The sequence below is a fragment of the Artibeus jamaicensis genome, unplaced genomic scaffold, assembly GCF_021234435.1.
Source record: "Artibeus jamaicensis isolate MK-2021 breed Jamaican fruit bat unplaced genomic scaffold, CSHL_Jam_final scaffold_3151, whole genome shotgun sequence".
Lineage (NCBI taxonomy): Eukaryota > Metazoa > Chordata > Mammalia > Chiroptera > Phyllostomidae > Artibeus > Artibeus jamaicensis.
The window spans coordinates 742,335-806,341 of NW_026522037.1; the positions used below are offsets into that span (position 1 = coordinate 742,335).

The 64,007-nt window shown below is 62.3% G+C and overlaps 1 protein-coding gene across 2 annotated transcripts; it reads left to right on the forward strand.

Moving 5' to 3' along the window:
• The first annotated feature begins 13,991 nt into the window (after window positions 1-13,991).
• On the forward strand, window positions 13,992-55,591 carry ELFN1 (extracellular leucine rich repeat and fibronectin type III domain containing 1). 2 transcript variants are annotated; one of them, XM_053657000.1, is made up of 3 exons: window positions 13,992-14,078; window positions 37,816-37,966; window positions 52,143-55,591. In XM_053657000.1, exon 3 carries the CDS (start codon window positions 52,427-52,429, stop codon window positions 54,875-54,877), a length of 2,451 nt encoding a protein of 816 aa, XP_053512975.1. In that variant the 5' UTR covers window positions 13,992-14,078; window positions 37,816-37,966; window positions 52,143-52,426; the 3' UTR covers window positions 54,878-55,591. The 2 variants fall into 2 exon arrangements, with proteins under 2 accessions (XP_053512975.1, XP_053512974.1); XM_053656999.1 differs by lacking the exons at window positions 13,992-14,078; window positions 37,816-37,966 and adding an exon at window positions 51,791-51,890.
• Window positions 55,592-64,007: the final 8,416 nt, after the last annotated feature.

The following is a 64,007-nucleotide window of genomic DNA, read 5'->3' on the forward strand; positions in this document are numbered from 1 at the left end:
GGGGGCACATGGTGCAGACAGCTGGGGTGGCCTGGCACGTGGTCATCAGTGGGGATGAAGGGTGAGGGGGGACTGCTCTCCTCCAAGGCTGCTGAGCCCCTGGGTATGAATGTCTCCTCCTGACCCAAGGGGCTTGGATGGGGCCTGGGGGTGGGATGGCAGCAGAGGAAGGCTGTGTGACTGCGGCCACCGACTCATACCACCTTCCTGCAGGGGTCCTGAACGGTGGTCGGGGTGTGGGCAGTGCTGGAAAAGCACGATATATTTTTTTTTAATTAAAATAGGCTGTTAAAGATTCAAAACACAAACATTGTACATGAGAATCCCCTCTAGCTTTTTCAGGAAATCCAAACAGGCAGCAGGGCCGGGTGATGCTGGGCCTGCTCAGGGGGGGACGGTGGACCCAGCTCACTCGGGAAAAGCCCCGCCCCTGCACGCACACAGGGCCTGCCCCCTCTCCCCGCCTCTACGGGGTCCTGGGGGCCCCCAGGCTGCTCCCCAGGGCAGCAGCACCTCCCACCCTCCCCGTGGGCCGCAGACCCCGTGCGGTTGTCTTCTCTCCTTTTTGTCTGTCGAGCGGGTGGGTGTGGGTGTGAAGCGCTGTCACCGCGGTGACTCACAGGGCTGGGCCTCTTTCCTGTCACGGTGGCCAGCGGTGTGTCCCCTCCGGAGAGACGAGTGCCTACTCAGATCCTTGACTCACTCCAGCAAGTGGGTGTTTGTTCCTTGGTTCTTTGTTCTGGACCCTCGGGGCACCAGGCTGTGCGGGCACTTTCTCCGGCTGCCGGCTGCCTCTGCGCTTTCTTGGTGTGTCCTTCCATAGGGGAACAGTTTTAAAATTTGATGAAGGTCAACTTACCTGTTTTTTCCTTTGTCGCTGTGGTTTTGATGACATGGCTACATCCAACACCATGAAGATGAGCCTCTGTTTTCTTCTGAGTTTAAGAGTTTTAGGTGTTATTTTTAGGTTCTTCATTTATCTCGAGTTAATTTTGTGTATATGGTGTGAGGCAGGGGTCCGGCTTTGCCCTTTTGCACGTGGACGTCCAGCTGTCCCAGCCCCGTAGTTGAAGAGGCTGCCCACCCCCCCACTGAGTGGCCTGGTCCACTGAGGACACAGAGGGTGGTTTCTCCTGTCCCTGTTCAGTGAGAGCCTTTCACTGCTCTTTGCAGCCAGGGTCCCCGGGTGGGGGAGGACGGAGGTCTCGGGAAGCTGCAGGCTTATCTTAGCCCAGGGCTGGGCCCAAGCCACTGGAGCCTGACGCCTCCAGGCCTCCCAGCGGACATCTCACCAGACCAGGAGGCCTGCTCTGCCCCGCAGTCAGAGACCTGCCCGCACCTCCCCTCTCACCTGTGCCCTCCCAGGGCGGCCTGCCGTGGGCACCGAGGCTCCGGCCTGGCTGTGCGCAGCATCCCACAGGGCGGGGCTCACGACCAGGGGCTGGCCTCCGAGGTGGAGGGCATGGGAGGTGGAGACCTCTGACCCCTTCTCTGCCTGCCCTACCCCCTGCCCTCCGGGGCTGCCCTGCCCTCCCTCCCCGGCAGCCCCGGCCCAGCTGTGACTCCGCACTGCTTGGTGTTAATAATAGAGGTTTTCCTCTTTTCCGTCTCCTTGCTCTGGCCTCCAACGTATGCATCGGGCCCTGACTGCCTCAGGGGGAAGCAGACACAGCTAGGAACAATGAAATCCGCCGACTTTCTGAGAGTGTTTAAACACTTGCCGCAGAGGAGACGTTCTGAGAGCGGAGAGGTTTCCTTTTCGAGAGCAAGGCTTCTGGGAAGAAGGGTGTTTGAAGGAGAACATGCCCTTGGTGGGTGTGAGCCAGGGAATGGGGAAGCCATGGGACGGCCTCGCTTCCAGAGGGGCTGGTCACTGGCCTGGGGACGCCAAGACGGGGCGGCTGCCCCCCGACCTGGCCCCTGCCTAGGCGACACTGCCTGGAGGCTGGTGATAGGAACAGGTAGGTTGGGGGGCTCTCAGTGTGGAAACCTGTGCTCTCCCACCCTCAGGGGGGCTGCCCCTGGGGGTGGCTCCTGCAAAGACCCTTTCTTGTTATTATTACTACTGGTTTTGGTTCACAAAGCCAACCGTTGGTATGGCAGTCAGCTCCTGCTGTGTAACAAGTTGCCCCAATTCAGCAGCCAAGGTGTGGGTCCTGTGCAGGACGGCAGTCCCCTCCCCAGGGTGGCGGTGTGGCTGCTGCTCCGGCTCTGGGGCCGGCGCTCAGGAAAGGAGGCCAGCCACCCAGATTTCTACGGGCGCACGTCCTTGCACAGACGTGTCACTGAAGGAGGTGTGGCCTCCTTCAGTGTAAGCAAAGGTGCAAAGGTAAGCAAAGGTGCTCAGCATCACCTGTCATTAGGAAGATTTCAGTGAAGACCACAGAGAGACACCACCTGCCCCCGGGAGGGTGTCTAACCTGAAGACGGACCACAGCTGCTGGGTCTGCCGCGATGACTGCCACCGGTGTGGGCAGCAGTGCAGCCCCTTTTGGGGAGGTCTGCAGGTTCACAGAGTGGGATGCACACCTGCTGTAAGAGCCCCAGGCTCACGGGACCCCCAGCTACTCACCCACACCGCCGACCACGCCTCTCATCCAGCCTGTGCAAAGGGCAGAGCGCGTCCTGACCTGGGCCTGAAGCCACAAGTAGCGGTCTCCTTGACCATCCAGGGTGCTCTGTGAGCCAAGGGCGGGTGGTGGGTCTGCACGTGCCTGCTCGCTGTGGAGGGGTTGGGAGTGACCCCCAGAGCAGGGAGGGGCAGGGGATCTAAGGGCGGCCAGGAGCCGGAGTGAGTGGGGGTGGCCAGGCCCTGCAGCAGGGAGCCGGCTCCTCGTCACCTCGTCTCAGCACCACCCCTCCTCTGCCCGACTTCCCTTACCTGCAAGGAGGGGACACCACGGACCCTGCTGTGGGGAGACCACAAACCCCAGGGGCTCCAGGGGAGCCCAAAGCAATGCTGGGGGTGGGGACCCCAGGCTTTCTCCGGGGGCCCCTCAGTCCCAGCCCCTCCGCGTCGGGCTGCTCAGTCCTGCCGGAGCCTGCAAGCTAACGGTTCAGGCCGGGCGATTAACTAGATTCACAGAGTTGATGAAGAAAATCAGGATATAAATAAATATTCCTGGAGATACTCCACCCCCTGCAGGCATGAACTTTGAATAATTGGAGAGAATTATGCTGAGGACTAATCACAACTTTTTTTTTTTCCCTTTTGCTAATTACCTCTGGGCTCCATCAGTGTCAGAGCCTAATCAACTCCAGACGTCTTAATCGGCCCTCGGGAAATGTGAGGGATGGCGTCTCCGCATCCTATGCGGAGGGCAGGGAGCTGGGGGCGGGGGTCCTGGGTCCGGAACCCCCTGGGCCGGGCAGTTGGGATGTCAGGAGAGCTGCTGGGGGTTGCATTCGCCTCTAATCCCAATGACCAAAGCCCTTCCGCCTGGCCCCACAGGAAGCCTCCTGGCTGGGCCTCCCCTTCACCTGGCCCTATGGACAGCCCAGAGGGCTGAGTCCCTAAGGTATGTTGGGGGCCTTGGCGAGGTCGGAGGGCTGTTCGGGAGTTCTGGGTTCCGGTTGGGGGTTCTTGAGATCTTAGGTGGGGGAAGGGGCTTGTTCCCCTCCTGAAAGCTTCCTGTGGATGAACACAACTCAGGGGTCCTCCGGCTCTCTCACCAAACCCCTGTCCCCAGGGACACGCCGGGTGGCCGTGTGACTTCGGGCTGGGCCTCTGGGTCTCTGGCCGGATCCCCCTCCTCTCCTTGAGCTTGGGTTCCAGGCCCAGGGCCTTCCTGGCACAAATGCTCTAAGTCAGCTGGGCCACCAGGGCACTGGCTGCCCTAGGTCCCGGGCCCCTCCCGCGTGTCCTCGCCGGCACATCCGTCTGTCTCTTCCCAGGAGAGTGACACTGCCCCCCTACCTGCCCCACCCCGTGGACCCAGGCAGGTATCAGCAGGTTTTCGAGGGCTGGGTTCCTGGTTTTAACGTCCCATCCCCCGTCACCTCTCTTCCCACTTAGTGCATTTTGGGCTTGAAATGAGCATCCATTTTCCAGGTGATACTTTTTAACAAAACCCATCATTTATGACTCTTTGCTTCCTCAGTCACTGTCGGCCTCCCCATCTGACTTCTCGTCACCGTGGTTTCCGGCCCGATTCTTGCCCGTGGGGACTGTGGCCCGTGTGGTGCCCGGTGCCACTGCCCTCGGCCCCTCCGTTTCCCACCTCCTGCTCCTTGCAGGCTGGGCTCTGCCACCCTCCCCTCTCTGGAGCTGCTCTCTTTTGCCTCCCTGCAGGTAAGGGGGGTTCACCAGCCTGGGTCTGAAAGAGGGGCTGAGGGCCCCTCAGGGTCCGGGCTGCCTGCAGATGTTCCGGCACCAGGTGCCTGTCTCACACACCCGTGGTGCCCAGTCTGATGCAAGCCATTGCCTCCCAGCAACACGCTTCCTCTGAGATGCCTTTAAGTTCCCGTCTTTAAACTTAGGGTTGTGGGTCATTCATTCATTCATTCAACAAACACTGATGGAGGGCCTGCTCAGCCAGGAACTGCTGCACCTGGTCCTGAGGCAGGGACCACCTCCCTGTCACCTTTCAGCAAGTCAGAGCCCCCACCCACCACACTCAGTAGACTGCAGCCCTGAACGGCCCCATGATTTTGCTGTGTGACCTTGGGCAAGTTACTGACCCTCTCTGAGCCTTCCTAGCTTTTCTTCTCTGGGCTCCCTCCACCCTAGGCTGGGCCTTATCCCTTCCCCGTCAGCCCCCAGGAATCCCATTTGCAGCAGCTGCTGCCTACCCCCAGCTCCTCGGTGGCTCTTCACCAGTCCCCAGGTGAATCCGAGCCAGGCGAAGCCCTGGCCAGCCTCAAGGCGCTCCCCCCCAACCCAGGCTGTGCTTTCCCTGCCTGCCAGGCCCAGGCAGCCCAGCCCGCCCTGGCAGGGAGAGGCCACAGGGCCTCCCTCCCTGGCAGGGCGCTCTCTGGTCACCTCTTCTGGGCAGTTTTTGGAGGGGGGACCCTGCTGGCTAGGCTCCAAAGCCAGAGCCACCATCCCAGGTTCTGGCCTGAGGTTGGTGGAAGAGCCCAGCTTCTCCCACCTCAGTGCTAGGGGAGGGTCTATGAATATTCATATATCACATGAATATTCACGGAGGTGATCATGAGCCTCCTCTCCACCCCCTTGCCCTTGGCACCCCCAGAGCTCACTTCTCTCCATCAACCCTGACCTGCAGGCGGCTGTAACCTCCTCCATCCACAGGGAACACCAGCTGCCCCCAGGGGGGGGCGACCCTCACCTGGGTGGGGACAACCCCTGGCCTGGGCCTTGGCACCCATCTCCACTCTGAACCCACAACTGGGGACTCAGTTTCACTTCCAACCCTTGGGGGCTCCATTGTGCTGGAGGCAAAGCTGGAGGCTTGGGTTCCCTGAGGCTGTGCTGGGCCAGCCATCGGGTGACCTGGGATGGTAACCAGAGAGGCCTGGGGTCCAGTGTCCCTGCGGCCACAGCCAGGGGATGCTCAGTTGGCCATCCCCTGGTCAGAGATGGTTGTGGGGAGAGGCATGGGAACTGCAGGCACAACAGAGGGGGTGCTGGGGTCCCGGCAGCTGGGGCAGAGGGGCCTTGGAGGGGCTGGGAGACCCTTGGCCAGCAGGATCAGGGTGAGTGAAGCCTTCAGTCTGGGGTCGGCCTGCAGAGAGAAGCCCGGCCGCATGGGTCATGCTGCCTGACCTTGGACAAGCCCTCAGCTCTGTGCCTCGGTGTCCCCTTCTGTGCAGGCCCTCCCCAGGTGTGCCCTGCATGGGACAGCCCCGCTCTGAAGCTATGTGGCCTTTGTCCAGAGGGAACACAGCCTGGGGAGCCATGACACTGCCGCAGAGGCCGGCATCGTGAGACTCCAGAGGCCAAGCCCTGCTTGTCCCTGGTGCCCTGCCCAGGCCTGCAAACTGCCAAGAGCAAGCTGCCTGCTGGCTCCAGACCACTGCAGGCTGCTCTGGCCCCCGGCCCCCCCGCCGCCCTGAGTCTCCCATCACTCCCACGCCCTGACTCACTCCTTCCTGGGTGCCCAGCCCTGTGCTCCTCCAGGGCACAGGGTGGCCCATGTCCCACTGCCCAGTGGAGCACCCACTTTGTGCCAGGTGTTTGCCTGGCTCTCGGGCTCCACGCTCCACGAGGCCCCCTGTGTGAGACCCCATTGTTGCTTGGGAGTGGAGTGGGGACCCTTGGTCCTTGAACCTTCAGCACGCACGCCAGCACCATCTTGATCCCGGCCCCGCCCTCGCTGCGGCGTGGCAGTGTAGGTGCGGGGGTCTGGAGCGTGCCCAAGGTCACGCAGGGAACAGGTGGAGCCCGGCCCGCCTCACCGCCACGTCTGTGCTTTGTGCCCCTTCCCAGGTGGAGGCCAATGGGGGCCCCCTGGCCTGGAGGGGGTGCGTTGAGCTTTTGCTAAGCCCCGCCCTCTCCATGTGGTTGGCCTACAAGTGATGGACCCCATCTTCCCGGGGGGGCCCCCGCGTCCACCGTCAACATCTGTGGGGAGATGGCCGAGGAATGCCTAATGAGGGCTCCAAGGGCCCCTGCATGGTGTGCGGGACAGATGGCCCATCATGGCCCATCTTCATTAATTACCGGCTCCCAGGCCCCGGCTCATCAGACGTGCCGCCCTCCCAGCTCTTTGGGAAGGAAGAAGCGGCCGTCACCGAGCGGGATCTGTGTCCCCTCCCAACTCCCCGTGAGGCCACAGCCGTCTCTGGATCTGTGGGGTCCCTGGGGCGCCGGCCAGGCGAGGAGAAGCCAGTGCGCAGCTGCCACCTGCCAAGGGGACTGAGAAGGTTTTGTGCAGAACAGTGACAAAGGGCCCCTCGTACCCTGCTCTCTTAACATGTGCAGGCAGGAAGGCGTGGGGACCCGGCTCAGAGCTGAAGCCTCCTGGAAACCCACCCTGGACCCTCTCTGCCGGGCTCCACCCGCCTCTGGGAGTACATGCGTGTTCTCCGCCCCCACACTTGGGCCCTTGCCCAGGGAAGGCCCTGGGGCCCATAGAAGTTGCTGCAAGCCTGTGGCTGGGATGTGTCTGCCCCAGGCCACAGCATTCCTGATCAGGCGGGGGCTCCCTCAGGCCTTGGGGACCCACAGTCCTGAGCCCAACCTTGCCTCTGATGTGCCAGGACAGATGGGTCGCTTCCTGTCCCTGGGCCTCACATTCCCATCTGCAAAATGGGAGTGCTGCAGTGCCTTGCTGTCCATTCCTGGGTGGTGATGTGAGCCAAGTTCCCCATTGCCTGTGGCCGGCCAGACCCCCCAAAAAGGAATAGAAGGTGCATCGGGAGATGGGGCCCACAGGTCAGACAAGTCCTAGGAGGGCACTGGCCCCAGGGGAACAGAGAGCCGAGGGCCAAGGCCAGGCTGCGGGGCCCCCAGAGCTGGTCTCCTTCAGCCAGGACCCTGAGACCTTTCCATCAAGGCTCAGGACAGGGGGGGGGCTCCCTGTCAGGGGTCTTTCTCTGCCACCTGCCAGAGAAAGGGGGATGGGTTTCGACCCCCATGGCGTGGAAGGGTTCACGCAGATCGAGTGCTTACACACAGTGAGGACTGCGCACAGTGGGGCACACCCTTGGCCCCGAAGTTGTGGGGGCGGCCATGTGAGTTGCAGTGGCTCAGGGAGGCCCCAGGCCCAGCGGGGTTCGCACTGGGTTCGAGAGCCCGGGACCGGATGAAGCGGTCTTGAAAATGCAGAATGAACTTATATGTGCGACCCATGGACATGAACTAAAGGAGGGGAATGTGGGTGGGAGGGGGGGTGCAGGGTGGAGGGGAGTGAAGGGGGGAAATGGGACAACTGTAATATCGTGATTGATAAAATATGTTTTTAAAAAATAAAGGGGCACTACACACTAAAAAGAGAAAAAGGCAGAATAAAGTCAGAGGACCCGCACATCTGCAGTCCAGACAGAGGTACCAGGAGAAGGACATGCCTAAGGGCGGAAACAAACTCTTACATTTACCGTCAGTTTATGTCCAACAAGGAGCCAGCCCATTCCACGGGGAAGGAGCAATCTTTGTGGCCAGTGGAGCTGAGAAAACTGGATGTCCACACGCAGGGGAGTGAAGCCGGAGCCCTGCCTCGCACCACACACAGAATGAACTCAACGCCCTGTCTGGCATGACTGAGTGGATTGAGCACAGGCTGCAAACCAAAGGGTTGCAGGTTCAATTCCCAGTCAGGGCACAGGCCTGGGTTGCAGGCCAGGTCCCCAGTGGGGGCCACGCAAGAGGCATCTACACATTGAAGTTTCTCTCTCTTTCTCCCTCCCTTCCCCTCCCTAAAAATACGTAAAATCTTTTAAAAAAAAAGAATGAACTCCATGGATCAAAGATTAAATATTAAATATTACAGCTAGAAGGAAGCCTGGAAGCAAGTCTCACCTTAGGCGAGGCTTCTTAGCCGGGATCCCAGAAGCACCGGTGACGAAAAACAAAGGCCCCGGCGCTCTGAACAATTCCAATGAGAGCGTGAAAAAGCAGCCCACGGATGGGGAGAACACATTTGCAAGTTACATATCTAGTTAGGGGCTTGCGTCTCAACGATACAAAGAATCCACACCTCAATAATAAGAAGATCAATAACCCGATTTAAAAATGGGCGAAGTTCTGAATAGATGTTTCCCGAGGAAGACACACAGATGGGAGAGATGCGCATTCGCCACTAGAGACACGCCTTCCCACCCACCGGGCAGGGTGTCACCCACGAGAGGGGTTGTGACCCGTGTGGCAAGGATCCGGAGAGGCTCCCAGACACTGAGGGTGGGATGGCCAGTCCCCTTCTGCACGTAGCTGGGTAATCCTTCCAAGCGTTAATGACAGAGTCAGCATGTGACCTACAGAGAGGCACTCACATCCCAACGGAATGAAAACACAAGTTCATACAAAGACTCGATCGTGAGTGCTCACTGCAGCTGGTTCATAACACCCCCAAGTAACCTGAAGGTGCGTCGGCTGGCGAGTGGACAGGAAACCGCGGCCCGTCCCTGCAGCGGGTGGCCGCTGCGGAATAAACGGCCGGTGACGCACAGACAACAGAGACGAACCTCCGAACACGCGCCCGGGGAAGGAGGCCAGTCGAAAAGACCGCAGGTGCGCCTCGCTCACGCTGGCAGGGAAGCTGAGACAGGAAGTGGCTGCAACCACAGGGCTGCGTGCGGTCAGGGGTGTGGTGGGGAGTGAGGCCGATGGGGACGGGGTTTCCTTTTGGGGTGAAAAATATTGTCAGATGAGATTGCGGAGGTGATGGTGTTACAGAACAGACCCAGGGGGTGGTGAATGATATACTATTATTGAAAGGACCCCCTTTTCCTGCAGGGGTTCCCCCCGTACGAGGTTCGCTTTGCCCACCACCAGAGGAAAGACATCTCTCAATGCCAGAGATTGGTGAAAAGGAAAGGAGTTATTTATTTAAAAGTTATACAGATTAGCCCTGGCTGGTGTAGCTCAGTGGATTGAGCACAGGCCTGCGAACCAGAGGATCTCGGTTCCGTTCCCAGTCAGGGCACATACTTGGGTTGCAGGCCAGTTCCCTGCAGGGGATGCACGAAAGGCAACCGTACATGGATGTTTCTCTCCCTCTCTCCTTCCCCTCTAAAGATAAATAAATAAATATTAAAAAAAAAGAAAAGTTATACAGACTTAGGGTAGTGACTTAATGTCTTTATTAAAATACTAAAGTATTTAGTATTTTAAATACTAAATACTTTAGAATAGCCACAGTCCTTTAGAACACCCACAGATGCACGCAGTCCTTTACCCAGTCTGGGCACCGTATCTCAGGAAAAGAAGTAGAAGTTCATGATTTGAGCTCCCGGCACCATCATCTGTGCCGCCACCACGATCGCCAGTTAATCCAAAGCCATGTGGCACCTTCTCACGGCCCAGCAGCAAGAGTCCTTTCACCCTTTTTCTTCCAGGCAAAGTCTCTCCTGCTGCCTAAGCCACATGGCAAAAGGGAGCACCCCAGAGCCATGTGGTCCTCTCACTCAAGGTGCGTGGTCCGAACTCCACCAAAGCCGTGCAGTCCTGACTTGGTGTGGCTGCCGAGTCTGGGTTTTAAATGCCAGCACCAATCTTCCTCTGCAGCCCCATCTCCGACTCCTCCCACAACCACTTACACCTGCCGACTTTCCTGTATTCTTCCAGCTTTCCTGGGTTGCCATAGTAAGTCCGGGCAGGCATGGCCCCATGGCGTGGAGCCAATCATCTCCAAGCTCTCATGCAGGCGCTGTAACCAGAGGGAGCTGCCTCCCAGTTACATCTTGGGTGGAAGTCACTTCTGTTCCCCTGGCACATAGCATGGCCACAGCTATTTAACATATCCATGAAACCAGTTAAAGGCTGTAGATATGTTAAATGACCATGCCAGAGGTTAGCTGCAAAGCTATTGCTGTACAAAATAGCTCTCAGTGGCCCTGCTCCATGTGTCCCTTCCCCCAGCTCAGCCTGGTGGGGGTGAGGACATCCTATAAATATATTTCTCTAATATTCCCTGGACAACTTGAGTTCTGGACCCCATTACGAATCCCTATTTGGGGGCCCTCTCTTGGCTGCGCCTTGTTACTGCGGCACAGTTCTGTGAATGTGCTGAAACCCATCTAGTTGTCCGCTGTTAACGGATGGATTGCACGGCGTTTGTTACACTGTAAGAAAGTTGTTTAAAAAAACAGTCCTGGGCTTTCCTCTCCACCCGCCCTCAGGAAGTCTCGGTCACCCGTGGAGTTCAGTCTGGTCCCCTCTGAGTGGGGTTGGGAAGACCAGATGAGATGACAGATGGGAAGCAATTTTTCACTTGAGTTTTGTATCTTGTCTTCAAAGTTACTGCAGAATGACAGGCAGGACCGTGGTACTGAGGTCACATGGCAGACGCGGGTGTTGAGGAGATTCAGCCCCGGTGCTGGGGCGAGGGCCACATGGGCACGTTTCTCCAAACTCACGGAGCTGTGCCTGCAAGTGTGAATGTCACTGTTCGCCAGCCAACACATTTACAAACACTTGAGAAGAAATCCCTTCCTCCCCTTTCTCGGGTCCTGGCCCTCCATTTCCTCGGGGAGGCACCTCGTCCCCAGCTCCGCCTACACTGCACCCTGGTGGGGAAACCCTGAGTCGAGCTCTTTTGCGCACAGTGTAGGAGAACCAGCTACAGACACGGATCCCCCAACGAAGATTCTCAGAGAGGAGCCCACACTAGCCCCTGCTCATGCGCCCACCGGAGTCCAAGTCTGGATGTGCGCGATGCGGCCAGGCATCCACCGGCAGCGGCCAAGAAGGTATTGAGGCCGCTGCTGTTACCCAGTGGCGAGCGAGCTTTGTGCGCTGCGATGGACCCTGTTCCCACGTGGGAGCAGGGTCTGCAGGACAGACCTCTGGAAGTCAGCTCTGGGCCGAGGGAAACGTGTGTTTGGAATGAGGACACTGTCTCTGTGCCCCCCTGCAGCTGGCAGCACCACTCGGTCTGTGCCCATCTGACAGTTTTATTTTTCCCATCTGATTAGTTTAAATGTGCACTTTTCCACATGCCTGAGTGCCCTTTTACACTTCCTTCTCCATTCATAACCTCTGCCCATGTGTTTTTCTTTTTGGGTATGTGTCCTATTGATTTGCAAGTGCTCTTTATATATGGGGGCTCTTTGCTCAGGTTGGAAATTGGATATGTTGTTTCTTTGAAACTCGTGTCCTCACCTGTGGCCCTCCCTGCCTTGCAGCACGGGTGACCGTACTCCCACTCAGGCCATCCTTAGAGCAGAGAGGGGCAGGCTGCAGAGTGCAGACACCGGTGAGTCCCCATTTTTTTTAGACCTGAGCTGGTCACTCCTCTCACCGGTCAGGAGGCACTGAGGTGAGTTTGCCGGGCTGCAACCCTGAGCGCCTGGCCCCTGTGTGTCAAACACTTGGCCAGGGAATCCGAGGGTTCCCAGGGGTGCGGGTCCATTGGAGAAGGTGGTGGTCCCACAGCCCCAGGCCCGGAGGGCCCTCCCTGCCTGCCTTGCCTCTCCCAGAGGGCACTGGGGCGGGTCCTGAGGCGGGGGTTGCCGACCCAGCTCTTATGCAGCTGGAGGCCAGGTCTCCTGAGAAGCCCCAGACGCTACTCACACTCACTTCTGCTACTCACACTCACTTCTGCGGGTTGCAGGGGTGAACTGACTGACTGAGGCAGGCAGCAAGGGGGGGGTAGGTGTGGACTGGGCCGTACTGATGAGGGGGGCATATGGGGCAGGATGCCAGGGCAGCTGGCTGTACCAGCTACAGGAAACGGCTGCTCCGCGGCCTGGGAGAGCCCAGGAGGCAGCTCTGGGCCACCGGCCTAGGCGACAGAGACCCCAGGCCAGCCTCTACCCCCACACCGCAGGGACTGAAGGACAGGACAGCCCACAGGCAGTGCTTCATCCTTGACTGTCATCTTCTGGTCCTAGAGTCCCGGAAAAGTGGTGGCATCTCTTTCTCCCCACCCCCACCCCCGGCCCCCTTTGGGTCGTTCGCTGTCTCGTGGGGGCGTGTCCTGAGCTGGGAGGGAGTTTGTGGGCTGCGGGGAGGCCGCTGGACTGGACCAAACTGGAGGCCTGCGTGTCGCCCTTGCCCAAGACAGCCTTCGGCCCCGCTGACCCCAGCCTCACGCACCACTCGCCCGCCTGTCCCAGGGCTCGGCCCCCAGCACCCAGGGGACCCCCCCCACCCGCCAGCAGCCTCTGCCCTGTGGGAGGAGATGGCGACACCCGGACTTGGCGCAAGGGGCGTGTCCCGAGGGTCCCAGGCGGCTCCCGCTGGGTCCGGCCCGCAGCTCCGAGCCCCGCGGCTCGGGAGGCAGCGCGCAGGCTGTGCCGGGCGAGGGCGCTCGTGAGCCTGGTTTGAAATTTTCACCCGACGCGCCCGCGGCAGGCTGGGCAGGGCCGGGGTCCAGAGCGACACCCCAGGCCCGGTGTGTGGCTGCTCCAGGAGGGCCGCGGGCGGCAAGCGGGCTGCTGATTTAGAACCTAGTTTAGAGGTCGATGGAGCAATTTCGGACGCTCAGGGGTTCAGGAGGCGAATGAAGGGGAACGGGGGTCGGTGGGAGGGAAATCCGCTGAACCGAACCTCCCGGGAGTCGGAGGGAGCCTGGCCGACCGCAGCCCCTGCCTTCCTCCAGCCCAGCCCGGGGTGGGCAATGGGTGGGCAGGTCCCCGCGGCCCGACCACCCTCTCGCCCGTACCCCTGCGTGTGCGCGCCCCCGCGGGCTGGAGATTTGCACTCGCGGACGCGCGCGCTCATAGGGTCCGGTTTAGGGTCAAGTTTCACGCGGTTCTCAGGCCTCTGTGTACAGGGCGAGGTCCACGGGCGAGTGCACACGCCCCCCCCCCAGGCGCCCACCTCCCGTCGCCACCACGGGTCCAGACTCCCAGACCTTCGGGGGCTTTTGCGCCGGGTGGTGGGCTGGGCCGGGGGCAGGGGGCGCTCGAGGCCGCCTCTGGGCTCCCGACGCCGCCGCCACCGCGCGCTCCAACTTCCCTTCCCGTGTCACCCCTGCGGGCGGCCCCCCCCCCCGCCGCACCCGGGTCCACCGACGTGCGGGAGCCACACGGCCGCCCGCTACTCCGGCCGCCCCCGCCCCTCCTCCACCCGCCTTGCTGCGCTTCTCCACGGCACCTTCCAGCGGGCTCAGGAGAATGTGCTACAACCTCGGCGCTGCCGCCGCCGCGCTCGCGCTCGAGCCGGAGCCCGAGCCGCCCGGCCCCTCGGCGCCGCCGCCCCGCCTGCCCGTTCGGCCCCGGACTCAGAGCGCGCGGTCCCCGCCGCCGCCCCGCGCTCGGCCCGCGCTTGACGCAGTGAGCGCCGCAGCCGGGCTCCAGCCGCTCCGCTCCGGCCCCGGCGCAGGCCGAGCCCAGCCCGGCGGGCTCGGGGAGGGGCGGGCAGGGCGCGAGGGGGAGGAGATCTGTCTGGAGCCTGCGAGCCCGGAGGAGGAAGAGGAGGAGGAAGGAGGGGAAGCCGCGGCGCTGTGGGGTCCTGAGCACGCCGGCTCCGCCGGCCGCAGCCGCGCCTCCAGCCCCCGGCCCGCACCTCGGCCCAGGTAGGAAGGGGCTTCAGGGGCAGGGTCTGTGGGGGCCCGGGTCCCGGTGCCGCAGCAGCGCGGCCCGCGCGGCCCCGCCCAGGGGGGAGGCGGGGAGGGAAGATTCCTGCCCGGCAGCCGCGGGGGCGGGCGCGGGTCCCCCGCGGTTCTCCGAGCCCGGCCGCCCCAGCCCCCGCGCCCTTCCCCGAGCGGCAGCGCCGAGGCCGCGTCTCTCCCGCCCGTGGGGCTTTGTCTGCGGCTCGTGGGGTCCGCGATCCGGACTCCGCCCCTACCCCCCGGTTCCCAGGCCGGTGCCCTCGAAGTTAGCGGTCGCCGAGCTCCATCCGGACAAACTTCCCTCCCCTGCGCCGAGGCTCGCAGGACGGGGACTCCGCGCCCCTCGGGCTTGGAGGCGCCGCGGGGACCCCGAAACTTTCCTGAGCTCAGAGCGAAAGGCGGGCTGAGGGGGGCTGGGGCTCACGGTGGGTGTTGTGGCGCCCCAAGCTGGTCCGGGGACCCCCCCATCTGGACCCTGTCTCGTAGTTGAGGGCACGCAGGGAGTGGACCGTGGGGACCCGGCCTTCGCACCTCCCGCGTGGATGGGGCCGAGTGCCTCCCCGCGCCGCCACCGGACTCCTTGGAGGGGTGGTAACAGGACACCCCGGGCCCAGTCCGGTCGCTCCGCCGCCTAGGAGCTCGCGGGATCGACCCGCTTTCGGGGATCAACGGGCACCCACGACCCGAGCCTCAGCCGGGCAGGAAGCCGCGCCACTGGGCTGAGCTGCAGGCTGGGGTGCGACCCCTGGCCGCGAGCTGGCTCCTCCCCCGCCCGCCACCAAGGTCCCCACCCTGCTGCCCTTCCTTCCAAGCCCCTTGTCCTCCTCCCCCGCCTTCTCTCTGGTCTTGGGGTGTCGTCCCCCAACTTTTTCCCTTTTCAAATTGCATGGTGTGGCCTGTGGTCGCCCATTAGTCGGGAGCCGGGCCGGGCCGGCAAGCGTCCGGCACAGTCCCCGCTAGCCCTCCTCCTGGACGGGGCGGGGTCCCTGGGGCCCCGGGGGCTGGGTGGCTCTTCTCGCTTCCAACGCACCGCCCTCCTCCGTCGCCACCTCTTCTGGGGGGCAGTGGAGAGTGGGGTGCTCCTCGGGCAGCCTAGGGGGTGTGGAGAGCAGAGGGGACCTGCGAGCTCCTGAGAGGGCTTGGGGTGCAGCCTCAGTGGTGCAGGCTGGGAGCAGGCGACGTCCTGGTGGCTCCCTTTCCAGCGTGGCCTTCCTGCACCCCGAAACCCCGGGAGGACTGAGTGCCTCCTGCACCCCCCCAAACTTGAGTGGATGGGAGGATTGGGGGTGGTGGGGGTCACGGGGTACTTACTGTATTCCCCTGGTCTGCTGAGCCCAGCGCCAAGCAGCGGGGGGCCTGAACACCCCGGCTGGCGCTGGGGGCCCCCCTCTGTCCACTCGGAGGCAGCCTCGGGGCTCTGGAGAGGCCCCCCCGCAGCCTCAGTCTCTGTGAGTGAGGGCTATGTCCATCCTCTCCCGGGTCTGGGGGGCGGCAGGGCCCGGGAAGCACAGTGTGGGGTCCCTGACAGATGTCCTCACTGCTGGCGGAGGCCGTGTCTCGGTCACAGAATTAATGACTTACATGCTGTCCGCCAGTGTGTGCGGCCCCGGGGGAGGAGCGACCTGGCCGGCGGGGACAGGTCGAAGCTGGAGAGTGGGGCCTCTGCCCTGGGAGGTGGGGAAGTGCCGAGGACCCCATGGCTAGTCCTGCACCAGTCCCTCGTGTGCTGAACTGTGAGCTGGCTCCCTAGTTCCTGCGTTTGGGGACTTCCACCCACCCTTCCATTTGACCTCTGAGCTTCTCAGAAGACCCTTGACCTTGAGCATCCACAGATCTGTGAGGCCGTGCTGGTCAAGGGCCTGGGCCCTGCGTGTACACGCAGGCAGGGACTTGGCACTTGTGCCGGGGGTGTCACGAGAGGTCGGGATGTGACTCAGGGCGGACACCTCGCACGGCCCCTGAGATGCCCGTCCAACATCAGGCCGGCACTTCCTGAGCCAGAGCTGCTCGGCTAGTGGGTCTGGGGAGCCGGCCAGCAGCAGGGAGTCGGCACCTCTGGTGGGTTTGCCTGGAAAAGGCTGCCGGGCCCACGTTCCCTTCTGTGTGCCCACTGCACAGAGCCCGCGGGGCCAGGGGCTGGGCGGCTGTCTTCTGGGACCTCTATCTGGACAGTGACCAGGGGCCCCTTGGGCCTGGGAGGACCAGCTTCCCTCCGTGGGAGGTGCAGCTGTTGGGGGGTGTTTAGACCACAGGGAGCATGGGTCAGCCCTCACTGGCTCTGTCCCCTGTGCCCAGGGCTGGCATTTCTGAGGCTTGTAGTACCCATCTGGTGACAGATAAGGGCCTGCCCTTGGCCTGCACCTGCTGGGCCAGGGTCAGGGCAGGGGGCAGTGCAAGGAGATTCCCCCCCCCCCCGGGGGGGCGACTGCCTTTCTCCGTGTGCCTCACCCTACTCTGGGCTGCTGATGCGCGCCCTCAGAACCTGCGGGCGGCCCTGGGGCACACAGGCTTCCGTCCCGGCCCCCGGTATGGCTCTGCACCGCCCTCAGAGAAGCCCCGCGGGTCAGGCAGGGGCGCTGCTCAGGGCCCGCTCCCCCAGCCCGGCCGGCCCTCCGCGCCCAGCCCCTGTAGGGCCGCTCGCGCTGTGGCGGCTCATTCACGGCCTTCTCCGTCCCCCACACTATAGGATTTATCTTGATTTGCTGCCTTTGAATTGAGTCAACTCTTTTGTATGCTCGGTGAATTGCCCAGCTGCTGGCGGGAGCGGAGAGCGTGCCGGGGGTACTGAGGCCGGCAACCAGAGGCGGGCGGGGGACAGGAAGCGAGGAGGGGCGCGCGCGTCGCGGGGCCGGGCCCCGCAGCTTGGGGACCCAGCCGCCCATCCCCCGGGGCTGGCCGAGGGCACTGCCGGGGCCAGGAGTCCGGACCGGAGGACGCTCCGTCCTGGGGGTGGAGGCTGCCTTTTGGGCGAGCAGAGTGGCGTGGGGCGAGCCTCGGGGCCTCTTTTGACTCAGTTTACTCGCCAATGAGCAGAAGGGGTTTCCGCAGACGCAGGTTGCCAGGGTCAAACTAAACGGGCAGAGTGTGTGAGAGCCCCCCAGAGGCCTCCCAGAGGTTGGGGCGAATGAAGGAAAGAAGGGGGCCAGGGTTGGGGGGGCTCCCGGCCCTGCCAGTGCCCCGCCCTCGGCGGTCCCAGCCCCTAGGTCCCCGCCTTCTCGCGCCCGGGCCGGGCCGACGGGACCCGAGAACGACTTGGCTGTGCTTCCTGTGAGGGGGTCGCGGGTGGCTCAGCCAGGCCACAGCTGTTGCTCGCTCCCTCACCCTGAGCACCGCCCCCGCCGCGCCCCTGCCGGGAGGGTGGGAGGGCCGGGTGGGACCGCGAGGAAACCCCCCAGCCCTGCCCCCTGGCCCCTGGGCTCCGGAGCCGCGGAGGGAGGAAGCGAGGCGGCGAGGAGGCCGGACGCGCGGAGGGGGCTCGGCAGGGAGGGGACGAGCCTCGGAGCCGGACGCCAGCGGGAGGAGCGAGGGGGAGGGAGCGGAGCGCGGAGGGAGGGCGCGCGAGAACAGGGCCCCCCCTGCCCGGGAGGCGAGGGGCGGGGCCGCGCGCGGATCGATGGGCGAAGCTGGGGAGGAATTTCAATCCCCGGAGCGAAGTTAGAGCTTGAAGGACGGCGGCGGCGGCGGGCGCAGCACCAGGACCGCGGCGGTCAGGTAAGCGTGGAGCCCGCGGAGCCCGCGTCGCCCGCGTCCGAGAGCCAGCAGAGCCGGGACGCGGGACTCCTGCCACTCGCGGGGCGGCGCGGCCGACCCCCACCGCGCGCCCCTGCTCTCTCCCTGCGCCCCCGGCCCTGGCGCGCCCCGGGCCCGGCGTGCCCTCGGAGCGCAGCGGGCAAAGTTGCAGGAACTTGGAGACAGTGGAGCGGGCGCTAGGTTCAGCCCGGCAGAGCAGGGGTCTGGGTCGGGGTCCCCGACCTCCCCGGTCGCTGTTGCACCGCGCACTCCTGCTCTCTCGCGGGGACCTGCCTCTTCCTTCGCCCCCCAGCCCCGCCGTCCGCACCCGGCCCGACGCCCCAGAACTGCTGCTCCCTGCGCTGCACCCCCGCGGCCCCTGCCCTTCCTCGCCGTGGTCCCTGACCCGCATCCGAGCCCACATCACCGCCCTGACTGCCCCCCCCCCCGTCCCCACCCCCGCGCACAGTGTTCCTGCGCCGCCTCACTCAGCACGGGCAGCAGGGACGGTCCAGCCACACACACGGGAGGGGCTGCGTTCCGTGGTGGGGAAATCAGACCCCCCGCTGGGACCCGAGTCAGCGTCTTTCCTTGGGGGCAGGGGCGCTGAGGCTCCTTGCCCCGACCTGCCTGGAAAGATGGTCTCTCCTGTGAAAAGTCGCAGGTCACCTGCTTGCGGCTTGGAGTGGGGCCCTTGCAGGTGTTCCCCTTTCAACACAGACCCACAGCCTCATCAGAATCACTCTGACAGGCATCATGGTGTGACCTTGGGGGCAGGTAACCTGTCAGAGCCTCAGCTTCTGCATCTGAGAAGTGGGGGCAGTGTGGCACCGTGCACCCTGTGGAAGGGCTCCCAGGGAAGGATCAGTGCGGAGAGGGCCCTGGAATTCTCCTGGGCAGGCGTGGGGGCTCCAGCTGGTTTTGCAGCCCTCCAGCACAGCCTCAGGCACGCATGGGCAGGGCCCAAGACCCCAGAGGCCCTTTTGAAGGGGGGGCTAGGGGAGCAGGGAAAGGCAGGAACCCCAGCTCTGGAGGAAGCCGGAACCAGGGGCTTGGAAGCCACACTCTCCTCACTCCCACCAGCAGGGCCCCTGGCCTCTCTGACCCCAGCCCTGGCAACTGCCACCTGACAGCGGTGCCCCATTGCAGGCGCCTCCCACCTCATCAGAAGAGGAGACACCCCTGAGACAGAGGGGCACACTCCAGGGTCCCCCCCCACGGGGGTGCCCACCTGCACTCTGGGTGTAGGGAGTGGAGCCCAGCTGGGCTCCCCGCACGTAGGTCTTCATTTCCGTGGGCAGGAGCTAAGCCAGTGCCCCCTGCCCGCAGCTGGACCCTGTGCAGCCCCCAGCCTGCCGGGGGCCCCTGCCTGCGTGCTGTTCACAGTGATCCAGCGCCTGACTAACCGACCGTGAGCAGGCAGCCCTGACTCTGGGAGAGGTCAGCACAGGCACCTGCACCAGCCTCCGGGTGGTCCTGGAGGGCAGGGGGCAGACCTGGGCAGTAGGCAGAGTGGAGTCCCTTGCCCTGCGCTCCCTCAGGGCTCCCTCTGGAAAACTCAGCTGGTCTTCCAAGTGCTTTGGGCAGCAGGGGCCCCAGCTCGCTGCCCAGGACCCAGAGAGACAGGAGGCCAGGTGCCAAGGGCCACGTCCTGGACCCAGCGACCCTCCCAGGTTTCTAGACCTTTGGTGTTTGGCCCCTAAATGCCTCCTGCCAGCATCAACTGCTCCAGGGGAGAAAGGCTCACGGCCGAGATTGTGGTCAGTGGGGCAAGAGGGGGCGTCTGCCTGGCCCGACATCTGAGTGTGGCCGACACGCGCGCACACACGTGCACACGCCAGCTCTTCATGTCAGCCGACTTTCTAAGTACTCAGGGGCCTGCCCTCCTGGGATCACTGACTCAGAGCCCCCGAAGCCCCTTCAGCGAGGACCCCGTGTTCCAGAAGATGCTGGAGCCACGAGAGGGATTTGTGAGCATAGATGGGTGACCGGTGTCCAGGTATCGGTGCAGGAAGCAAGCAGGCAGACCACAGCTGACGTGGGGGGGGGTAGTGCATGTTGGGGGGGCACAGGATGAAAAACGCCAGTGAGTGACAGGCAGGAGGTGGATCCCCAGCACCGAGTGATGGGGCCGAGATATCTGGGCGTGAACCTGGAGCGATGGTGGCACTGCCATGGGCGTGTGGGGTACCTTTGTCACCCCCACTTCTCCCCCCTCCGCCCTGCCCCACCCCTCTGCTCTCTTCCCTTTCTGTTTTGTGTGGATTCTGATTTCTTCTTCCAGCGGAAGCTCGGGTGCCCACTGGTCTCCTGTGGGTCTCTGTTACAGGAGCCCTGATGTGGAGGAGACTTGGGTGCCACCCCTCCCTGCACCCACTATACAGAGGAGGAGACAGAGGCCCGGCAGACAGCGTGTGGTCCGAGGCTGAACACTGTGTGGGCAGAGAGGGAGCTGGAAGGGGTGCACCAGAACTCAAGTGCAGTGGCAAAGCCTCAGCTGCTGGGGTCTCTTGCTTGCTCCTTGTCACACCCCCCCCACACACACACCTTATGCCAGATGGCAACCCTGGGGTTGAACAAGGAGTGGGGTGGGTGCTGTGGACACAGCCCCTGCCCATCTGTCACCTGCTGAGAGCTGGCTCAGCCTGGTACTCTGGGCGGGGGTGGGAGTGGGGAGAAGGGGTGGAGAGACTGCTCTGCTCTGGGACTGACAGACAGACAGACACAGTGGCCACCGGGGCAGGGACAGACACTTCTGCCCACTGGAGCTAGCAGAGTTCCTGCCTGGTTCACGCAGCAGACATGCTGAGGGCTGGCTGTTCGCTCTGCGGGAGCCTGGCGGCCAGACCGCCAGGCTGGGACCCTCCCCTGTCAGCCTCAGCACCCCCAAACAAGGCTGGTTGAAGGGAGATGCCAGGCTGGGCACCTGTGGGGCGAAGAGTGTGGGGGGCAGCCTGAAGGGCTGTCCAGCCGCCCTGTGGGGCAGTGAATACCAGTCCGTTTCCTTATGAGATGTCCCAAGCCAACCCCTCCAAGAATCAGATGGGGAAACTGAGGACCAGCCAGTGACAGAGCCCGTAGAGGCCGCTCCCACACTCTGTCCCGAGCCATCCCTTCCTGCCCCTGGAGAGAGCGGAGGGGCTCCTCAGTACCCCCATCCAAAGGAGGGGCTGCAGAGGCCCCGCCCACAGCTCTCTGGAGGGGGGCGCCAGTGCTCCCAGGGGCCGTGCTGTCCACCCCCGGTAGCTCCCAGAAGCCTGCCAGTGGCCACTTTACTAGAAGGACAAGAGGACCGTAAGCCTTTAGGAAGTCCCAGCCACCCGAGTTTGAGCAGAGGCCGGGTCTGCCCCCCCCCACACCCGGAAGCCGTGACCCACGGGGCTGTCCCGGGGCGGGGCCCTGGGAGGTGATGGACAGCTGGGCACCCTCCTGTTTGCCCACAGATTCTCCTGTTGTTTCCAGCAGACCAGACTCGGGCCCTTAGTCATCCGCTGCCTGTGGCACACGCAGACGCAGGCAGCTCCCCTCCCCCTGCATGCGGCACAAGGACGGGTGCATTTGCACAGGGGACTCTCCGGGCCCTGCGCACACAGTAGGCGGTGCCATGTCCCGGCGGGCCAGCGCCGGTCTCCGCGGGGTGGACGCCCTGCTCCCCCACAGTGCCCACGCCACCAGCCCACTCTCCACGCGGACTGGGACCCTCAGGATGTGCTTCCTGACCTGCCCTGGGGCCTTGGCCATCTCCACGGAGGCATCTCCCCTGCCTCTGATAGCCTGATAGAAGCTTCTGGAAGGGCCCAGCTGTGGGTCCCCTCCCCTCACAGCCTGGTCTCCCTTTGCCAGGGAAGGGGGCCGGCGATGAGTCTGCATTGTTGAGGCAAGTTCTGATGCTCCTAGGGTCCCCGGGGCTCCTGATATTGTGTGGGTCCCTCAGCCCTGGCCTGTTCGGTGGCCCCAGAATGACCCTTGTGTCCCTCTGTGCCCTGCTGTGTGTGCAGAGAGGCAGGGAGAAAAGGGCTGGGAGGAGCAGCAAATGCCAAGGCCCTGTGGCAGCAGCCAGCCTGGCCTTTTGGAGGAACAGGGAGGCTGGTGTGGCAGCCACCGTGGTGGGGGGCAGAGGTTGGCAAGGGCAAGAGATTGGCAGGAGAGGCTGCAGGCCTGGGGCGTGAGGCTGCGGAGCGCGGGGAGCTACTACACGTGTGTTGTCCTCCCCAAGAGAAGCCTCTGGGAGTCTGAGCAGCCGAGGGGCGAGGCTGGAGCCCAGCTTCCTAAGCTCCCCCTGCCGGCTGGGGCCGCAGGGCTTTCCGGGGCACCAGTGGGCACAAGCCAGCGCCGAGGAGAGACGGGGGAGCCCAGGCTGGGCCGAGGATGCTGGTGATGGAGAGGCAGAGGAGCCTGCAACATCTGTTTTGACACTGCTCGGAACGCGGTGGTGCGTTCCTGAAGAGAAAAACAGTCTGTGGAGCAAAACCCATTTTCCCGTCTTTATCCATCATGGAGCGAGGAGTGCGCTCATGTGGAGAGTGGGACTGTGGGAGGGAATGCACTTTCCCTGTGACAGCCAGGAACACTTTTGAGATGTCTTTCTGGCAGAGATGACCCCTCCCCCAAATAAAACAGGATTGGTGCGAGCCACGGGGGGGATTTGGCACCAACCTTCGGGGTGCCTGAGGCACAGGGGAGGCGTGGGCCGTGAGGGCACTGGCAGGGAGACGCCCGCCGGAGTCCTACCGCTCAGACCTTAGTTGGTGTATGAGCGTGGGCAGCCGTGTGCACGTGTGTGCATGTGTCACACACCTGTGTGCGTGTGCCACACACCTGTGTGCGTGTGCACGCCCTCCCAACATGCTGCCCCTGCAGATTGGACAGCCAGACATGGGTGCGGGTCCCACAGGTTCTCTGCCCCACACGGGGTATCCCGACCTTACATTCCTCAGCTCTAAGTAAAGCGGGTCTGTCGCTGGCTGTTTCGCTTCCTGCACACTCAGTGGTGTGGACCACGGCTACAAAAGGAAGAGCGTGGGCGGAGCCCCGGGGGCTCCTGGGGACCCACGGGCAGGGCCAGGGCTGAGGGCTGCTGCGCGGCCGGGAAGGAGGCGGGTGGAGTCCCAGGCCTCCAAGACGTTGCTTTCTGACAGGCGTCGGGCTTATTTTGGTCTCCTCGTCACGGTGTCCCTGCAGAGCAAGAACATGCCAGATCTGAAGGACGAGATTCGCCAGAGATGGTTTTTTTAGAAAAACAGCCAGAAGCCCAGAGTTCCCACCCGGTTTCAGTGCAGAAGCCAGGCTGAAAGGGGCCTCGTCCCGGTTGCTCCCGCTCCCCACCCCGGACACACTGGGCAGCCTCTGGCATGCACACATGTGTGCTGCACACGCCACAGGGCCCCGCTCTCATTTTCCAGGTGCACTGCAAACATGGTGCTCACTTGGGCACACCTGTCGCAGCCATGCCAAGTGGCAGGCCTCCCTCACGCCCATGCCCCCCTGCGTCTCCCCACGTGTTGGTGCCCCAGCAAGCCCACGGGTCCAGTTGCGGCCCCAGGCTCACTGACCTGACACTGTTTCTTTCTGGCAGGCTGGGGAGGAGGGCTCCTGGGGGCTTTCGTTCAGGTGGGACATCCCTCCCAGAGTCCCAGCCTCGCCCCTTCTGGTGGGCAGGCCGTGCGTGGGGGTGGGGTGGGGAGGGGGCGTCCTCAGGAACGGGGGCAGGGTCACTGCTTCTGCTGCCTGTCCGGGGAGGAGGGGCACCTGCTCCCCCTCCGGCTCCGCCTGCCACCCTCTGTCTCCTAAGGACTCCTGGGACCACAGAGCCTCAGAGCATGCGTGTCTCAACTGCGGAAGCAGGCGTGGGCGTGTTGCCCATTTCACAGACTGGAAACTGAGGGCCCTGTGATGCTACGTGGTTGACAGGCCCTGCAGGAACCGCTGGGGTGGGAGGGGCCTCTGTTTGCTGTGGATCTGGGGAGTCCAGGCTGCAAAGAGCCTGGGGCAGGGGGGGCGGTGCAGGGGGGTGGTTGCAACCCCTGAGACGTGGGCTGCAGGCTGCCCAGATGCTTCCTCAGGCAGAGGCACTGGGTTTGCAGCCCACTGGCCTGCCGGCCACTTTGCGTGGGCCCAACCAGGCAGGGGCCACCAGCGGGGTGCCTCCAGCGGTCTGGGGTTTGGTCCTCAGGGTGGGCTTGTTACTGCGAAGCTGCCAGGCAGTGGGGACTGGACGCTGGCTGTCTGGGACGGCGGCGCTGGCTGGAGCCCATGTGCGTGCTCAGGGCGTGCTGGCCCTGTGGTGGCTTCTTCCCCGGCACTGTGCAGGGGTGTTCTCACACCGTGCAAGCCCAGAGCGAGGCACTATTCCGTGGTTTTTCCACAGTTCTAGATTTGTGCAGTTGTGGCTACAAACCCAGAGGGTTCCCTGGCTCCGGCCCCTCAGAGGCCGGTCAGCCCTCACCCCCCCGCACAGGCCCTGCCGCAGGGCGCTCTGTCCAGAGGCGCTCGGCGCAGGTTTCCTGGGTCACACAGCGCCAGGTCTTTCCCATCTGGCTTCTTCCACTTAGCGCACGTTTGGAGGCACATCCATCGTGCGCCGTGCGCCTCCCGCACGGGACTGTGAGTGCCGCGCCCGCTTCTCACCGCATCCGGTTTTATCTGCCCGAGGACCGGTGGCGCGCGCTCCTGTGAGCGCCGTGTGCCAGTCCTGGTGGGGGCTGTGTCTTCCTCTCCTTCGCCCGGGCCTTGCAGGGCGGTCAGTTTTGGTTTAAATTGTAACTGCCGCCCCGGACTCCGCAGTGGCAGCACCGGGTCCCCCGCCCACAGCCGCGCAAGCGCTGCGGGTCCCTCTGGGTCGCACCGTTTGTTTCGGGAAGCCACGCGGCTGTGCGCCCTGGGCTCGCACAAGGCTCTAATGAGCGTTTTTCTGCCGACCAGCGAAGTCGAACGTTTTTTTTCACGTGTTCCTTAGGGTTTCATATTTCTTCTTTGATCAAATGTCTATTCGAATCTTTTGCCCATTTTAATGGTTTAAAAAATCTTGTTATATCGTATTCAAAATGACTGAGAATTCTTTATGTATTCTGGATCCAAGGCTTTGGTCAGAAAGACGATTGGCAACTATCACATCCCAGCCGGTGGTTCGCCTTTCATTTTTGGGGAGGCGTCTCTCCGAGGGCAGGAGTTTTTGCTTCTAAGAAAGTCCAGTGTCCGGCCACGTTTTTGGTGCGAGAATTCTTTGCCTTGTCCAAGGTGATGGAGATGTTCCTTGGTGCTGTAGGACTTTTATCGTGTTAGCTAGCATTTAGGTCTGTTGTCCATTTTAAATATTTTATTTATTTATTTTTAGACAGAGGAGAAGGGAGGGAGAAAGAGGGAAACATCAAAATGTGTGGTTGCCTCTTGTGCGCCCCCTACCAGGGACCTGGCCCACAACCCAGGCATGTGCCCTGACTGGGAATCTAACCACAGTCGTTTGGTCCACAGGCCGCTGCTCAATCCCCTGAGTTACACCAGCCAGGGCTGCTGTATGTGTGCGTGGCTCCATGTGCTGCTGTCTAATGGTCCAGCTCCGTGCTTGGAAGAGACCACCTGCTCTGCATGAAGCTTTCGCAGGAGAATAAACGTGGAGGGTTTGCTCTGGCTTGGCTCTGCTCTGCGGATAGAGGTGTCTGCTCTCGGGCCAATCAGCATCTCGAACACGGAGGCTGGTGGCAAGTTTTTGGAGTGTTTCATACCTGTTTTTCTTCTTCAGTTGTTCTATTGAAGGGCTATTCGAAACCCTTCGCCTTCCCATGGGGATTTTAGGATCAATTTTGACAGTTTCTAAAGTAAGAATTATTTTACTCATCACGTTTTTAACTACAGTTCACGCCCTATGTTATATTAGTTCCGGGAGCACAGCACAGAGGACGGACATTTGTGTAATTTACAGAGGGACCCCTCCATGGGTCCAGGGCCCCCCTCACACAGTCACCACAGCATCACCGACTCTGCCCCCAGACCTGCTGCTGTGGCCAGCGGGCCGGTGCTTCCCGTAGAGTCTTCTCAGGAGCAGCACGGCCCCCAGCCCATGAACAGGGGGCATCTCTCCACGTGTTCTGGTCTCTCGGTCTCCGTGGCAATTTTTGTGTTATTGGCATGCAGGCCTTGCTAATGAACTGTCTTTAGCTGGATTTATTCTAAGTAGTTTTGAAGCTACCGTGGATGGAATCACTTTTTGAATCTTATCCTGAGATTGTTGCTAGCACACATGAATGAAATTGGGTTTTGTGTCTTGCTTGGCCTTTGACCCCCTGACCTCGCTGAGTTGGGTTACGAGTGCATCTGGGAGGTTCCCGTGGACACGTGGGGCTTCCTCTGCACAGGGTCGCCTCCTCGGCACCTGGGAGAGTTTCCCACGGCCCTTGTCGAACGGGACAGCTTTTCTTATTATCTTTCCGTGTGGCACTGACCTCGCGTCCAGAGTCACTGGTGCCGAGTGCGGAGGAGCCTTGCTCTGCTCTTCCACGGCTGTGTCTGATCTTAGCCCCGGTTTTCATGCAGAAGCCACAGGAGGGTCTCTGCAGGGCGAGAAGCTGCTCCCACCCCCTCCCTGTGGGTGGGTCTGCCGGGGAGGGGGGAGTGGCTTTGCCTTCCTGCCAGACCTTCTTGTGTCTCCTCTCCACATGTCCTCAGGCTCTCAGTGGCCCGGTGAGTTCTGCAACCTTCTCCACTCTCCCCCTGTGCGCACCTGCTACCCATCCGCTGGGGGAAGGCGGGGAGCCTGTCAAGCATCCTTGTGACTGTCACTCTTCATATCTCTGTCACATTTCCAGCTGGTCCACGGGGGTCACAGCCCCTGCTGGGGCCACAGCCTCAGTCTGGTGGGGCCGCCGGCTTTCCCCATTCACCTGCCACCGCGGCCGCTGCTGTTGCCAGTGTCACCGCTGCTGAGCGAGAGTCTCGTGTCTTCTGCTCTGAGTCATGTCAGCCTCTGGCTGCGAGCTTGCGTGTCCACCGCCGCCCGGCCCCGTAGGGCAGTGCAGCAGCTGGGGAGGGAGCGCTGGAGCCGTTCCAGCCAGAGCACCACAGAGTCCCCTTTCTTCTCAAAGGTCAGTGGCTCTTCACCCACAGAGGCCTTTGGCCCGTCTCTAGGATGTTGAGATGGTTATTCTGGGTCATTTTGAGGAGCTTATAGTTGCTCGGGAGAGAGGACTAGGTGGCCTTCTCACGACAGGCTGCCGGAAGCCCCAGCCTATGGTTTTATCTTCTAAAAACAAAACTTTGGAACACGTCACGTAGGCAGCTCTGTGAATTATCACAGAGTGAGGTTCACAGAAGAACCACCTACGTCAGGAAATAAAACATTGCTCGCCTCTCAGCAGCCCCTCAGGCCCCCTTACAGTCCTGCCCCTCCGTTTTCCTCCGGGGACGTTTTGTAGATTAATTTTTCCTGTTTCTCGGCTGTAAAGGATCCGCACCGCCCGTTCTCCCAAGGGCGGCTTTCGTTTGGTGCCGAGTCTGCGAGAGCCGTAAAAGCCGGCGTTGTACGTGCAGTTTGTGTTAAACGCTCCGTAGCAACCCCTCATCTCCTCCACCGTGGACGGGCGTCTCCGGGCTCGACCATCAGGGGTCGGACTGCCCTGCTGTCCCTGTACTGTCCCCGGGGCAGTGGTGGGGGGGCCTAGTGCTGGGGTCGTCAGCTGTGCCTGTGTTCCTGCTGCCTCACGGTTTTCAAAGGTGGGTGTGCCGATTTTCAGTCCCACGCACGGGCCCCACCGGCCCCCGCCGGCGCATGCTGGGTGGCCCAAGTCCTCGCCAACACTCCAGCGTGTTGGGCCTTTTCCCCTCAGACATGAGGGCGGGCAGCTCTCAGAAGCGTGGCTGTGTGGACATTCTCCCCTGTGAGGGCCTGTTCAGAGCATGGACCCGGGTTCCGGCTGCGATGTGGGTCTCTACCTTACACCTCCGCAGGGATTCTTGACAGGCCTTCAGCGCTTCTGTTCTCCAGCGCGGACGCTGCCCATGTCTCCTCCACGACCCCTCCCACTCTGAGGTTCGACCCCTCACTCCCCATTGCTGGTCCTGTGCTCAGTCTGGTCTGTGTCCTCCACGTCGTCCTGTGCTTTGTTTGCTTCTGGGTAGGTCTTTTCTTGCCTCCAATTCTCGAAGACGTCTTCCATGCCACCTTCTCGAAGCTTTATGGTTTCATCGTCGGCATTTAGACTTTCCCTTCTCCTGGAATTCATTGTTACCTCTGGTGTGAGGTAGGATCGAGGGTCAGTTCTTCACATATATACATAAATCCAGTTGACCTTACACCTTATATTAAAACACCACTCTCAGCCCTGGCTGGTGTGGCTCAGTGGACTGAGCACCGGCCTGGAAACCAAAGGGTCACAGGTTCAATTCCCAGTCAGGGCACATGCCTGCAGGCCCCCAGTAGGGGGCGAACGAGAGGCAACCACAGGGCGAAGTTTCTCTCCCTCTCTTTCTCCCTCACTTCCCCTCTCTCTAACAACAACAAAATTCCCCAGCACTCCCTCCAGCCGTGGGAACCCCGGAATCGCTCCCTGCTCCCCACCCCCCGTGGCCGGTGACAGTGGCTCCTCCAGCAGCTGCCTTGGTGCCCCGCGCTCCGACAGGGGCACGGGGGCGGGGCTTGAGGACCGGGCTCCAGGTCGGCCCAGCACTGGCAGTGCGCATGCTCGATAGTCTCTGTGTGCGTACCCGGACTCACCGAGGGAAGGGTGGTGGGTGCGCGAACCAATGGATGGACCGCCAAGTGGTTGGAAGTCGGCCGAGTGAGTGATAATGAAGATAATGGACAAATAGGGGATGGACCGAGGCGCCTACAGAGATCGGGAGAGACACAGCCATTTCGGCGCGGCCGTGGAAGAAATGGGGAGGCGGAGAAGCCTAGTTCGAGAGACCGACATCCTGCAGTGGCAGAGGGCCCCCGAGCAGCAGCCGGACTGTGGGGAACGGGCCCTGCCCGCACGCGGATTCAGGTGTCCTTCCCCCTGCAGCCCAGAGGGGCGGCGTCCAAACCAGGTGGGGTCAGGTCCCTTGGCGGCACCCAGGCGGCCAGTTCTACGATGCTCGTGGGCCAGCACAGCTGGTCCACGAGGCTGGGGTTGGGGGTCTCCACCCACAGCTACCAGGAGCTGCTCTGTAGCCTGGGGCCAGCCACCTGCTCCCAGCAGCAAACATGTGTTGAGTGCCAGCTGTATGCCCGTGCTACCCTGAGGACCCCCGAGCCGGGTAAGACCCCATGGCTTCTCACGTTGGGGGTGCACAGCCCCTCCCTCGGCTGTCTCCTCTGAAAAGGGGGGTCAGGATCTGCACACGTGAAGGTGAGAGTCCCAGCGGCTGGCCTGCTCCCGCGGCTCAGGCCTCACCTGCCACTCTGCGTCCACAGTCTGGCTGCCGGGGTGGGTTTGTTGTGGGCACCGGCGGGAGCCGTGGAAACCCAAGTGGACGGACGCCTCCCCAGCGGCCGTCTCGGCCCCGCCCCCAGGATGTTACCAGGCTGCGTGGTAGGCTGGGCCTGGGAGCCTGGGAAATGTTTAACTTTGAAGAACGGACCTTCACAGCTCATTAAGCCTCAGCGGTGTGGCCTGGCGCCTCGGGCAGCAGGGACGAGGGAGGGAGTGGCAACCACAGGAAATAGCAGAAGCACTTAAAGGCCGATTCCGCATTCCTGGCCCACTGTCTGCTGCTGAGCCCGCAGCGCGGCCAGGGCCTAGCGTGGATTCTGGGCGGTACTGGTGTCAGGGACTCCTGTTGTCCCCCACGGCACACGGCAGCCTACCCTGGCCAAGCCCACCTGGTGCCGGCCACCCCCAGACTCCATATCTTGGACAAGCCACGCCTGACTTGGGGCCTCAGTTTCTCCTCTGCACCGTGACTCCTGTGCCCAGCGGGAGGTGGCTGGCTGTGGGGGGCAAGTGAGGGGTACTCTTGTCCCTTGAGTGTGCAAGAGCCCTTCTCGTGAGGCAGCACCCATCTCCCCCAAACCCCAGGGCTGGTCTCTGGGGCCCACAAGGTTCTGTCCTGTCTGCTGGCCAGGCCTGCGTCCTAGAGGACCGAAGTAGCACCATCAGTGGCTGTGGGGACAGGCCAGGCTCTATGTGGACCACTGAGGCCCCTCCCTCTGGCCTCATGTTCACTCATTGTCCACTTTGGGGGAGCCCTGTAGGGTGTGGGGTGAGGGCAGGGGCTGGGGCAGGGGAGGAGGGAGCGGCAGGGTGAGCATCGGAGCAAAGCCAGGGAAGAGGCAGCCAAGAAAAATGAGAGCTAATCAGCGGAGGCGGCCATAATGCTGTAAACGTGGAAAATTCATTACATTGGCTTCTCCTCACCGTGTGCATTAGATGCAGAGCTGCACACAGGAGACTCACAGGCCCAGGGACCGGCTCGAGTACAGCCGCCTGCGCTGGGCGAGGGTGCAGGGACCCGGCTCCCCGAGCAAGGACGTTTCTGGGGTTCTTGACGCCCTCCTGGTGACCCCCCCCACCAGTTCCAGAACTTTCCAAGGGGTCAGTGAGTGGGCAAGTTGCCTGCCTGCTCTGAGCCTGCATTTCCTTTAAATGGAAATTGCGAACAGCTCCCCGGATTCCTTCCTCGAAGATTGTGGATTCTTCCATCGAAGGAGAGGAGGTGAGAGAGGCGCCTGTGTCCTCCCTCCTGGCACACGCCCTGGGGACCGTGTCGGCCTGTGTGTGAGGCCTGGCCAGTGTGCATGCACACGGCCTGCATGCAACACCTGCATGGGGATCGGCACTGCGTGTGCCAGCGTGCACGTGTGGACACGGGTGCCGGGCGTGGGCGCTGCTGCACACCTGTGGACTGTGTACGGACAACGAGGTGCTGCCCGTGGCCTTGAGTGAACACAGGTGTGCCCCACTCGCCTGCCTGCTCATCACCATGGCAACCCCGAGGGCAGAGCAGGTGTCTGGGAGCCTGAGTGGGGCTGACAGGTGGGCCCCACGTGACGGGCTCCTGGGAGGGGCGGCCGGACCAGCGGGAACGTGAACGGCCTTCCTCTCAAACCCCTGTGAGCGGGAGGGACGCCCCACAGGCTGCGACTCATGCCGGGTAAGCGGTGCCCCCCTGCCCCCACCCTGGTGCACCTGGACACTGGGCAGGAGAGGTCGTGGCCCCCACCTCTCTTTCTAGGAGGGGAAACTGAGGCTGGAGGCAGCTGCAGCTGGCTGTGGGTCAGCAGCTGCACACGGGCCAGCCCTGGGCAGACGCAGGCCCTACCCACTTGCTTCCCCATCTAAGAGGGGGATGGGCTGGTCTCTCCAGCTCCCAGTCAAGGGTGCTCTCGCCTTCTCTTGCTCTGCCTTTCTGGGGGGTGGCGCCCCCGCCCCCTTCGCCCGATTTTCCTAGACCTTAGCCGTGAGACCCGAGGGCCCTGCCAGCTTCTCCTTTCCGCGAGCCCGTCCCACCCCGTGAAGTCATCGCTCAGCTGGCAGGGTTCCCATGGCAACCGGGCGCCCTCACAAAGGGCCCCGGGAGGCTGGCGGGAGGGGGCAAGGCTGAGGGGGGCATTCCTGGCTCCTCTGTCGCCCACAGGCACGGACTTGACTCTGGGCTGAGACAGGAAACCACCTCTGAGGAGGCGGCCCCCAGCCCCTGGACACCCGCCCGCCCGGTGCGGGGCCCTTGCAGGAGGAGGGCGTGATGGTCCCACTCCTGGCCGGCCTGGCTGCTCGGCCACACACCTCGCCCGGAGCCCACCCGGGCCTCACGAGACAGCCGCCCCTGGGTCCTGTGGAAACGAGCCTGAGATCCACTCCAGGACCAGACCAGTCCCTTTCTGTCACATGGAGGAGGGGACTCTGGAGACGCTTGCCTCCCTGTCCAGAGTCACCGGCAAGCCTGGGGCGAGGGCCCTGCGTGCAGGGACGTGGGCTGGATGGGAGGACGCTGCGGCCCGCACAGCTGCACCTTGCGGTCAAGGCGACCGGAGCCCCGTGTGTCCACTCGATCTGTGTGGGGAGGGGCTGGCCCCACAACTTCCCAGCGGGCCCCAGCCAGGCTAAGGACAGGGCGACACCCTGCTCACTGTCCACGCAGACCCTCCTGCTTCCTTGGGGGCCAGAGACCAGAGCGCTGAGGACCCCCCCCCCCCCGCTGGTCCAGCGCCCTCCCAGCGCCAGCCCTCATCCTCTCCCTGGGCAGCTTCCTCTGGGCTCAGCCAGTTAAGTGGAGGCCACAACCGAGACAGTGACATGGGTCCAGCAGAGCAGGGCCCTTGGTGGCACCTGCCTAGTGCCTAGAGAGGGATCAGGAGCTGCCCGGCAGACGGCAGGAGAGGCTGCAGGACCCAGTGACAGTGTGGTGGCAGCTTGGGTGCACCCCCCACAACTGCGTGGGTGTTCCCAGACGTGCTCTGTATGTAGTGCCTGCCATTGAATGTCTCACCCAAGTTTAGCCAGTGAGAGGGGACCTCAGCCTGCAGGTCAGGCCGACGTGCATGTTGCCAGCCTCTTTTCCCTTTTCCAATAAGTGCGTCTTGGATTTATGGCCCTCGCACAGGGCACGGCAGGTCAGCCAGCCCCTCCGGAGCCTTCCTGCCGCCCAGCTGCAGCTCCCGCCTTACCCGTCCCTGCACCGGCAGCGTCAACCTGGGGCTCCCACACCCCCGAGAGCACCGGGGCCCCTGGATCGGGAAGCACCCCTTAGCATAACACTTCCCGTGGTCCAGCACTTAAATACACATTCGGTTCGGACACAGGGTCTCTTGTAGTTTCAACAGCGGGGTGTGTCTCCACCACAGGAAGTTAGGAACCCCTGAGAGGAGCGAGGGGCCGCGGCCCCACCGCCCAGGGACAGTGTGGCTGTGCTCGGGGAATTGGGTCTTTTCTGGTCTCTCCTGCTGCTGAGGAGGAATTCGCTGCCCAGTGGACGTCGCCCTCAAAACCCATGACACATGGAGATAGAGCTCATGGGGGAGCCACTGGTCCCAAGGGACCACTCATGACTGTGACGAGGCGCAACCAGCGTTTCGGTCAAGAGACAGAGCAGCCGGGCGCCCGGAAGCCTTCGCCTGGCCTTTCTGGGCCCCCTTGCCCCCCACCCCCGCCACCAGGGGTAACTTAGCCCTCGCAGACACCTCTGCCTGTGCACTGCGTGAACGGCGCGCACGCCCCCGTCTCTGGTGGGGTGGCCTTCCCTCAGGTCAGGGAGGCGGCGGGTATCTTTCTACCTCTCTGCTTGTGTTGTTACTGTTCTCAGAGTTGTCTCTGTTTTCCGGCGGCAGCAGGGTCGGCAGACTCTCACGTGGGTGGGCGGGAAGTCATGCCCGCCCCCCCACCCCCGCACCCAGGTCCTCCTCCGTCTCCCGTGTATCTCCCCAAACACGTTGCGCTTTGCCAGTTCGGGTCCGTGATTCCCCTGCCTTGGCCGTGTGTGTGTGTTTGTGGTGCGAGTCGGCTTGATTTCGTTTCCCTCCCACGTGGGTTATGCTTGGTGAGCTGCGCCCTCCTCACCCACCGGTTTGCGGCACCGCCTGCGTTACCTCGAGGGCGGATTCCCAGGCCCGCGTGTGCGGCATCTGCTGTGACCCAAGATGCCCTCATCCGGCTGGGCTCCCAGTCCAAACCGTCCCAGCTCCTACGGCTGTGCTGTGGGCTGTGGTCCTCTGACCCCACGCTCAGCCTGTTCAGGACGACTCTCTCTCAGCCCTTTGCCCGTCCAAATACGTTTTAAAATCGGCTTGTCAAGTCCCACACAACAGAAAAGTCTGGAGTTTTATTTGCGACGACATCAGACCTGAGGATCGGGCTGAGCGCGTTCATTTCCCACTGACCGTGGATGCACGAGCTCCGCTTCCCCCCCCCCCCTTGGTGCGCCAGCCGTGTCTCCTGTTACTGTGTTTCCACATCCTTTGGGATTTGTTCTGTGCACCGTCGGAGCCCTGGGGAAGAACCAGAACTCTGTTTCTTCTTTTCTGAGTCGAATCGGTTTTATTTCTTTTTCTTGCCCTCCTGCGCTGGCTAAGTGTGGAACAAAACAAGCTGTGGTAGCTGGTGTCCTCGGCGGCCCGATCTCCAGGGAAACCTTTCGTTTCCACCTCTAGGCGCGGTGTCTGCTGTACCCAACACACCTTTACGGGCTGTGGGCCCGTATCACCACGTGATGCACCGAAACAATCCTGCCAATTTCACCACAGCCTTCCCAGCACTGGGTATTGATCATCTTCGGGCTTTTCTAGTTTTGCTTTGGTTTTAGAGCATTGTTTATCTGACGAGCCCAAATGGCGTCTCACTGTGTTTTTTAAATTCTCGTTCCCCCCCGTGACGCATGAGGCGCCTCGGCCGCTGGGCCTCCTCCTCTGAGTCGGTTCTCGAGTCGGTCTGTTTCTGCGTGGCCGGCGGTGCCCTGATCGACCGAATGAGCTCTTTTCCTATGGAGGTTCGTCGTCACTTCTCCGTCACAGTCGCCCCCGTGTGTCACACGCCTCTCCATTTGTGTTGCCTTCTCTGGTCCTTTGCCTGGTGGCCACGCGGCCTCCTCCGCCTCTGGTTTTGTTTACTGTTTCATCCTCTGCAGCCTGGAGACTCTGCCTCCCTCCCGAGGACCGATGAGGATCGGGTTCTGTTTCCATCGAGCTGTTTGTAAACCGCTTAATATTTCAGAGTTAGCTGCTGACTCCGTCTGGAGTCTGGGGGGCCACGGGGTGCGAGGCGAGGAGCTCGTTGCTGCCCGGTTTATGGGGGAAGAGGCCTCCTCTGTCCTCTGGGGTCTCAGTCAGGGCTCCACGCCCCCTGCACCGCCCCCTCCCGCCCCTGCCCAGGCCCAGGGGGACGAGATTAGAGACCGGGGAGGGGCCCTGCGGCAGCCATTGCTGGGCAGTGAGTGCCATCAGGACGGCGCAGTCGGAGCACCTGCCGCCTTTATATCGAAGGTGAAGAGCTGTTGGCCCAGCCTCACCACGTCCTGGGGGACCTTGGCGCCTCTTCGCCTGTTTGGGCCTCCGCTTCCTCATCTGTGAAGCGTGCTGCTCATGATGCTCGTCCCAAGTGCTCTCACAGGGGTCCTTGCGTTTGGGTGCCCGTCCCGTAAAAAGCAAGGGGGCGGGTGGGCCCAACATAGACCTTGGCTCCTCTGTGACCTTGAGCGAGCGACACCCCTTCCCCCTTCTCCAAGCCTTCGTTTCTCCACCCTGGAGGGTGATACCACGGCTGTCCCCTCGAGGGGCTCCGAGGAGGTGTCCACGGGGTTCAGGCAGTCCCCCGACCACGGCACTGTGCGGTGGTGGCCTTGCTGCTGTGGCCCTCGTTCAGGAGCAGGGCCACCTCCCTTGAGGGGGGGCGTTTCTGGTGGCTGTGGGGGGCAGGGTGGGGACAGGAGGGTAGGGAGAGCAACGGGGTGGGAAGTGGGGCTGCCCCGTGTGCCAGGCAGGGGCCCCACAGAGGCAGCCCCGACCGTCCCTCCAGGGGGCTCAGGACTGCGGACGATGAGAAGGGGCCTGTGTGGGCAGCTCTGGGGGCAGCCTTCCTACCACCTGGCAGGTGCGAAGGTCCTGAGAGGGCCACATTCGGGGGAGGGAGGGAGGGCTGGAGGACAGACAGAGCCCGGAGGAGAAGGGACGGAGCCCGAGGGAGGGTGGCAGCCAATGGGCGGCCTCACCAGGTGTGGGCGGGGCCGCGGGGCTGCTGGGGGACGGGCAGCTGCAGGAGGCAGGGCCGCTGGCGTCAGCAGGAGCCGCTCCCCCCACCCCCGTGAAACAATCACGGCACAAAATATGCAAATGGCATAATTACTGTTATTTGTTTTGCGGATACAAGTGTTTGAAATGCAAATGTCAAGTTTGGGAGCTCTCCTTTCCACCCCCCCCTTCCCACCAGGACTGTCCTGGAAGGGGGGGAGGGAGGATGGGGGGCCCTCCCTCGCCTGCACCTCTGGCCCCCAGGGGAGCTGGTCTGGGCTTTGCTGCCCACAGCTGCCTCCTCAGCCTGGAGTGCCCCGTGTGGTGGGGGTGCAGGGCCCCCCGAGCCACACGCAGGGCCTGAGAAGGGGCCCCTCGACCTGTCCACGTGTCCTGCATCTGGCCTCTCCAGGCCTCAGTTTACCCATCTGTGTCATGGGATTCTCTGGCCTCGGGGCCTGGCTGGTGCCCTGACCATTCTCCTGAGGGGCTCGGGCCCCAGTCCCCGCCTGTGGGATCGTGCACAGGTGTGTCTCCACCTGTAAAATCCAGACTTAGAGAGTCCCCGACAGTCTAGGGACGCAGGCAAATCCCCACGTATGGCTGTGCGTGCCCTTTCCAGGGGTGGGGGCGGGGCGTCACCTTTGACCCCTGCAGCCCGCGTGGTCCCTGAGGTTCCTGGGGCTCCCAAGCCTGTGGGTTTGGACTGGCCTGGGCTGTGACTCAGTCAGAGGTGGTCACTGTCAGCGCCTTTTAATAGGGGAGAAACTGAGGCACGGTGGTCCAGGACTTGTCAGGGCTGCCCAGCGGGCCCTGCTCCAGCGGCAGCTCTGTCTGGTGCCAGGTTTCTGATCCCGCACACGGTGGGGGGGCCCTGGGGCTCCCCCTTCGTCCTGCCTTTGCGAGCAGTCTGGGAGCAGCTGGGTTGTCAGGGTGACGGGGCCCAGGAGAGGGGATTGGCCGTGGCTGGGCAGCGGCACAGGCTTGGCGGTGGGAGGGGACACGGTGCCGGCCCGGGGCTGAGGTCTCAGCCTGGAAGTCAGGCTAGACTAGGTCCCCAGAGCTTCCGAGGTCTCCACACTCTTTCCCTTTTTATTCCATTACCTTTTCCAAGGCAGGTTCAGCCTCATTTGCATATTCAAATACAGACCATTATTATTTCAATTAGCTGTTAAGTAATTAGCTCTAATTGATGAGCATTCCCCCCACTTCCCCATATTTTTTGGTTATTTACATCCGCTTCTAACCAGCAATTTTAGGTAATTACATGCCACTCACTCATCTATTTGCACGCACACACACACACACACACACTCACACTCTCTCTCTCTCCCTGACAAGACAGGTTCCTTCTTGCCTTTGCGTCCCCACCCCCAGCAGGGCCTGGGGGGCGGTTCTGTGGGGGACGTGGGGGGTGCAGGCGGATGCGGCAGGAGACACTTGGCTCCTGCCCGGCCCTCCTGAGGGTCACCACTGCCCTCCAGCTGCTCAAGGTGACTCAGAGTCCCCCCTCAAACATCGCTCCCAGAACCCCCCTTGTCCCAAAGATTCCGCCGCCACTGCCAGGGGGCCCCCCTTCCCCTCCCTGCCCCCACCCAGCGGTGCCACCGTGCGTTGGTGAGTTACGTGCCTTCAGTCACGCTCACAGACATCCTGGCGCCAGCTGTGTCCCAACATGCTCCCCACCGCATCTCAGCTCTGTGCCCTGGGAGAGAGCGCCCCTCCCAGCCTCAGTTTCCCTGCCTGCAAAGTGAGGGTCAGGTGACTGAAAATTGAGAGTGGGATTGGGTGATGCAGAGGAAGTCCTCAGTGTGGACTGGACACCCGGCGTCGGGGTGTGTGCATGGAGTAAGGGGGCAGTCACACCTCTCCGGGTGGGCGGGGGGTCCCTGACCTGGCTCCCTTCTGAGTCAGCAGCTGGACAGCGCAGGGGTGGGAGGAGCCCTGGAGCAGAGGAGGTGCCCGGTCAGGGAGGGGGCCACGTGGCCGACCGGCCCAGGGTCCTGACCTCAGCTGTCTCGGCTGCCTCTGTCTCAGGGGTCTCAGGGGACGCAGGCACCGTGGGCCTTCCACATTCTCACCTGGGGCCCCTGGGGCCCTGCCCCAGGCGACAACTGGTCTGGTCTCTGTCACCACCCCTGCCCTCTGCCCGATCCGCACCTCCTCCTGCGTGGGCAGGGGCCGGCATCTCCCTCTTGTTCCTCGAGGTCTAACTGCCCGGTGGTCAGTGCCCGCTGGACCCACAGCCCCCAGCTCAGGCTGAGGGGACCTTCCAGATGCGGAGGTGGCCACAGGTGGCCTCGCCCAGTCCCTTCTCACGCCCCCCACTCTGTCTCCCTGCAGTGGTCGCGCCTTGTTTGCCCCACACTTCATGTGGACCCACGCTCTTCCCTGGTGTCCGGAAGTGAGGGGATGTTTGTGACCCCTGAGGAGAGGAAGCCACCAGCCTGTCCTCTTCAGATGTACTCAGCCGTCGGCACGCCCTGACCCAAAGGTAAGAGGTGGTCTTGCTCACTGGGCTCTCGGCAAGGGGGGCAGGTGTGCCGGGTCCGGGGACAGGCCTGCAAGGCGTGGGGTCAGACCCAGCTGTCCTGCAGAACAGACGCCCGTGGGGGCTGACTGCCTGTCCGCTGGGGAGAACCGGGGACGGGGAATGAGCCGCCACAGCCCTGACGAGAGGGGCTGGGGGTCGGGGGCGGCCGTGCACGGGGCTGTCCAGTTCCTCCCTGGTGAATTGGGGTGCTATGTGTGTGACCAGAGGGGCCACCCCCACTGCTTTGTGGGACAGAGTTGGGCCGTGGGCTGGAGTGGGAAGCCACCGTGTGGACCACAGGGCACACGTATAAGAGAGGATTGTGCGTGGGAAGGACCGTCGGAGATGCTGCGCTGAATTTCTCCGTGGGTGGGGGAGGGGCCGAGGCCGCCGGGGCGGTGACTCAGCTCTGCTGTGTCCGCTGCAGCCTCACCTCTGGCTGGAAAGTAGCCGCACCAGCTACTGTTGACGTTTTCGGATCACAGCCTTGCCCCCTCTGCCACCGTCCCCCACCCTCCTGGGGCGGCTCCAGGAGGCAGGCTCTGCAATGATAGAGCTGGGTTGTAATGCCTCAGTCGACCAGCAGGCGGTGCTGTTGGTGAGCGACATAGTGCACTGATGGTGTGGCCTTTGGGCTTGAGGGTTTTGCAATGGATTGTCTGCTGTCTTCTGCCATTAGGGAGTTCTAGCAGGGACAGTCAGGGCCGGCTGGGTGGACTCGGCCCTGAGGGAGCAGGACAGGCAGGTGAGCAGGCGAGCAGACCTCTGGGATGGCCCTGGGCTTTCCTGCTGTGGGCGTTTGCCCGGAAGACCCTCTCCTCCAAGCCCACTGGCTTTCAGGGAGACCCCATGAGGGATGCACCCCACTCTGCTGGGCTGTCCCTGACCCCCCTCCGACCCCCTGCTTTCTACATGTGGAGTGGAAATGACCTCTCCCAGAAGGTGGGGTGTATGGATTTCCTGGCATACAGTAGGTGCCCATTAAACAGTGGCGGGTGTGCCCCCTCCCCCCAGCATGGCTCTCGGGTGCCCGGCAGATCCCCATTCTTTTTCATCACGTCAGAGAAATGCAGGCTCTTCCCTCCCTTCCTGAAGTTCGGCCCTGCCAGGCCTCGTGAGTTCGGGCTCACCTGTCGGTGTGGGGAGCCCCTCGGGCCCCCCACCCTGCGACCCCAGCTCTCACACCCCAGGGCATCATCTCCGCCTCCCCTCCCCTCCCCTGGTTCACCCCAGGCTCCGGGCTCCGCTCTGCCAGCCTCCTGAGCCTGGGGCGGTTGGGGGCGGGGGAAGGGACAGACACTGAATGGATGCTTGTGGGCTGAATGGCGGGAACGCTTCTCAGCCCGGCCTACCTGGGAAGGCAGGTGGCGGAACAGATGGCCGCGGCTCCCGCGGGTCGGGTGGAGGCGTGCACCTCACATTAGGTCTTCTTCCGAACTGGGGGCTGCGCGCGTGATTCTAAGATCCTTCCAGACAGAACATGTGTCTCGGCGAGCTGAACTTTCTGGGTTCGCTCCCTGCCGCCCTCCCCTCCATTTCCTGGCCCCCGGCCCTCGTCCCTAGACGTGGCTTTTATGGAAGCGATGACTAAGTGTTCAGAGGAACCTCCTCTGTGTCCTGCTGAGCCCGGAGACCTGCCGGCAGGACGTTCAGCACCATGGACAGGGCCACCACAGGCCTCCCTCGCCGGCAGGTCCAGGGAAGCTGCAGCGGAGGACGGGTGCTCTGGGAGCTGGTGGAGCCCTCCCTTCTCCTCCCAGGCCTCGTTGCATCCTCTGGGCAGGGGGCAATGCCTCCCCCAGCAGAGCTCGTGTGACATACTGGTGACTCGCCCAAGGCCACTGGTCCCAACCCCCTCTGCTGCTCCTGCAGCCCGCCAGCATGCCCGGCCCCTCCCCCGCCCCTTCAAGGAGCACGGTTGCTTCTCTGCCCCACGGTGATGGTGACGGTGATGGGTGGCGGTGGCTGGAGTCGGAGCTGCTGTCCAGAGACCTGCTGGCGGCCACGAGCAAACAGCCCGAGCTAATTAGGAGAAGGTCAGCCCGGCTCCAGAGGCCGGTGTTTGAAGCCAGCCGCGCACGCTGGAGGCTGGAGGGAGCCTGGGGCTTTGAGTTAGTGGCTTGGTTACCAGGACAGCTTCAAGCTGCCGCCCACAGCTCATCCCTGACCGCTCAGCCCACGACTCCGACTCTCGGGCTTCATCATCTTCCGGAGGTCGCAGTGCCAGGGGGCCAGCCACCCGCCCCCGCCCGGCAGGGCGCAGGGAGACTCAGCCCCCAGCTGGGGGCGGGGCGGCAGCCACCCACATGCCCCCACATTCCCTCTGCGTGCCTTCTATTTTTTTGAAGTCAATTCATTTCTTAAAAACTTAAATACATTTACTTAAAAGGGAAGTTTTATAGCGTGCTGCAAATGGAAAACAAGCCTTCTTTGCCATAAATAGAATTCATAATCGTAAAAATGAATTCGGTGGAGACAAAACCATGTTATTAAATTCCAGTCGGAGGCTGCGGCCCGGGGGAGCCCACGGCCTGCCCTTGCGTTACGGGAGGCACACAGCAGCGCCTGGACAGGGGGCTCGGGGCTTCCCGGGGAATGGAAGGCTGTCTCTGCAGTGTGATCAGAAGCACTGAACAGAATGAAATTGGTGACTTTCTAATAAAACTAGTCAGCATTATTTTATGCTGTGTCAGCCAGGGGGGAACTTCGGCCACATGGCAGAGACCGGAGCAGCCCCTCCCCTGTCATCAGTGTGTCTGTCTGTGCAGGGGGCCCTCAGATCTCCTGGTCTGAGGTCCCTGGCCCACAGCCCCCAGGGTCAAGCGCTTGCTGGTCCATTCCAGCCTTTCCTTGGCGGCTGTGAAACCGCAGTCTTTTGTCCCCAGCCCTGGGGTCCCGGAGCTGGTGCTGGACCTTAGCGCCTGAGAAAACCCAGCAGAGACCGGAGGGGACGGGCTCTGTGGAGAGTCACCGGCCCCACCCCACCCCTGCCCAGCCAGGGAATCTGCCCGGGGCTCAGGGCTCTCAGCACAGTCTGCTTCTGAACATTCACAAGTGATTTGGAGGGTTTCCTGGTCTAGGATCCATTGCTTTGGTCCACCCACCACCAGTGCCAGGGCCCTCTCTGACATCCTGCTGCTCCTTGCATGCCTCTGGCAACGGGGAACTCAGCCTCACACAGCTGCCCATTCCTTTTCAAAACACTAAAAAATTCATTATAGAATATTTAAGGTGTCTCAAATATTTAAGAAATCTCCAATAAATATTTCACTAATTATAAAATATTAAATGCAGTCAAAGGTATGAAGAATAATGCCATGAACACCTGAAAGCTGCCCCTTCCTGTGAAAACTGCACACCCTGCCTGAGACCGGCAGGCCCTGGGTAGGACGAGGGGCCCCTCCCCCGATGCCCCCTTTCTCTCTGAAGTTCCTGTTGTGGTGAAGCACCCGTGACAGACACGCACTGCCTTCCCCATACAAGCGCGTCACTCAGCATCGCTGGGCATCCATGCCCCACCCATCTCCGGATGGCTCTCGGGCCGACGCCCTCCCGCTCTGTTTCTGGGACCCGTGCGTGAGGCCAGCTTTGGTGGCAGCAGGCGCGGTGATGTCTGGGGTGAGCCGGTGAGCGCGGTGCTGCTGAGGGGCACTTGCGCTTCTTCACTGCTGCGGGGGCGCCTCATGCGGTGCCCCCGCCATGGCCTCCCCTCCGTGGACCTCACGGCCCAGCCGTGCTTGCCCTGGGACCGCCCTCCCGAGCCCTCCAGCAAGGCTTGGCTGGGGACCCTGGCCGCAGCCATCCGGGGGGCTCTCTGGGTGGGGGGGAATGCGGCTCGGACACACGCAGTGCCCACTCACAGGCTCGTCAGGTACTGGGGCCCCCTAGGCCCTTTCCTTCACCAGACACCCCTATTTCCTCTGCCTCTCTGCAGACAGCCTGCAGCTTAGTCACCCCGGGCATGCATGCCCATCCACTGGCCCCAGGATGTCGGGGGACCCTGGGGCCAAGCTGCTGGGCCCAACCTACTCCCACAGGCAGGACCCGGGGCTCTTCAGACCCTGGACCACAGTGACGGAGGAGCTGCCAGGGGCCGGCACTCGCTGCTGCCACCCTCTCCTGAATACAGGCCACGGGCAGGAGGGGACGGAGTGGGCCCACTTATGGGGGCGCATGATCTGGGCCCTCAGGCAGCTAGGACACCCCCTCCTTGAAAGCCCCCCAGCCCAGGGGACACTTGCTGTGTGTTGTCACCTCCCTTGGCATGTCCCTCTGTGGGGTGCACGTCTGCGGAGCCAGGAGCCGTCGTTGGTTCTTGTTGAGAGTGATTTGGTTGGTCACCCGGGGTCATTCTGAAGACAGGAGGCAAGAGCACAGAGCAGGCAGGCCACTCACCAGGGGCGCAGGGTGTGAGGTCAGGTTCAGGCCATACGGCCCCATGGGGACCGTGACTGTGCCCTGCTGTTGTGGGGCTGGCTGAATGAGCAGACAGCTCTGGGGACAAGGCTGTGGCCACAGGTTTCAGGGCTGAGGCCGAGGGTGTGGGCTCCAGGGCCACTGGACAGGCTTCCGTCACCGAGTGGTGGAAGCTTGCAGCTGGGTCTTCCTCCGGGGCTGGGGGCCAGGACGGTTGTGGATGAGGCCTTTTATTCCGGTGGGGGCATCTCCTTCATCAGGCTGGCTCCCAGCCATTGCCGGGGTTTCTGTTCACATCCTCACTCTGCTCCCGGGCTGTAGTCCCTTCCAGATCCCAGCTGGCTTGAGGCTCCGCCCTGTGCACCCAGGGCCGAGGGCATGGAGGGAGGGTCCTCTGCTCTGCCCACCCTGTGTTCGGGGCCCAGGGCCTGGCTGAGTCCCCTGTCACCACCCCCTGCCCATTGGCAGGACGAACCTCCACCCCTTTGCTCCTTTTTGGGCCGTGGGGACCAGGCTGGACTCGGATCCCAGGGGCCCCCACTTCCTGCCAGCCCAGGCCCCACTGGAGCACCGGGTGGGCGGGGCAGGGGAGATGGTTTCCTCTCAGTGTCTCGGTGAGCGACGGGCGGGCAGCTTCTCCCAGATCAATCCCATTCTGGCCTTTCAGCCATAATTAATGTTGGCTGTGTTATTGGATTGATTTTTTATGGGCTCCGAGGAGGATTTACAGAGCTGGCCCGGGTGCGCAGACAGGCGGCCGTGGGAGGCACCGGCTCTCCTCCGCCGGGGTCCGGCCCACGCGGCCAGGAGAGACGTCAGCCCAGCTCCCGGGCTCCCCAGGTTGGTCGCCCCTCCCGGGCTTTGCTCAGACCCCCAAACCCTTCTGATTGCCAGAGCCCACTGCTGCCGCTGAGCACGCTGTGGGACCTTGGGGAGCTCACCAGGGAGGGCTGCTCCTTCCACTCCCCAGGAGGGGGCAACACAGGCTGAGGAGGGCGGGGTCCCTGCTGGAAGCTGAGACCCCTGTGGGTGGCTCTGGCAGAGCCCAGCCCCCTGCAGCCGCTGCTGGAGCCTCTCACTTCCCCGTGGTCATGGTCATGCTTGTCCTTGGTGAGGGACGGCGCTCTGGGAGGGGCTGTCCCTCCACTCGCTGGGCTTCTTGACTTGATCTCCGTCTGTCCGCATGGGGTGATGTGGGCAGAGGTCAGAGGCCCCCGACAGTGGTCCTCAGGGGTGGTCTTTCTCCGAGGCCCTGCAGCCCCCCTGGGCCATCTTCCCATTGCCCCGCCCCACCCTGCCCAGAGGCTGGAGTTCACTGAGTGAGTTGCCCCCACCCCCTGAGCTGCTGAGAGCGTCCCCCGAGTCCTGGCCGTGTGCCGTGCAGGTAACTGCTGTTCACGCACACGTGGGCTGCAGTATTCGCCCGCACGACTCTGCTGAGCACAAAGCCCTGGAGGACGTGCCAGCACCAGACCCCCAAACTGCACGGCCGGCTCCATCCCACACAACGTGGCAGGAATGCTGCTCAGAGATCGTGAATAAGGCAGAAGCCAGTCCAGTCCCACAGATACCGGAGAGGGGATCTGCCACGATCATGCAGGATTTCTGGAAAGAAATCAGTGGCGGCTTAATATCAGAGAACTCTATTAACGTGACACGCAGCATTGGTGGGTTGGCCGTGATACCGTGTTAATAAGTGACAAAGGCGCATGATGACGTCCGATGCCAGGCTCGGATTTTAAAGTAAGTGCTAAAAGTAGACCTGGGGGACTTCCGGCCAAGATAGAGGCATAGGGAGACACACCGCACCTCCTCGCACAACCAAAAGAAGGATGACAACAAATTTAAGACAAAAAACAACCAGAACTGACAGGAAATCAAGCTGTGTGGAAGTCCGACAGGAGAAACATTCATCCAGACTGATACCGGGGGCCGTGACGGGCAGCTGGGTGGAGAGGACTCGCAGTGAGGCGGCAGCTGGAGGACCAGGGTCGTCCCACGTTCAGGTGCAGATGAACCAGGAGGAACAACTGGGGAACAAGACAGACCCACAACCCAGGGCTCCAGCGAGGGGGAAATAAAGCCTCCGAACCCCTGACTGAAAGCACCTGTGGGGGTAATGGTGCAGGAGAAACTCCCAGCCTCACAGGAGAGTTCACTGGAGAGGCCCACGAGGTCCCAGAATGCACACAAACCCACCCACCTGGGAATCAGCACCAGAGGGGCCCAGTTTGCTTGGGGGAAGCGGGGAAGGGACTGAAAGGTGACAGGGAGCAGAGCAAGTGGCCGTGTTCCCTCTGTGACCCCTCCCCCACATAGAGCAACACAAGGCAGTGACATGGGTCACCCCCCCCGTCAACACCTAAGGCTCCGCCCCTTAGTATGTAACAGGTGTGTGGAGATGACAAAATATGGCCTAAATGAAAGGACAGATCAAAGCTCCAGAAAAAATACGACTAAGTGATGGAGAGATAGGCAGCCTATCAGATGCACAGTTCAAAACACTGGTGAGCCAGGATGCTCACAGAATTGGTTGGGTATAGCTGAAAAATAGAGGAAAAAGAGAAGGTTATGAAAAGCGAAATAAAGGAAAATGCACAAGAAACCAACAGTGAAGGGAAGGAAACCAGGTCTCAAATCAATGGTTTGGAACAGAAGGAAGAAATAAACATTCGATCAGAACGGAATGAAGAAACAAGAATTCAGAAAAATGAAGAGAGGCTTAGGAACCTCCAGGGCAACTTTAAATGTTCCAACATCTGAATCATAGGGGTGCCAGAAGGAGAAGAGGAAGAGCAAGAAACTGAAAACTTATTTGAACAAAAAAATGAAGAACTTCCCCAATCTTGCAAAGGAAATAGACTTCCAGGAAATCCAGGAAGCTCAGAGAGTCCCAAAGAAGGTGGACCCAAGAAGGAACACACCAAGGCACATCATGAGCCAAGATTAAAATGAAGGAGAGAATCCTAAAAGCAGCAAGAGCTAAGGGGACAGTCACCTACAAAGGAGTCCCCATCAGACTGTCAGCGGATTTCTCAAAAGAGACCTTACAGGCAAGAAGGGGCTGGAAAGAAGTATTCCAAGTCATGAAATCCAGAGACCTACATCCAAGATTGCTCTATCCAGCAAAGCTATCATTTAGAATGGAAGGGGAGATAAAGTGTTTCTCAGATAAGGTCAAGTTGAAGGAGTTCATCATCATCAAGCCCTTATTATATGAAATGTTAAAGGGACTTATCTAAGAAAAAGAAGATAAAAAATATGAACAGTAAAATGACAGCAAACTCACAATTATTAACAACCACACCTAAAACAAAAGCAAACTAAGCAAACAACTAGAACAGGAACAGAATCACAGAAATGGAGGTAACATGGAGGGTTATCAGTGGGGAGGGGGAGGGAGAAGGGGGGAGGGGGGAAATGGTACAGAGAATAAGTAGCATGGACGGTAGGTAGAAAATAGGGAGGAGGGCAAGAGTAGTGTGGGAACTATAGAATCTAAAGAACTTATATGTACAACCCGTGGACATGAGCTGAAGGGGGGAACGTGGGTGGGAGGGGGTGTGGAGGAGACGGCACAACTGTAATAGCACAATCAGCAAACAATATGCTTTTTAAAAATTAAAGAAAGTAGTGGACCTGGGAAGGGGCTGTTATCGCAGAAGAGACTGCGCCTGAATTTAACGGCCAGCACCGTTCTAAATGATGGGATTTTAGTGGTTCCTATTTAGAAACTTTTATATGAAAAATCCCCAGCAGTGCCCTTTGTCGGCGTGCAGGAGTTGTGGACGCAGCCATAAGACATGAAACGGAATTGAACAGCAGGTTCACGGAGAGGCAGCGTGATTATCTGCAGCACCGTGAGACCTCAGAACCCGGGAGAACTCGGGGGGGAAGGCAGTTAACCCCGAGGCCTCAGCAGCTTCTGGGCGGCATCTCAGACGCACATGCAGGTCAGTTGTCTCCGTCCCCACCAGCAAACAGCCGTGGGAACTTAATGGAGTAAACGGTCCTCAGTGGCAACTGGAACTCGGGAGGCCCCACGGGAGTCCCAGGGCTGAGTTTGCCAGAAAATGCGGGACCCGGGGAGGACGCGCTTAAGTCTGGCTGAGAGCGTGCCGCCCCCCTGGAACCGCGGGAACCCGCAGGCCCTTCCAAAGCCAGTGCGGGGTGAACCCAGCCAGTAGTAGGCCCCCAAGGAGGGGTCTGAAGGGACACGGAGGATGGCGGTGGGTGTGACAATCCCCAGGAGCGAGGAGGGGGTCCCCGCACAGCCCCCCAGGGGAGTGTGCATTGGGAAGACTGCAGGGAAAGGCGTCCGCTGACCAGGGCCGGGAGGCCGCGTGGAGACCCCTGAGAACCGGGACACTCGGCGCCTTCTCCTCCGGTGTCTGTGTGGGTGTTTTCCATCCGGCCACGCTTCTGCTGCGGGCGGGTGCTTTTGGCTCAGACTCGGATGGGAAGGGGCACAGGAATGGGGTTCCCACCTCCACGTCCAGGGCCCGGGTGGGGCAGTGCCACAGTTTTGGGACTTCAGAGGGCAGCTGCAGCCCGGACCTGGACGGACGAGGGCACCAGGAAAGGGGGTGGGGGTGGCTCGCATCCAGGTGGAAGAAATGGCCTGGAGAAGATGCAGGACTCGTGCGTCGACCAGTGCGGCAGAGGGCAAGCTGGGACCGACAGCCGGACCTGGTGGGCCCGCTGGGGACTCGGGCACTGGTGAGGGCCCTGGGGAGCCTGGCGGGGCTGCAGCGGGAGGGGGGACAGGCTTCGGCTGCAGCGTCACCGCTCAGCAGAAGGGATGAGGGTGTTTGGTGTTCGCCTGCATGGGCTCAGAAGCCAGTTTTGATCCTCGTTCACACCTGGGAATACTTCCCCGGGGGATCCAGCGTTGGGTGTCGGAAACCAAACCCTGCAGTGGGTAGAGGTGGGTACGGTCTGGGGTCTCGGGGTGGGGTGGGGGCTGTGGGGAACATGCCTTGATTAGATGGCAGGCGTAAACCAGTGTCTTCGGCCTGGGCCGGGCAGGCTGGAGGCCGCAGCAGTATTGGGGCTGCCCGGGCTGCAGGAGTGGGTGTGCGGGTCAGCGGGGCAGAGCTTGGGGGGGGGGCCTTTGCCCCTGCGGTACCGGGGTCCCTGGTATGGCCAGCTGCGGTGTCACCAGCCACGGTGCTGGAATCTTCAAGCCCCACTTGCCTGGGGGCCCAGAGAGCCCTGGGCAGCAGGAGGGAGTCACCTGCCAGCTTTCCACCAGGATCAAGGGGGCTGTGATGGAGCTTTCCGGAGTGCACAGAGGAGAGCCCCTGTCTGACGGCGTGTAAACAGAGTGGCTCAGGGGGCCGTGATGGTCTGCGCTGCCCTGGGTGTCAGAGCCCCCTGGCCACAGCCGCCTTGTTCCCCACCGAGGGGCGGTCAGGGCGCAGTGGGTCCTCCAGCCCGCCTGCTCTCAGGTGGGCCTTCAGCTGGGGTTCTACTTCCCTCTTCAACGTGGGGTTTGAGGGTGGACGGCTAATTACCACCCTGGCCCACAGCTTCGCCTATGATGAACCAAGGCCAGGAACTGTTACTCATTTCTTGCGACCTTGGGGACGGGAGGCGGGGCCTGCGGTGCAGGGGCCTGGTGGCGGTGGCGATCACTGCCTCCGAGTGTGTGGAAGGGGCGCTGCACCCCGGGGGCCCCCACAGGGGGCTCCCGCATCCGGGGACAGAGGACTCCCTGGAGTTGGGGCACTTGGAGGTCAGGATTCTGCTGGGACTTGCCAAACAAGATCTTTGCCCGGAGCCTCCAACTGGCCATCCCTCAAGACGAGTGGAGAGATTCAGGTCAGACTAAAGATAGAACTTCCCGCTGCCAGGGTGTGAGCGTTTGATGGGCAGTGGTGCCAGCGGTCCCGTGGCTGCCGAGACCCTTGCCTGGCTTCGCTGGCACGCGTCCCGACAGCAAGGGTGCACTGACGCTTCTGGGGGAGGGTCACGTGCCGCCCCGGTCCCTGGAGGCCAGCCAGCCGCCTGCTCCCCGCACATCCCTGCCGCGAGAGAGCAGGAGACTGTTGCCGAGTGATTTCTCCCTCCGATGCTGCTGTGCATCATGTTTTTTAATTTAAAAAGATGCCCAGCGGAAGGCTAACAGACCGTTAAGTGTTTGGGCTGCTAATTAACTCTGCAGCCCAGAGCTGCTGGCAGGCAGAGGGAGTGGGTGTCCTCCCCGGGGGCAGGATGGGGGGGGGGGCTACGCGTAGCCCTGGGCTCTGGCTCCAGGGCCTCTCGGGCGTCCCAGGGGCACCGGCGCTTTCAGCAGGCCACGTGGGGGATGGCAAAGGCGTGTTCGTGGGCCTCAGCTGGGCACTGTCCTGGGACAGGCCCCTCCTTCCCAGGCCCCCGGGTCCCTGTCTGATGGGTCAATGGGCGTCAGGGCTCAATGGACAGTGGGCATCGGGCCTTGGGGGACCCTGCAGGAAGAGAGTGGTCACCTCTGTCTGCTCCTCGCAGCCTCTGGGGGGACGGGGAGGCCACCTGTGGTCACTGCCGGTGTCAGTCACCCAGTGCCCTTCCCAGGTTCCATACTTCGCCCTCTTGTCCCCCCACACCCTTGTGGGTGGCATGTGGTGATGGCTCCCCCTCCCCAGAGAGAACAAGGCCAGGTGCTAGGAGCCCACTGAGCCTGCTGCCCCGGGGCCCTTCCCAGCCACCTCGGTGGACAGGGAGACTGGGGGGCGGGCAGGTCTGGATGGGACCGCCCTCCCTGGCCCCTGGGCTTGCTGAAGGGAAAACCACCAGGGGCGGGCGTCCTGCTGGACTGCCTGCACTGCCCCGAACTGTGTGTCCCCTGCGCTGTCCACCGAGGACAGGCACGCCTGCACCGGGCTGCAGGCCATCAGGGCTGGCAGGGGGGTCACACAGCCAGAGCAGGGCACAGCCGGCCCAGGTCCTGGCCTGGGGGTCTGGGCCTGAGGCGGCTCCGGCAGGCGGTCAGCTCTGCTGGCCCGGGGCTGCATCCTGTGTGCAGGGCTGCCGCACAGAGCCAGGCGGGTGCGAGGGGTCAACACAACCTGGTGGGGAAGGCTTGGAACGGTGAAAAGGTATCACTCTAGAACTTTCTCCCCGCTCCTGCCCTCCTTGGCCCGAGGTTCCCTCTGCGGGTGGAGACGCCCTGCCCCCACCCGGCCTCTGCCGTGTCCGGCTCGGTGTCTGGGCTCGGTGATGGAGGCGGCAAACGGTGCTTTCAGATGGATGCACTCCTGCCCCAGCACGTGGGGACAATTATGCAAATCTGGACATAAGCAGTTTAAAAGCCTGGAACCACCGTATTTCTTCCTTCCATTAGCAGTGACACAGGCTTCAGGTGGCTGTGAGAAGACAGACCGGGGCCAGCCCTGAGCCTGCCGTGCCCTTGCCCCCTGGACAGGCTTCCCTGCGGGGGTGGGGGGAGTGTGGGGGCGAGAGCCAGTGTGGTCGGCAGCGGATGCAGAGGCTCTCTCTGGCCAGGGACAGCCCTCGGGGGAAACCGAGGCCTGGCAGCAGGGCTCGGGGCGGGGCTCTGGCTCCCTCCTTCCCCCCAGACTCCCCGCAGGCCTGGAGCTCCCCAGGGGCCTGCTGTGCCCGCAGCCTAGTTGTGGTGGGAGGCAGCTGGCTGTGCCCTGTGCAGACGGTGAGACCAGGCGTGGGGGCGGCGGGCCCGTGTTGTGAACTGAGGACAATACACAGGTGCTCGGGGAACAGCTGCTTCACCCATGACTCACTGCACACGGGACAGGCCTGTGTCCCTACACACACGTGAGGGGTGGGCAGGGTGGGGCCTGGTGAGTCATTTGAGACTGGGAAGGGCCGTCTTGAGGATGGTCCCTGGTTGGATCGGAGCCATTCTGGGTGGTCTGGCAAGTTCCACAGATGGCTGTTTCCCGAGGCCTTGCCTCAGGGGCTCCTGTTACCACCCTCACCAGCAGCCTGTGGGGCCTCTGGGATGACCCTGGGCAAGGCCTTCTCTTGTCTGGGCCTCAGTTTCCCCTTTTGAGTGAGATGTGCAATGAGGGCACTGGGGGCTCCCGCAGGCAGAGATGGTGGGGGCTGGAGAAAGGGCAGAGGGGACTCTTCGTGGGGTTGGGCTGCTTGGCCATACTGGTGGGGGGCAGCCCCCAGGGTCATGTCCACACCCACCTGAGGCCAGGTGGGGGGGGGTGAGGATACCCCATCCGTCTGGGAGGCCACTTGGCTCCCTCCTGGCCCAGGTGCCAGGGCAGGTGCTGGGCACCAAGGTGAGAGGAAACCATGGTGGCCCAGAGGGTGAGGGGACACCCCAGTTCCAGGGCCTGGGCCACACCCCCGCCACGTCCATCACGGAAGCCGGCTAGTAGAGGGGCCTGGCTGGGTGGTGGGTGCACAGGGAGGAGAGACTGTCCCCAGAACCTCTTGCCACTCACCAGGTGCCGAGGTAGAGCGCACACTCCCAGACTGTCACGTGGGGGGCAGGACCGTGGTGGCACAGGGGCCTCTGGGCTGCTGCCCAGCCACAGGCGCTGGGACGGGGCTGTGTCACCCCAGTGCACACCAACCTGTGTGTGTGCAGGCACAGCCCAGCACACGTGTGCGGCAGCCCGTGTGTGGGCGCAGCCCTGCCCAGCACTGGCTCCGTGGCCGCCTTGCACCCTGGGGCACAGGAGTGAGGCAGGGAGGGGCCGGGGAGCCTGGGCAGCCATTGCTGCCTGTGATAAGCGTTCTTCGGGCCCTTGTAATCCTCCTTAACCTGACTTTGGGTTATTTTGAGCGAGAGATTAAAGGTGATTATGACTGGTATTGCTGAGGCGCCACACTTCCTGGGCAGCAGAGTCTCCCCCAGCCCCTCCCCACCCCCCGGCCCCCCGCTCTCGAGGCCAGGGCGGGAGCCTGGCTCCAATCAGCCCGCCGATGCCCGACTCTGCCCTCCTTGCCCAGGGATATAAATTCCAGGTTGCCATGGGGCTGGGTAGGCGCCAGCTGGGGAGGGAGGAGGGCACCGTCAGCTCCAGGGTGCCCCCGCCCCACCGATCCCTCCCTGGTCTTTAAATCAGAGCCTAGCTCTCCCCTGGGGGCCCGATCACACCGTTCCTCCTGAAGTTTCCGGGGGCGGCGGAGTCCATCTCACTTCAGACTCTGCTCCTGACTCCAGCCGCTTCCCGCAGACTGGCTACAAGAGTCGATATCAGTGAAATGCACTCGCCTGGCCACCAGCCAGCCCACACACGGCCACGCGGCCCCTATAAATCCCCGGATTAACAAGCCGCACACACGCCCTGGTCTGCTCCTTCCACGGGAGGAGCTTGCGATGGGCTGCGTGAGTCCTGGGACGGGGTCCCCGCAGGTGCAGAGGCCGCGTGTCCCCGATGATCGCCCTGGCTGCTGCCTGGGGGCCAGAGTGGCGCACAGTGGGACGGCACTGCAGGAGGCCTCAGATGCAGGGCTGCTGTCCCGGGGCCTGACCTGTGTCTCTCCGGAGGTGGGTCTGGGGCTCGGGAGGGTCTCTGGCAGCTCTGAGTGAGCTCCCCGCTGCAGACAGCAGGGAGAGCCCTGGCCAGGTCCCTGGGGGACGGGGACCTCTGTCTTCAGGGAGCAGCCTGTCACTCCTCAGCTGTGTGACTTCAGGTGTTACTGGGCGGCGCAGCGGAGCTGGGTGCAGGGCCACAGGTGACCCCTGGGCCTGGGGATGCCAGCTGCCTCCTGACTGTCCCTCTCCGTTGTCTTCCTGCAGGGCCAGCTGAGCTGGGGGCTTGGGGAGCGGCCGTCCAGACGCCCAGGCTGATGGAGACGGAGTCTGTGGCGGCGGCGGCGGCGTGCAGCAGGCGGACAACGAGAGGTGGCCGGCCGTGACTGGGGCGCTGGCTCCCAGCCCTGGCGGTGTGACCATGCGGCCTGGGACAGGACGCCGCTGAGAGTGTGGGCCCCCTCCCTGCTTTCCCCCTGGGGGCTGCTGCCCTGCCCCCTACCCGGTCCCCCTGGGCAGGCACAGCGGGGTCTCCCGCCAGGGCGGTCCCCATGGCCCCGTGCCGCTGGGGCGCGCTGTGGCTGTGTGTGGCGGCGGCCACCCTGTTGCACGCGGGCGGCCTGGCCCGCGGCGACTGCTGGCTGATTGAGGGCGACAAGGGCTTCGTCTGGCTGGCCATCTGCAGCCAGAACCAGCCGCCCTACGAGGCCATCCCCCAGCACATCAACAGCACCATCGTGGACCTGCGGCTGAACGAGAACCGCATCCACAGCGTGCAGTACGCCGCGCTCAGCCGCTTCGGCAACCTGACGTACCTCAACCTCACCAAGAACGAGATCGCCTACATCGAAGACGGCGCCTTCTCGGGCCAGTTCAACCTGCAGGTGCTGCAGCTGGGCTACAACCGTCTGCGCAACCTCACGGAGGGCGCGCTGCGCGGGCTGGGCAAGCTGGAGTACCTGTACCTGCAGGCCAACCTCATCGAGGTGGTCACGCCTGGCGCCTTCTGGGAGTGCCCCAACATCGTCAACATCGACCTGTCCATGAACCGCATCCAGCGCCTGCACAGCGCCACCTTCGCTGGCCTGGCGCGGCTGTCCGCCTGCGAGCTCTACAGCAACCCCTTCTACTGCTCCTGCGAGCTGCTGGGCTTCCTGCGCTGGCTGGCGGTCTTCACCAACACCACGCAGGCCTACGACCGCATGCAGTGCGAGGCGCCGCCGCCCTACGCCGGCTACTTCCTGCTGGGCCGGGGCCGGCACGGCCAGCGCAGCATCCTGGGCACACTGCAGGCCGTGTGCACACATGGCGACTACGTGGCCGAGCCCCGCCCGCCACCCGAGCGCCCGCCGTCCCTGCCGCCACCCGAGCCCAGCGAGACCCCCTGCCCTGACGAGGACTGCTTCTCAGGCGACGGCACCACCCCGCTGGTGGCCCTGCCCACGCTGGCCACCCAGGCCGAGGTGCGTCCCCTCATCAAGGTCAAGCAGCTGACGCAGAACTCGGCCACCCTCACGGTCCGGCTGCCCAGCCCATTCAACCGCATGTACACGCTGGAGCACTTCAACAACAGCCGGCCCTCCACCGTCTCCCGTCTGACCAAGCCGCAGGAGGAGATCCGCCTGACCAACCTGCACACGCTCACCAACTACACCTACTGCGTGGTGTCCGCCAGCTCGGGGCTGCTGCACAACCACACCTGCCTGACGCTCTCCCTGCCCAAGCCGCCCAGCCCGCCGGGGCCCGCGCCCAGCCCCTCCACCGCCACCCACTACATCATGACCGTCCTGGGCTGCCTCTTCGGCATGGTGCTGGTGCTGGGTGCCGTCTACTACTGCCTGCGCAAGCGGCGGCGCCAGCAGGAGAAGCACAAGGCGGCGGCGGCCGCGGCGGCCGGCAGCCTGAAGAAGACCATCATAGAGCTCAAGTACGGGCCAGAGATGGAGGCGCCCGGCCTGGCCTCGCTGCCCCAGGGCCCGCTGCTGGGCCCTGAGGCCGTGACCCGCCTCCCGTTCATGCCGGCGGTGGGTGGTGAGGCGCAGCCGTACAAGCTGGCGGAGAGTGACACGCCCAAGGGCGGCAAGGGTGCCTACCTGGAGGTCCGCACCGGGGAGCCGGCCGAGCGCCGGGACTGCGAGCTGGGCCGCCCAGGCCCTGACAGCCAGAGCTCCGTGGCCGAGATCTCCACCATCGCCAAGGAGGTGGACAAGGTGAACCAGATCATCAACAACTGCATCGACGCCCTCAAGTCCGAGGCGGCTGCCTTCCCAGGCGCCAAGGCTGGGGCCACAGCTGCCGCGGAGCCCCCGCTGGTGCTGCTCTCTGAGCCGCTGGCCGGCAAGCAGGGCTTCCTGTCGCCTGCCTACAAGGACGCCTTCGGCCGCAGCCTGCAGCGCCACCACAGTGTGGAGGCGGCCCCTGGGCCCCCGCGCCCCAGCACCTCCTCCAGCAGCTCCACACGCAGCCCCAGGGCCTTTTGCGCCGAGACCCCTGGGGCACACAAGGCCACTGCAGCCGAGGCCAAGTACATCGAGAAGAGCTCACCCGCTGCCGACGCCATCCTCACTGTGACGCCTGCGGCCACCGTGCTGCGGGCCGAGGCCGAGAAGGGCCGCCAGTACGGCGAGCACCGGCACTCGTACCCCGGCTCCCACCCTGCCGAGACGCCCTCACCACCCGCGCCCCTGCCCCATGAGGGCCTGGGTGGCCGCAAGGCGTCCATCCTGGAGCCGCTGACCCGGCCACGGCCCCGCGACCTGGCCTTCTCGCCGCTGTCCCCGCAGTACCGCCACCTGAGCTACACCTCCAGCCCCGAGTACACCTGCAGGGCCTCCCTCAGCATCTGGGAGCGCCTCCGCCTGAGCCGCCGGCGGCACAAGGACGACGAGGAGTTCGTGGCGGCCGGCCACGCGCTGCGCAAGAAGGTCCAGTTCGCCAAGGACGAGGACCTGCACGACATCCTGGACTACTGGAAGGGCGCGTCAGCCCAGCACAAGTCCTGAGCCCCGGCCGCGCTGCGCCCGGCACCCGGGACGCCCACTGGACCAAAAAGGACACGAGACCCACCGCAGGTCTCCGTGACCCAGAGACTCTCGAGCACCGCACACACGGACTCTCTCACACACACAGACATGTAGACACACACAGACACACACGGAGACACAACACAGACACATGGAGACAGACACACACACACAGACTCACACACGAGCAGGCAGGTGAGGCACGGCCCACGGACAGAGCGGGGAGGGGGCGCCCATGGTGACAACAGCAGGTGGGCCTCCCAGGGAACCTGTCCTGCGTGAGCTGTCCCACAGGAGGGCACACACTGTGCAGACACCACACACACACCACGTGAGCACACATGCAAACACACACACACACACACACACAAGGGACTTCGGAAAACTGTGTCTTAGGGATGGGGGTGGGGGAGGGGAACTTTCTTTTTCAATATCTTTCCTGTTTTGACTCTTCTCTGCCTTCTTTTCCTCTCTCTCTCCTTCCTTTTTAAAAATGACGTAATAAAAGTCAAGTTCTCGTGAAAAGACAAGACAGCAGTTGCGGGGAGTGAGGCCCCAGCCCCCGTGGGGTCTCCATCGCTGTCTTCTGTGGACTGTGCTCCATGGTCTGTGCAGTTGTCTCTCTGCTGCCACCAGCGGAGGCCACCAAGGAGCAGAGTGACAGCTGGCGGCCGAATGGCCTCTGGACGTGCTGGGGCCTCGGGGTGGGGGGTGCCTGTGGACGGGGGTGGGGGCGGTCGGCAGGGGCGCAGGCCGGTGTGCTCTGCCCCGCCTATGCTGTGCGCTGTCGTCCTGATGTACAGAAGAAATATCTCTATATTTGCAATGTTTGCTGTAAAACAAGAAAGAAAAAAGACTATGTCTACTAAAAAAAATTCTGCAAAGGAAAACACCACAGGCTGTGTGTACGGAGTTTTCACTATGGGGTTCAGGGGAAGAGTCGGGGTCTCCCTGCTGTCTGGCTGACGGGTGGCTGTACTGATGGGAGCCCGGGGTGGGGCTCTGGTTAGGGGACCACCATGGAGACCTCGTCTGGAGAGGACGGGAGTGAGCCCGAGGGTGCTGAGAGCCTGTGGGAGAAGCAGGAGGACCCAGGGTCGGCCTGCGGCCATGGGTGGGTCTGTGGTCAGGTGGGTGCAGGCCACAGCTGAGGGTGTACGTGGGCGTGTGGTGGCTGGGGAGGCGGGTGGTGATGGGACAGGCTATGAGTGGGTGGGTGGGTGGGTGTGAGATGCTGGTGCGGGCCCTGCCCGGGGGCAGCCCCTGTGGTGGCTGGAGCCCTACCCCCGGGAAGGCGCCCTGAAGGCCCCCACCCACAGTCCTCTGGGTGCTGGGGCCCTGAGCCAAGCCCCCCTGTGGACCCCACCTGGCCAGCAGGTGGAGGGGCCCCTCTTGGAGCACCCAGAGCCTCTGGAGATGAAGGTCCCCACACCAGCCCAAAGTCCCCTCGGTGGCTCCTGCACTTTGAGTTGCTGAAGCCACAGGGTCCCCTCGTCCTGCCTGGGAGTCAGAGCCAGGCCGTGAGGAGTGCAAGTCCCCCAGGGCCACTGTCTGCTGGGGCCTGCCTCCCACGTCCACGTCGCCCTCTGGAGCTGCCCACCTGCCAACCGCCCTCTCTGCTGGGCAGGTGACACCCCCCACCCAGGCAAACCCCGCCCCATTTAAGTTTCCCGTGAAGAACAGTGAAGCCTGAGTGATCGGGGCAGGGGCTCCGAGGCCACAGGAGCCCGAGACCCTGGAACGGGGGCGGTAGCGGGCTCTCGGACACAGGGCCACTGCTGCTGGCCCAGCAGGGGCAGGAGGGGCAGGGTGGAAGTGGCCCAGACCAGCAGCCTGCCTTGCACACCCCCGGTGACGGGGTGCTCAGCATGCCCCTCAGCAGCTGTTCCCAGCGTTTGCACCTCCCTGAGGCTGAGGAGACCATGGTTCCCCAGGGCCTGGCGGCCATGCGGCTCCGAACAGGGGCTGTCCTCCTTCTGGGCGGCCTGCTCAGGTGACTGCTTCAAGGTCCTGTGCAGGAGGCCTTCGTATGGGCGCACAACCTGGGGGTTCTCACCGGGCCCCCCTCGACGGGGCCCCCGCAAACAGGTCCTACCTGTGGACACCACATGCCCTGCCCATCCCTGTCTGACCGGATAGGCCCCCAGCATCCCCAAGTCCATGCCGCCCTCCACCGCCACCTCCACCCTGGGGTCCCAGAAGGCAGTGTGGGGGCGGAAGACAAGTCCATGAGCAGGACAGCGGGGGCAGGGAGAGGAGGCAGGGCCCTGGCTGCTGGGTCTGCCGGGTGGGGCCAGAGAGGGTCGGCCTCACCCGAAGCCACAGTCTGTGGCCTCAGTCCTGACCAGGCCACCCCGTCCGCTGCTCCCTGCTGCCGGGAAGACAGAGATGGCTATTTGTAGGGGCCCAGGGAGGCAGACTGGCCAGGTATGTGAGGCACATGTCACCACCGGGAGCATAGCCATCGAGCAGGGGTTTGTGGGGACAGGCTGGGACCCGGAGAGGGACCTGGATAAAGGGAAGCAGGTGGGGTCCTGAGTGGCCAAGAACGCCCTTCCAGAAGCCCAGCCCTCCTTGGGCACTAACTGCCCAAGGCCAGGCCAGTCCTGGGGCACAAATGCATATGAGGGGGGCCCCCCAAAACCAGACTTCTTTTCTGGAGGGTGAGACCCCTTGTAGTACAGGCTTCCCCACTAGGTGAGTGTTCTCGGAACCCATCTGTATCAGTGCACCAGCTGGCGTTGTTGTGAGAGGCTGCATTCAGCTTCAGTGCGGTTTTAGTTTTTAAAGACTCAGCCTGTTTGCCCACTGCCTGATGGGTGAGTGCACCTGCCCACACTGCACCGAGTGTTCAGCAGCTTTCCACCAGACACGACATGACCCCCACGCCCCACCCTCCCTCTTCCCCTGGTCTCGCCCTGAGCGACTTTTTTTGTTTCCCTGGATGGGAAAACTCCGAGGGAAATGTTTTGCTGATGTGGAAGAGGTGAAACAAAAAACAGCAGAAATGCTAAAAGGCAAGAAAATCAATGAGATCAAACACTGTTTTGAGCAGTGGAAAAAACACTTCGACAAGTACACTGCATCCGATGCAGAGGACTTTGAAGGTGACTGAAGTTTAAACATGTAAGAACAAGTACACAATTTTTTAGAAATAAACTCCAGGGTTTTTTGGGTCCCCCTTGTGGGTGCATGTCCTTGCCTGAAGGAAGTCACCGTGGAGCTGACGAGACACACACACGCGGGAGAAGATCACACACTTGCTAGACACCTGCCAGGGGCAAGGCCCAGAGAGGGGCCGCCCTGCGCCAGCCCCCGGGCGCTGGGCGCAGAGGCAGGTGCCCTGCTCCGGGGTGGGGGTGGGGTGCGCAGGAGGCCCGGGGCCCGGTGGGAACTGCCCAGGAGCAGTGGCGCGTGTCTGCAAAGGGGAGGCTGCAGTGGGGGGAACTGTGAAGGTGGGGTGTCGGCACCCTCACGGGCTGAGAGCCCTGAGCTGTGAGTGCAGGATGAACGGTGCCGACCAGAGTGGGCGCGGCCCCGTGGCTGCTGCTCCATCCGCAGCGTGGACGCATGCCAGGCTCCGCCACTGACGACTGCGTGGCCATCGGGAGTCACTGGCCTCTGTCCTGCCTCCAGCACAGCGGCCCACAGTGCTTAAGCATCAGTGCTTGCTGGCTGCGTGTCGACCCACCCCACACTCATCACTGCCCACGGGCCTGCTGCCCGCACCACTCGGGTGGCTGGTGGGGACAGGGGTGCTGAAAGGGCTGAGCTCCGCCCCTGCAGTCCCCTGTCCCCCGGCCACCCACCCGGCGATGGCTGCAAGCAGGCCCTGTGGTCACGTCCCCTGACATTCCACCCCCAGAGTGGCTCACTCAATGGGGGATGGGCACCCCACCCACAGGGGCAAAGGGCGTGAACACGGGAGGTGATGAGTCAGGCCATCTGACACCCGGGCCCAGTGCAGGCCACACCCACCAGCTTCCACCAAGGGACCACGGGGTGCGGACCATCGAAACCCCGACAGGGGTCCCTGAGGTCGCACCCCCTGCCACCCATCCGTCCTGCTTCTGTCGGTCCATCACTCCACAGCCTGTTTGTCCACCCTCTGCCCACACATCTGTCCATCCCTCCATCCCACACAAAACCACAGAGTTCCTGCTTTGTACCAGACATGCCAGAGACGCCAACCGAACCTGCCCCCGCTGGAAGGGCCCGTCAGTCATAGTCCAACAGGGAAGGAAGGGGAGGGCTCTCCGAAGGGACCATTTCCTGCCAGAAGGTGTGGGGAGCACGCAGGGCCCAGGGCCACCTGAGGGGGCCGCCGTGGAGGACAGCCAGCTCAGGTGACACCACCCCCCCTTCCCTCCACCTCGGGGGGCACCCCCTGTGCTGAATGGCCAGAAACCCACGAGGCAGAAGCCCATTCTCAGGGGACCCTGGAGAGACGGGGGGTCAGGGGGATGGGGACGAAGGAGGGATGGCGTGCAGGGAGGAGGAGTGGGGGACGCAGAGGGGGCCGTCGACTCCCTTTTGGAGTCAGACCTCAGGGAGGGCAGCCCTTCAACTGGGAGGGACAAAGGGGAGTTGACATGGTAAAAATGGGAGGTGGGGGTCTCCCACGAGGGGACGCAGGGACAAGACCCCCCCCAGCCCCAGCCCAGGGTCACGTGGTCGGCCTCGCAGCGGAAATAAATCAGAGTGGTGCCGTGGGCAGTGGGGGGCATGGATGGCGCTTCATAAAATAATAACTTGTATTGATTTTTCCTATCTCAAAAGCAACCCTTTTATGAAACACACTTTAGAAAACAGCTCAGTCTGAAAAAGAAACTGGGGATCACTCTCAGTGAGCACAGCTCGCACGCGGGTGTCCGCCCTCCGGGGGCGGGGTGGGGGGAGGTGGCTGGTTTATCTGGCGTGTGCAAAAGCACACGGAGAGTCGGGGAAAAGAGGGAGCAGAGGATTATGTTCCCCCCAAAAGGAAGAAGATAAAACCTCAGAAAAGGAGCTTAATGAAATGGAGAAAAGTGATTTCCCTAAGAAAGAGTTCCAAATAACGTCACACAGATGTTCGTCCAGCTTAGGAGGGGCGTGAGTGACAGGAGAACTCTGTCCCCTGTCCACGTGGAAAACACGAGAAGACAGCCACCCGGAAGACTGAGCTGAGAGCAGTGACTGAGCCTCGAAGTGCGGGAGCGGACCCAGCGGCAGAGGGGACAAGGCAAAGGAAAACCACCGGGCGGCAGAGCCACCACGAGGAGCCTGGGAGAGGCAGAGAAGGGAGCGCCCGCCGGCCCTCCGCTGCCTCGGGGCCCGGAGGGAGAAGAGGGAGGGAGGGAGAGAGAGAGAGAGAAGGAGGGAGAGAGGCGAAATCTCAATTGAAGAAATAAAGGCTGAAAACTTCCAAATCTGGGGAAGAAAACAGGCCTCCGGGAATTCCGGCGAGTTCCAAATTAGAGGAACACAAAGCGACTCACATCAAAACATTGTGATTAAAATGTCAAAAGTTAAAGACAAGAAGAGAATGTCAGAACAGTCTGTCACACACACACACACACACACACACACACACACACACACACGGACTCTCATAAGACTGTGAGCAGCTTCTTTGGGGCAGCAGCCTCGCACGCAGGCCAGGAGGGAGCGGTGAGACATATTCAAAGTATCAAAAGAAAGAAACATCCCAGTCAAGGCCCCTCCTCCTGGTGACACTGTCATGCAGAACTGACGGGCAGGGAGGGCTTCCCACCCGAGTAAAAGCTAAAAGCGCTCACCACCCCCAGGCCAGCCTTACAGTGGATACTAAAGGAGCTTCTTAATTAAGCTGAAGGGAAGGGTGACCATTAGCCTGGAAACATAGAAGGGCACATTTCCCTGGGAAAGGTCACTGTGCAGTCCGGGGCAGAGTGACCCACAATTGGGCAGGCAGCGGGCACACAGGCAAAAACGGTGGCAGTCCCTGCGACTGTGAGGTTCCTGCAGGGACGCCCCGGACCAAAGACACAAACCACAACTCGAAAAACACAAGACGTGGGGTGAGCAGGGGAAGCGCAGTCGAATGTGAGATGGTATCAGCCTCAAATGGGCCCTTCTGGATATGAGCTGCTCCTGGAAGCCCACGGTAACCAGGAAGCAGCCGTCTATCGCAGGTGCCCCAAACGTAAAGATAAACGAATATAACCACCACGGAGAGTCAGCAAACCGTCACATCACAGACCAAGAGACTGAGGAAGGCAGGAAGACACTGCAGACGAGATCGGGGTGTTTGGGGTGGTGTGGCCGTGGACAGAACGAGGAAATCACAAAACAGCCGGAAAACGGCGAATGAAAAGGTAGCGAGTGCACGTCTATCAGTGACTCCTTTAAATGGAAGTGGAATAAATTCTCCAGCCAGGAGACAGAGTGGCCGGTGGACTGAAGACAAGACCGGTCTCCACGCTGCCTGCGCGGCTCCTCAGGCCCCAGGGCCCCCCTGACCGCAGCGAACGGTGGAAATGGAAGCTCCACGCACGTGGGGGCCAGTGAGGCAGAGGCCACTGGACTCAGACGGAGCGAGCTGGGGACAGAGGCGGCTGTGAGAGAAGAAGAACGTCAGCACACAGTGCGGAGGGGCCAGCCCACGGAGACGCCGTGACGTGATGTCTGGGGGTGTGCGGCACGCACCTGGCTCTGGGGCACCAAACACACGGAACACGCAGAACAGACACACACAGGCCTGAGGGGAGAAGCAGCAGCGCAGTCGGCTGGGGGTGCCAAGGCCCCGAGTGCCCAACAAGTGAGCCACGGGACAGAGAGTCAGTGAAGGGCGTCGCCCTTTGCTGCCGCGCTGCTCTGGACGGGCAGGCGGGCGGACACCCACAGCCCAGTCCCTCCGGGACAGGTCGCACATCGGCCCAGACACCTTGGCGGAGGCTGACTCTGTACCAGGCATCTCGTTCCAACCTCGAGGGTGCGAAACTGGGTGCCAGTCACAGGAAGGGGGCGGGGGAACTCACTCACAGGTGCAGAGCAAACAGCATGCGCCCGAGCCACCGGTGGGTCGAAGAAGAGAAAGACCCACCAGGAGATGGGCAGTTCTGACAGGGACCTTTGTACAGGCTCTCCCTTCATCAGGAAACAAGAAAAACCTCAAACCGACCCCCACCTTTACGCCTCAAGGAACTGGGAAGAGGAAGAACAAATGAAATCCGAAGTTAATCAAGGGAACGATGAACATCAGAGCAGAGGTAAATGGAATAGAAGCTGAAAAGACAAAGGAAAAAATCAATGAAACTAAGAGCTGGCTTTTTGAAAAAACAAACAGAATCAACCAGTCTCTAGCTCAACTCACCAAGGAAAAAAGAAAGAGGACTCAAACAAATGAAACCAGAAAGGAAAGCGACGTTCCAACCAATATGCCAGAAACGCGAAGGGGCAGCTACGAGCAGCCGGACACCAACCAGCGGAGGCTGGAGAAAGAGACGCTTCCGGAGACACGCCCGCTGACCGAGCCTGAACCCCGCAGAAGCAGAACAGCCGAGCGGCTTGGTCGCCAGCGAGGAGCCTGAGGCCGCGGTCGGACTCTCCCGACCCAGGCCCAAGCCCAGACGTCTTCACCATTGGGTCCAGCTGGCATCTCAGGAGGAACTGACACTGGTTCTCCTCAAACTCTTGCAAAACGTGGAACAGGCGGGAACCCCTCTGATTTTGTTTTGCGCGGCCAGTGTCGTGCTGGTACCCAGAGCAGACAAGGAAAGGAAACTCTAGGCCCGCAGCCCTGATGAGCACAGATTGCAAAATCTTCATCAAGATACTAGAAAACTGAATTCAACAACAATACGTTCAAAGGATCATACAGTCCGGGCTGGTGTGGCTCAGTGGATTGAGCGCCGGCCTGTGAACCAAAAGGTCACCAGTTCGATTCCCAGTCAGGGCACATGCCTGGGTTGAGGGCCAGGTCCCCAGTAGGGGGCGTGCAAGAGGGAACCACACACTGATGTTTTTCTCTCTCTCCCCCTCCCTTCCCCTCTCTAAAAATACATAAATAAACCTTTACCCAGGCATTAGAAAAAAAATTTAAAATAAAGGGATCACACACCACAATCAAGTGCAATTTATTCCAGGGATGCAAGGATGGCTCAACACCCACAACACAGTGTGACTCGGCGCATCGACACGCACAGGACAAACACCACGCGATCATCCCCACAGATGCCGAAAAGGCGTCTCACAAAACACAGCATCCTTGCAGGACGCACTCAGTGAGGACAGCACAGAGGAAACCTTTCTCAGGGTCCTGCGACCACACAGGACACAGCCCGTGACGGCTGCCACACTTACTGGTGAGGCTCTGCCGGAGACTCTCCCTCTGAGATCAGGAGCGGGACGGTAATGCCACTTCAACTCGGCGAGGCCTGCAAGTCCCGGCCACGGCGACCAGACAGAGACGAAAGGCATGCAGATCGCACGGGAGGAAGGAGAACCAACACAGTTTGCAGACAACGTGATGTCATATTACGGAAAACCCCAAAACCTCCCTTGAAAAACTACCAGAGCAGACGAATTTCGTAAAGCCGTGGGGCCCCAAAGCAATCCACAGAAGTGTCGTTACATTTCTCAACAAATGACAGACGCTCGGAGGGAGACACTAAGAAAATCCCACGCACGGTGGCGTCGGAAAGAATAAAACCCTCAGGACAAGTTTAACCGCGGCGGCGAGAGGCCGGCTCACTGAAAACCGGGGGCACTGGTGAGCCGCCCGGGGCCTGGTCACGGGGCTCGCCCTTCTCGGTGTTGACGCCTCCACGCCCAACGCACTGGGAACCAGAGCACAACACGAGAATTCATCTGTTACTTTCCTTTCCCACAGTCGACACCTGGAGCTCATCTAGGTCTGGGTTTGAAGGAGGAGCCTCAGAGCGCGTGTCCCACGAGGCCGACCTGATGTTCCGCACCTGACAACCCGCCCTGTCCACTGGCCCGAAACACCGCCCCAGGCCGGTGCCCACCGCCCTGCCTGTCCCTCCCTCCTGGGTCTTCGTCCCCCCACCGCCCAAGATCAGGCTGCCTGCGGTAACCGGGGACGCGCCCAATGTCTGGTGGGAGAGCCCCCTTCCTTTCTCTCTCG

What these genes read in the sequence shown, in the direction of transcription:
- ELFN1 (XM_053657000.1), top strand. Translation starts at nt 52,427, where the DNA reads ATGGCCCCGTGCCGCTGGGGCGCGCTGTGGCTGTGTGTGGCGGCGGCC.